This window comes from Ranitomeya imitator, chromosome 1, assembly GCF_032444005.1.
Source record: "Ranitomeya imitator isolate aRanImi1 chromosome 1, aRanImi1.pri, whole genome shotgun sequence".
Taxonomy (NCBI): Eukaryota; Metazoa; Chordata; class Amphibia; order Anura; family Dendrobatidae; genus Ranitomeya; species Ranitomeya imitator.
The window spans coordinates 358,707,857-358,779,945 of NC_091282.1; the positions used below are offsets into that span (position 1 = coordinate 358,707,857).

The following is a 72,089-nucleotide window of genomic DNA, read 5'->3' on the forward strand; positions in this document are numbered from 1 at the left end:
CCTCATTGTGCTATTTTGTGTCTGCAATTCAATTCAGTATAAAAAGGTATCCATGCTAGCACAGAGAGAGCGAAGGCAAACTATATCAATCAAATATTTACATACATAAGGTAATTAGTATAAATCAGGCATAGTTACCAAAAGAGGCGCACCCGAGGGACCCACCACACCCGATACGCGTTTCGCATTGAAATGCTTCGTCCATTTTTTAATGGTTAATGTTTTTGAATAAAGATACTTATATTTTTTACTATTTGGCCTTGTGTGGAGTCTTGCTTTTTTTGTTTTTCATATGTGTTTGCTTCATGGCCCTATAGGGGATATAATTAGGTGTTCCCACCACAAAATAGACGGATTCCCAAATAGTGTTATTTGTACAAATACTAGTTTTGTTCATAGGAAGTTAATCATTGGAAATCAAAAAGGATACTATTCTGGTGTTCTGTAAGAAAACCTTAGAATTTAAAAAAAAAACTGCAGGGAGCAGGATGGGGTTGTGATGTGAAAATGGATATTGTTCCTGTAAAAGTTTGCTCACCAGACCGTATTTTTGGTCTAAGGGTTGTCCGTGAAAAAAATGGGCAGCACTCTGACCAATATTATTCAATGGAGCAGTGCAGATACAGTAATTGATCTTTTACAGTGACCAAATCTACATGTGAAAACATCACACCATGCACAAGTTTCTTCTGTAGATCAGATGAGACTCACTAATTCAAGTATATTGGTGTGTGAAAAAAGCAACAGATTTTTAAGGATAAATTGCAGTTCTGTAACATTGGAAACTAGAAATGGTCTTGTAAATGATTAATAGCTGCTGCTGACTAAAAAAAGCGGATTGCACATGGATGACAAGTGAGAAAAAAATTGTCTCATGTTTCTGGATGAAACTCTCAACGTGTTTTTATTCTCTCGTGTGAACCTACCCTTAGGCTTGGAGGCACAAAGCAGGGTGCAACTGATTACGGAACAATTAGTTGCTGATACTGAATTTTTTTTTTAGGATTTATTTTTGACATGTTTTTTAATTATTTTATTCTTTTCTCTGAGAACCCTTTTACAAATATGTACGTGATAAAACCATTTTTACATGGATTGGACTCTGAATGTTCTTTTGTACATGTTAGGATGCTGGGCACCGAGCAATCCCTTCAGTACCGCCATTCTTTTGTAGATAACATAGAGTGATTTAACATTTAGCAATTCAGATCTGTTTAGCATACGTAAGTTAGAACCATGATGGATTTCGAAAATACTCACATTCAAGTACCGTATATACTCGAGTATAAGCCGAGATTTTCAGCCCAAATTTTTGGGCTGAAAGTGCCCCTCTCGGCTTATACTCGAGTCACGGTAGCGGTGGGGTCGGCGGGTCAGGGGGTGAGGGCGCTGAGGCATACTTACCTAGTCCCAGCGATCCTCGCGCTGTCCCTGCCGTCCCACGGTCTTCTGTGCTGCAGCTTCTTCCCCTCTTCAGCGATCACGTGGGACCGCTCATTAGAGAAATGAATAGGCGGCTCCACCTCCCATAGGGGTGGAGCCGCCTATTCATTTCTCTAATCAGCGGTAACGTTGACCGCTGATAGAGAAAGAAGCTGCGGCACCGAAGACCAGCTGTGACAGGCGAGGAGCGCCAGGATCGCTGGGACTAGGTAAGTATGTCATATTCACCTGTCCGCGTTCCAGCCGCCGGGCGCCGCTCCATCTTCCCAGCGTCTCCGCTCTGACTGTGCAGGTCAGAGGGCGCGATGACGCATATCGTGTGTGCGGCGCCCTCTGCCTAATCAGTCAGAGCAGAGAGACGCCGGGACGAGACGCTGGGAGCTGCAAGCAAGAGAGGTGAGTATGGCATTTTTTTTTTTTAATTGCAGCAGCAACGGCCATGGCACAGATTTATGTGGAGCATCTATGGGGATATATGAACGCTGCAGAGCACTATATGGGGCACAGCTATGGGGAGATATGAACGCTGCAGAGCACTATATGGCACAGCCAAGGGGGAATATGAACAGTGCAGAGCACTATATGGGGCACAGCTATGGGGAGATATAAACGCTGCAGAGCACTGTATGGGGCACAGCTATGGGGAGATATGAACGCTGCAGAGCACTATATGGCACAGCTATGGGGAGATATATATATACTCGAGTCAATAGGTTTTCCCAGTTTTTTGTGGCAAAATTAGGGGGGTCGGCTTATACTCGGGTCGGCTTATACTCGAGTATATACGGTAATTCTGGCAACCTACTGCTTGAGTTGTTTTATTGTCTCACAAGACTGACACAACTTCAAAGATCTTCAAAACTGAAACCTCAATAATTTACATTAAGTATATTACAACCATTTGACTGTGATTCTTCTACGTCCTTGTGTCAGAGATCTTCTCATTTCGCTGTTCCTGAAACTGTAGACAATGGGGTTCAACAAAGGAGTGGCCACATTGTAGATAACAGACACCAGCTTGTCACGTTCTGATGAGTAACTATTTTTTGGCCGCACATAAGTGAAGCTTCCGGTACCATAGAAAATGTTGACTATTATTAGATGTGCGGCACATGTAGAGAACATCTTCTTCCTTCCTGATGCAGATGTGACTTTAAATATCGTAAGAACAATGTAGAGATATGAGACGAGAATAAGAACAAGAGGCCCCAGTCCAACAAATACTCCACTTACTGCAAAAAGTACAATCTCATTCAAATAGGTATCTGTACATGATAGTTTCAGTAGCGGGGGAATGTCACAAAATAAGTGGTTAATAGCATTATCACAGAAGGGCAGGCGACTAATTAAAAAAGTGTGTAGAGCTGAGTGTAATGTACTCCAAAACATTGCCGCAAAGAGCATTTTATAACATTTTTTCCTGCGCATAATGATGCTGTAATGCAAGGGATGGCAGATGGCTGCATATCGGTCATAGGCCATAATGGCTAGAAGAATACACTCAGCCCCCTCGACAAGAATCACAGTGAATAGCTGTAATATACAAGCCACAAATGAAATACTTCGATGGTGTGACACCAGGATGACTAACATTTGTGGCACAGTAGCAGATATGTAACAAATGTCAATCATAGACAAATGCCCTAAGAAAAAGTACATTGGAACCTGAAGGTTGGGGTCCAGCTTTGTTAAAGTTATGATTAGTAGGTTCCCGGATAAAGTAATCACATAAATAGTCAAGAAAAATGTAAATAGTATTATTCGAGTCTCAGCAATTTCTGGGAACCCCAAAATATTGAATTCTGTTATTCTAGTTGTGTTTAACATTGCCGATGCCTTGATTCTGCTTCCTGAAAAGGAGAGTAATAAGTACAAAATGAATAGATTCTACGGAACTAGAATATTTATATAGTCTTGTTTTGTATAGTTGTAAATAGATCAAGAGAAATAAAGTAGTATGATGGTTATGGTGTCTGCAAATTGAGATTTTGGTTTGGCTTTTAGTCATATGGCAAGGCTCGTTAAAGGGTCAGTATTGACTTTTAGGATTTCTACTTCCAACGGATGGCATTAGAGTTCTAGTCCTTTTCCTCTCCGAAGAGGGAATTTGTATATTTAATTTCCCTAGCAGCATGCATGGCATTTCAGTCTCCTCACTCTGACTTGCCAGGCCTGGCTTGTCACTCTCCACAAGGAGAAACGTTACCCCTTAGATCCAAGTTTTTATCTTCTAATTGTATTGTGACCAGTCACATGATAAAGTCTTTTGGCAAATTCATTCTGTAAATTCCATAGGTCCAACAATAAAATGTGGTGGTGGTAGCAGTGGCGTAACTACCGCGGTCGCAGCGGTCGCCAGTGCGACCGGGCCCGGCAGGTCAGGGGCCCGGGCCCGGCAGGCAGGCTCGGACTGGCAGTGCCTCCCCCCGCTCCAGGGCCCCCCCCGCCGCCGCCGCTGCCGCTGCCTTGAATACTCACCCTGCTCCAGCGATGGTCTCGGCGTCTGCACTGCAGCTCGTTCCTGCTTGAGCGGTCACGTGACACCGCTCATTAAGATCATGAATATGCGCATATTCATGATCTTAATGAACGGTGTCACATGACCGCTCAAGCAGGAAGAAGGTGCTGCGCCGGCGCCGCCGCCTGGAGTCGGGACAGAGCGCGAGGGATGTCGGCACGGCCGTGCAGTGGGAAGACAGGTGAGTATGAGGGCCGGGGGGACGGGGGATGAAGGAGGACATAAGCCGGCGCGCCGAGCAGGAGCGGAGAGATAAGCCTGCATACAGGGGGGAATATAAGCCATGCAGGGGGGAATATAAGCCATGCAGGGGGGGATATGAGCCATGCAGGGGGGAATATAAGCCATGCAGGGGGGGATATGAGCCATGCAGGGGGGAATATAAGCCATGCAGGGGGGGATATGAGCCATGCAGGGGGGAATATAAGCCATGCAGGGGGGGATATGAGCCATGCAGGGGGGAATATGAGCCATGCAGGGGGGAATATGAGCCATGCAGGGGGGAATATAAGCCATGCAGGGGGGAATATAAGCCATGCATACAGGGGGGGGGAATATGAGCCATGCATACAGGGGGGAATATAAGCCATGCATACAGGGGCGGAATATGAGCCATGCATACAGGGGGGGAATATGAGCCATGCATACAGGGGGGGAATATGAGCCATGCATACATGGGGAGATATGAGTCATGCATGCAGGAGGGGTAATATGAGCTATGTATATGGGATAGGAGGGAGATGAGCCATGCATACAGGAGGGGGGTCATTATACAGTATTGAGCATCATGTGTGGCCGTTATACAGTATGGAGCATCATTTGTGGTCATTATACAGTATTGAGCATTATGTGGGATCATTATACAGTATGGAGAACTGTGTGGCCGTTATACACTATGGAGCACTATGTGTGGGTGGTCATTATACAGTATGGAGCACTGTCTGGCCATTATACAGTATGGAGCAATGTGTGGCCATTATACACTATGGAGCATCATGTGTGCCCATTATACACTATGGAGCATCATGTGTGGCCATTATACAGTATGCAGCATCATGTGTGGTGGCCGTTATACAGTATTGAGCATCATGTGTGGCCATTATTCTATGGGGGTTACATTGAGTTGTATGGCAGGGCTGCAGGGGGGGGGCCCCATTTGGAAGTTCGCACCGGGGCCCCTAACTTTGTAGTTACGCCACTGGGTGGTAGTATGATGGTCTGGGGATGTTTTGCTGGTTCAGGACCTCGAAGACTTGCTATGGTAAATAGAACCATGAAATCTGATGCTTAAAAAAAAATCCTGAAGGAGAATGTCAGTCATTTCTTCATGACCTCAAGCTGAAGCGCACTTGGGATATGCAGCAAGACAATTAACCAAAACACACAAACAAATCCACCTCTAAATGGCTTAAGAAAAACAAATTTGAAACGAACCTGTCAGCAGGATTTTGCTAAGCAAACTAGAGGCATTGTCATGTTGCCACTGCTAAACTGAATGAAATTATACCTGGAATGAAAACATCCATTTTGTGGTTCTTGTGTAATCAGTGTTAGAAGTTTTCAGTTAATGATATGCCCGTGCTTCTGGGCGGGCCTCTAGGCATAGTCTTATCTTCCTGCTCTAAGCCAGAGAAACCAAGGAAAGACTTTTCCACTGGTCCGTCCCTAAGCACAAGCAGTCTGTCTCTCTGTCTCTATGATGAGGAACATGTTTGTGCTTCAGGGTAGGCCTGTGGGTTGGTCTCTTCTTGGTTTCTCTGGCTCAGAGCAGGAAGATAAGACTCTGCTTACAGTCCTGTCCCTCAAGGGCATATCATTAATTGAAAATTTCAAACACTGATTACACAGGAACCACATGACAATGCCTGTAGTTTACTTAGCAAAATCCTGCTGACAGGTTCGTCTTGAGGGTATGTGCACACGTCAGGATTTCTTGCAGAAATTTTCCTGACAAAAACTGGACATTTCTGCAAGAAATCCGCATGCGTTTTTACCGTGATTTTACTGCGATTTTGGTGCGTTTTTTCCCAAATACATGGAATTGCGGGAAAAACGCAGAAAATCTGCAAAAATAATGAACATGCTCATTTTTTTACCGCGATGTGTTTTTTTTGCGGAAAAAAACGCATCCATGTGCACAAAACAGGCAGAATGCATTCTAAATGATAGAATGCATAATGTATGCATTTTTAATGAGTTTTTATAGCGTTTTTAGCACGAAAAAACACGAAAAAAACACGAAAAAACCTGAACGTGTGCACATGGCCTTAGACGTTGGAGTGGCTTAATCAAAGTCTTAACCTTAATCAGATTGAGATGCTGTGGCATGAGACTAAAAAGGTGGTTCATGTTCAGAAACCCTCCAATGCTGCAGAATTACAACAATTCTACAAAGATGAGTGAGTCAAAATTACTCCTGAGTGTTGTAAAAGACTCATTGCCAGTAATCGCAAATGCTTGATTGCAGTTGTTTCTGCAAAGGGTGGCCCAAACAGTTATTAGGTTTAGGGGGCAAGCACTGTTTCACACAGGGTCCTGTAGCTTTGGATTTCTTTTTACCTTAACAAAGAGTCACTGTGTTCTGAAAGCTTGCAAACATATTATTTTATGGTTAGCCAATAAAGGTATCATTCCTAGAATACTTCTGTCATCATTGGGCAGAAAAGTATTCACATCGATTTTCCCCTTAACAACTGCATTTTGTGGTCACTTGTGTTATCTTTGTATAATATTTAAATTTGTTTGGTAATCTGAAACATTTAAGTGTGAGAAGCATGCAAAAGAATAGAAAATCAGGAAGAGACAAAAATTTTGTCACAACTGTATACTCTTGTGTATGGTGATGTGTATCCACATAAGCATCCTTGAGAACTATAGCCCCAACTCTGACTCCACTTGGTACCTCACCAAAGCCACACACACGAAAAAACTTATTGGGTGTTTTACTCCCATTCATGTGACTGCCCCAGCAGAATCAGGGTTGTTAAAGGAGTTATTTGGTCTCAAACTACAAGTCTACAGTCACTCTATTCTTTGGTGCTGGTGACCGCAAGTGCGCGATTGGCATACTCCTGGCCACATTCCGACTAGATGCGGTGTCCTCGCACAATGCAAGTGTATTGAGCAAGGCCAGTAACAGTTTAGTCTGACTGTGTCCAGTAGTTTGCAGATCACATACTTGAAGCACTGTTGAATCCTCCAAGAGTGCAGAGCATAAGATATGTGGATTCACAAGTCTGCAATTACATAGAATGATTGCAGACTTGCATTTTAACACCAGACAACGCCTTTAACGACTACACACCAGATAAAACCAGGAAAAAAGGAAATGTAATGAGAATCTGCCAGCTTCTTTTTCTGTGTTACCCTCTACTGAATTTACAAAACGATAGCACACTTACATTCTCTGACTGAAGAATTGCTGACCTTTTTATTTGCGTGAAAAAATGTAATTATTTCTAATAACTTTTTAACCCCTTTCTGCCATTGGACGTAATATTCCGTCCATGTGGGGTGGGCCTTAATTCCCAAGGACGGAATATTACGTCCAGCGCGATCGGCCGCGCTCACGGGGGGAGCGCGGCCGATCGCGGCCGGGTGTCAGCTGCTTATTGCAGCTGACATCCGGCACTATGTGCCAGGAGCGGTCACGGACCGCCCCCGGCACATTAACCCCCGGCACACCGCGATCAAAGATGATCGCGATGTGCCGGCGGTGCAGGGAAGCATCGCGCAGGGAGGGGGCTCCCTGCGGGCTTCCCTGAGACCCCCGCAGCAACGCGATGAGATCGCGTTGCTCCGGGGGTCTCTTACCTCCTCCCTGCAGCAAGTCCCGGATCCAAGATGGCCGCGGATCCGGGTCCTGCAGGGAGGGAGGTGGCTTACCAAGTGCCTGCTCAGAGCAGGCACTTGGTAACGCTGCAGCGCTGCTTGACAGATCGGTGATCTGTCAGAGTGCTGTGCAAACTGGCAGATCACCGATCTGTATTGTCCCCCCCTGGGACAAAGTAAAAAAGTTAAAAAAAATTTTTCCAAGTGTGTAAAAAAAAAAAAAAATCCTAAATAATGAAAAAAAAAAATATTATTCGTACTGACCCGAAGAATAAAACTGCTTTATCAATTTTACCAAACGCGGAACGGTATAAACGCCTCCCCCAAAAGAAATTCATGAATAGCTGGTTTTTGGTCATTCTGCCTCACAAAAATCGGAATAAAAAGCGATCAAAAAATGTAACGTGCCCGAAAATGTTACCAATAAAAATGTCAACTCGTCCCGCAAAAAACAAGACCTCACATGACTCTGTGGACTCAAATATGGAAAAATTATAGCTCTCAAAATGTGGTAACGCAAAAAATATTTTTTGGAATAAAAAGCGTCTTTCAGTGTGTGATGGCTGCCAATCAAAAAAATCCGCTAAAAAACCCGCTATAAAAGTAAATCAAACCCCCCATCATCACCCCCTTATTTACGGAAAAATTAAAAAATTTAAAAAATGTATTTATTTCCATTTTCCCATTAGGGTTAGGGCTAGGGTTAGGGTTAGGGCTAGGGTTAGGGTTAGGGCTAGGGTTAGGGCTAGGGTTAGGGCTAGGGTTAGGGCTAGGGTTAGGGTTAGGGCTAGGGATAGGGTTAGGGCTAGGGTTAGGGCTAGGGTTAGGGCTAGGGTTAGGGTTAGGGCTAGGGTTAGTGCTAGGGTTAGGGCTAGGGTTAGGGTTAGGGTTGGGGCTAGGGTTAGGGTTAAGGCTACAGTTAGGGTTGGGGCTAAAGTTAGGGTTAGGGTTTGGATTACATTTGCGGTTGGGATTAGGATTAGGGGTGTGTCTGGGTTAGAGGTGTGGTTAGGGTTACCGTTGGGATTAGGGTTAGGGGTGTGTTTGGATTAGGATTTCAGTTATAATTGGGGGGTTTCCACTGTTTAGGCACATCAGGGGCTCTCCAAATGTGACATGGCGACCGATCTCAATTCCATCCAATTCTGCATTGAAAAAGTAAAACAGTGCTCCTTCCCTTCCGAGCTCTCCCGTGTGCCCAAACACGAGTCTACCCCAACATATGGGGTATCAGCGTACTCAGGACAAATTGGACAACAACTTTTGGGGTCCAATTTCTCCTGTTACCCTCGAGAAAATACAAAACTGGGGGCTAAAAAATAATTTTGAGGGGAAATTTTTATTTTTATTTTCACGGCTCTGCGTTATAAACTGTAGTGAAATACTTGGGGGCTCAAAGTTCTCACAACACATCTAGATAAGTTCCTTGGGGGGTCTAGTTTCCAATATGGGGTCACTTGTGGGGGGTTTCTACTGTTTAGGTACATTAGGGGCTCTGCAAACACAATGTGACGCCTGCAGACCATTCCATCTAAGTCTGTATTCCAAATGGCGCTCCTTCCCTTCCGAGCTCTACCATGCGCCCAAACGCTGGTTCTCCCCCACATATAGGGTATCAGCACACTCAGGACAAATTGCACAACAACTTTTGGGGTCCAATTTCTCCTGTTACCCTCGGGAAAATACAAAACTGGGGGCTAAAAAATTATTTTTGTGGGAAAAAATTTTTGTTTTATTTTTACGGCTCTGCATTATAAACGTCTGTGAAGCTCTTATTGGGTCAAAGTGCTCACCACACATCTAGATAAGTTACTTAGGGGGTCTACTTTTCAAAATGGTGTCACTTGTGGGGGGTTTCAATGTTTAGGCACATCAGTGGCTCTCCAAACGCAACATGGCGTCCCATCTCAATTCCTGTCAATTTTGCATTGAAAGGTCAAACGGCGCTCCTTCCCTTCCGAGCTCTCCCATGCGCCCAAACAATGGTTTACCCCCACATATGGGGTATCAGAGTACTCAGGACAAATTGTGCCACAACTTTTGTGGTCCAATTTCTTCTCTTACGCTTGGAAAAAAAAAATTGGGGGCGAAAAGATCATTTTTGTGAAAAAAAAGATTTTTTATTTTTACGGTTCTGCATTATAAACTTCTGTGAAGCACTTGGTGGGTCAAAGTGCTCACCACACCTCTAGATAAGTTCCTTAGGGGGTCTACTTTCCAAAATGGTGTCGCTTGTGGGGGGTTTCAATGTTTAGGCACATCAGTGGCTCTCCAAACGCAACATGGCGTCCCATCTCAATTCCAGTCAATTTTGCATTGAAAAGTCAAATGGCGCTCCTTCCCTTCCGAGCTCTGCCATGCGCCCAAACGGTGGTTAACCCCCATATATGGGGTATCAGCGTACTCAGGACAAATTGTACAACAACGTTTGGGGTCCATTTTCTCCTGTAACCCTTGGTAAAATAAAACAAATTGGAGCTGAAGTAAATTTTTTGTGAAAAAAGTTAAATGTTAATTTTTATTTAAACATTCCAAAAATTCCTGTGAAGCACCTGAAGGGTAAATAAACTTCTTGAATGTGGTTTTGAGAACCTTGAGGGGTGCAGTTTTTAGAATGGTGTCACACTTGGGTATTTTCTATCATATAGACCCCTCAAAATGACTTCAAATGAGATGTGGTCCCTAAAATAAAATGGTGTTGTAAAAATGAGAAATTGCTGGTCAACTTTTAACCCTTATAACTCCCTAACAAAAAATAATTTTGGTTCCAAAATTGTGCTGATGTAAAGTAGACATGTGGGAAATGTTACTTATTAAGTATTTTGTGTGACATATCTCTGTGATTTAATTGCATAAAAATTCAAAGTTGGAAAATTGCGAAATTTTCTAAATTTTCGCCAAATTTCCGTTTTTTTCACAAATAAACGCAGGTAATATCAAATAAATTTTACCACTATCATAAAGTACAATATGTCATGAGAAAACAATGTCAGAATCACCGGAATCCGTTGAAGCGTTCAAGAGTTATAACCTCATAAAGGGACAGTGGTCAGAATTGTAAAAATTGTCCCGTCCATAACATGCAAACCACCCTTGGGGGTAAAGGGGTTAAACAAAATTCAATAGATTTACTAATCCTATTTTTTAAACTGTGTTGCTGTGGCTTTGTGCTGGTGGGGCGGCGCAGTCTGGAGTCATGGGGGCTCAGTCTCGCAGCATGGGTGCTGTGGGGCAATAGGCCGTCCGCCCTGTCGATGCATTGCCGCTGTGTCGGTGGTCGCCGCACGGCTCCGCTCCGTTAGGGCGATAGGATCCACTACGACGTTTGCCTTGACGTGGCAGTGGGCTTCATACAGTCTGATCAGAATGTTAAACTGAAAACATCATATTCAGTTATATAAATTTTTGCCTAGCGGCTTTAGATCAACTTATGATTTTTGGAGGTGTGGTTCATGCTCTTTTTTTTCCTTTTTGTGCAAACTATTTGTCTACCCTAGTTCACACTACCTACAGTATTAGACATCTTTCATTGCGTCAAGTTTTTGTCATATTTTTTATGCTCACTTTAGATCACAACTTTTATTAATAGACCACAGCCCTTTTGCTACACCATGGTCCCTTGTAGATCGAGTTGAAAAACGTGTCTAAAATAGAATGCACATACTGTAAACATGGATCACTGCATGTACAACAGTTGTTTTTTTTTTTTTTTTTAAATAAGACCAGAATTCTTAGTAAAACTCCCCCAATGTTTTATACCAAACTACTGGGTTTTTAACATGAGAAGTCATGTGATTCATTAATCATGTAATTCTTAGATTCTTAGTTCATGTGTATAGAAAATGGACAGGCACTCACCGTTCCATGCAGAAATAATCCTTTTATTGTGGATACATAAAAAGCACAGCAGGCGGATACAACAGTGGAACTCGTGTGAGACGACGATTGTTTCGCGCTGCAAAGCGCTTCTACAGGTCGGAGGTAGAATGGAACAGGCGTACCATAAGTAGGTGATTCATATGCCTGTTCCTAATAGAACACTCTAATTATATCCAGATACAACATTGCTCTGAAACAGATTACAAAGGAATAACACATATATATACACAATAGGACTAACTGTTAAAAAACCTTGAAAAAATGTTGCAAAAATACCGACATATTGATTTTTTCATTAAAACCAGAAGGGCCCTGAGCCCGAGTACAAATGATCCAATGAGCTTCCTTTCTTAACAATATCTTATTCAGATCTCCCTGTGCTGGCAATTTTGCGATTTCAATCCCTGCAAAGCGCGGAACCTCAGAGTTCCCTGCATGTATGCTTCTAATATGTCCGATCACTCTGGGGACCCCTTTTCCTGAAACTGAATTAAAATGTTCACGAAACCACACACACAGAGGCCGTATAGTTTTCCCAATGTGATGAAAACCGCAAGGGCAAAATAAAACATAAACAACATAGTGAGTGCGACATGTAATAAAATCCTGTACTTTATGCAAAATCCCACCCATATGTAGCCATATACTCGTAAGATGAAAGGAACAAAAAACAATTCCCACATTTATGATTTCCAATAGGGATATTTCTCTGAAACTATCGTGTCTTTTATATTTTTTGTCCTGCGATAGGTGACCAAAGGACCTTTTGATACTATATCAGCGATGTCTTGTTCCCCCTCTAATAAATGCCAGTTTTTATTAATTGCCAATCTGATTTTTCTATCCATTGGGCCGAATTTGAAGTTAAAATTAAAGCGTTTTTCTTCTCTATTCCTAGATCTAACCCGAGATTCCTTATTATATAAATGATTTTTGTCAGCCTTTTTTATTGCCACCCCTAGAATTGATTTGGGATAACCTCTAGTGGAAAACCTATTAAAAAGATCTTCTGCCTGCTCCTGATACCTGGTTGGATCATTATTGATCCTTTTTAGCTGCAAAAACTGGCTAAAAGGCAGAGAGTTTTTCAGGGGAATTGGGTGGGCACTATCAAAATGAAGTAAAGAATTGGTAGAGGAAGGTTTTCGAAACACCTCAGTTTTCAGGGTACCCTCCCTCACTGACAATTGTACATCCAAAAATTTGAGGGAATCCCCTACAAATTTGGAGGTGAAGCTCATAGTCATAGTATTAGAGATATTCAAATAATCAACAAAATGAAGAAAAGCTTCCTGAGGACCATCCCAAACAATGAAAATATCGTCCACAAACCTGAGGAATAAATTAATATGTTTAAAAAAATGATTTCTCGTGGAATATATAAATCTCTCTTCAAAGATGGCAAAATATATATTAGCAAAGGTACATGCAATGGGTGTGCCCATCGCTGTGCCAACCAGTTGCACGTACCAGCCATCCATAAATTTGAAAGCATTATGTTCAAGAGTGAATTTAAGTCCCTCCCAAATAAAATTGATAAAGTCTTCACTATTTTCTGTGCTAGGTAATGCTAATTTAATACCTTCCATTCCTTCCAACCAACCGTGGAATTCTCGTATACTAACTTTCAATATCGATAGAAGTCAATCAGAAGCCATCCTGCCAAACAAAATCTTTTAATGCTGCTAAAAATTCGCCTGTATCTTTGATGTATGAGGGTACAGTTTTTAGAAGGGGGCGTACGTATCTATAGCCTTTGTATCCCGAAAATTAACAGCTGTGCTGGCTTTTCATTTTCCGCTGTGTTAATTCTTAGATTCTTCTTAGAATTATATGATTTGTAGCCTCAGCCTATATAATGAGACTTATTATACAGTAGTGATATTGATTATCAATTCAATTTTAACTATTAAATGCACAGCTGTAGCTTAACCTTTAAAATCTAGCCTGTATAGCCTTAGCCTAATGGTAAAAAAATAAAACTAAACATGCCACAAAAAATACATTATACATTAGCAAATGTGTTTTTAAATTAAAGGAGAAAGAAATTAGGGTCTAATGGAGAAAAACATCACAAACTGCCTTACAAAGTGCTATACATACATATAGCATGCTGTGCAGTTGAAAAAGAAAAAAGTCAAATGCAAAAAGTATTATCAAATATACATTGGTATTATATGTATATTATAATGTCTTCTATACGAGATCTTTAAAATATGTAAAATATTTTATTTCAGAGATTTCATGCAAATAAAAAAATATTATTTTGTTTATCTACCTTTCTTACCTTTTGTGCAAAGACTGGTGTGAAGCAATTGCTCCTGCAAAAGTTACTGCAAAGTTAAATATAACATTTGTAGGATACATAGTTTGATATATTCAGTTAATGCAGCGTTAACCTCTATATTCATTTACTACATTTATATACCACAATCCTATCTCTAGTGACTTGATAAATTTGTCTCAGGAGGTTATTTCACATGGGACTAATTAAAAAGACCGATTTCTTATTAAACCATCTATTTTAAAGGGAACTTCACAAAATCAAAAGACAAGTCTTGATATGCTTCTAAAAGCTGAGGAAAACTCCTTTTTGCTCAGAAAACACACTTAGATTAATGTCAGCCGGATACAACAATTACGCCAGTTCCAGATGACTACCAATGTGTATAGGGACCTCTGGACTCTCATCCAACAGATATCAGATGAGAAGGATCAGATGTATTGAATTTTAACACTCCAGTGCAAAAGAAACTGCCAAAATTGTCTGGCAGCAGCTTTCTCCCTTCCTTATTAAAAACACACTCATGCTTAGATGAACTGAGCATATGAAAGTATGAGGAGGAGGGTCAGGAAAGATAGCTGCTGCACTAATGGACTAACAGCTATCTAGGGTGGTAGAGTTGAGTAAAAATTATTTGCAGGACTCTGGTCCAGTGTCCATGCTGGTAGCCAGAGCATTGCAAACTTCCTACTGCTGAGTCCCCCTTCATATTGTAACAAGGTGGCATGGGGTGGTAGTCCCAAGCCAAGTCACTTAAAGCTACAGTCCACAAACATACAGTCAGTGAGCACCCCGACCCCTTGCACAGATGAATTACCTCTCCTCTGCAGTTGTTACATCATAGACAAACAGGATCCAGGGACTCAGTTAAAATCCAAGAGGAATTAAGGTACCTTCACACATAACGATATCGTTAACGATATCGTTGCTATTTGTGACGTAGCAACGATATCGTTAATGAAATCGTTATGTGTGACAGCGACCAACGATCAGGCCCCTGCTGGGAGATCGTTGGTCGCTGAATAAAGTCCAGAACTTTATTTCGTCGCTGGACTCCTGCTGACATCGCTGGATCGGCGTGTGTGACACCGATCCAGCGATGTCTTCACTGGTAACCAGGGTAAACATCGGGTAACTAAGCGCAGGGCCGCGCTTAGTAACCCGATGTTTACCCTGGTTACCATCCTAAAAGTAAAAAAAAACAAACACTACATACTTACCTACAGCCGTCTGTCCTCCAGCGCTGTGCTCTGCACTCCTCCTGTACTGGCTGTGAGCCGGAAAGCAGAGCGGTGACGTCACCGCTCTGCTTTCCGGCTCCCAGACAGTACAGGAGGAGAGCAGAGAAGCAGAGCACAGCGCTGGAGGACGGACGGCTGTAGGTAAGTATGTAGTGTTTGTTTTTTTTTACTTTTAGCATGGTAACCAGGGTAAACATCGGGTTACTAAGCGCGGCCCTGCGCTTAGTTACCCGATGTTTACCCTGGTTACCGGCATCGTTGGTCGCTGGAGAGCTGTCTGTGTGACAGCTCTCCAGCGACCAAACAGCGACGCTGCAGCGATCCGGATCGTTGTCGGTATCGCTGCAGCGTCGCTTAATGTGAAGGGGCCTTAACTTTTTACTGAATGCGTAGAGTAGGTAGTAATAAGTAGAAGGAAGAAAATTGTAGTTGCAGCAAATCAATCAGCCTTCCTGCTCGCTCCCTAATGATGTCCACGGCTGTACCCACAGCAGCCACGAGGGCCAAAAGAGGAGGTAGTGCATTCCATTCTGGAATCTGGACGCTTAAAGTCCCTTTTGGAGGGGCAATACTCAGTCCTATGCCAACTTCACTGCTCGTGGTCCTAGGTAGCAGTTTCTACCCACTCCTGGGGTTTTGCCAGCTCCCAGCAGAGGAGCATGTCCTGCACTACGCAAGCCTGCTTTGGCTCCAACTGAGGAGCAGGAACTTCCTGCTCCTTTTTTGGGGCTGTTAACCCCCTGTGTTAACCCCTTCTGTCCATGTCTCTAACATACATGCAATAACCATAGTGAACATTATCAGACATTACAAACACAGCACATACATTACATTACAAGTTAACACAGATCACAGCATAGGAATAAAAGGGCAATACATTAATACACAAGGCATAAGAAATACAGACATTGCTAAACAGGTACACTGTTGAGGTAACACATAAAATGTGAGGGCCCAGCACATGGGAGAGAGAGAAGCAATGAGGTTCTCCGCAACCTCCTTAAAATAACATCTGTGCATTGAACTGCAACATAATGATATTCCAAGGCCTACTAATCAGGAGAGGCACCAAGGATGCTGGCGGTAGTAGAAGGTTTTTAATGCCTTGGTACGGTGACGACCAACCGGGCTATTTGACCAGAGTTTTGCAAACCTTTTTGTTCATTTTCACTGTTAGGGCACATTTAGACTGGATTACAATCAGATATAAATTTACAAAACTACTGGTTAATTTGAGATTTGCTATGACTATTAACTTAACAGCTTTATAATACTCTATTACACAAAATAAAATATCCCATTATGTGGACAACAATACAAGCAAATAGAAAATGCCCATTTAAACCTGCAATAATGTGTCCATGGTTTCATTCAGACATCAAATATTTTTAATGTAGGCAAAAAAAATGAACAATATTTTTCAGTGTTTTTGACTACTATTTGGTCAGTGTGCCTATTTTTACCATCAGAGTTTCAGCAAGGCTTTTGGACAGAAAAAAGTTTCTCCACCTTCTCCTATCAAACGAATGTCAACATGTGACAGTGCTAGGATGCAGTAGAATGGCAAACGATTGCTGTCTGATTTTTTGCACAGGCTTGCATTGGTGAGTTTGATCTGGGACTCAGATCTAAATCTAACATGCCTCCATGTTTTGGTGTGCAAGAGAATGATCGGACATAATATACTAAACAGCCATGTTAGATCTAGCAGCCATCTTGTACCAACTTTAGCCAACTAACTTTGCGACGGATTTGGTTTTTTTTACGGATCCGAATAGCGGATCTGGCTAATTGGATCCTAAATAAATCAAAGCATGCTCAGTTAAAAAAAAAAATGGAATCCGTCGCCGGATTCTGTCATTTGACGGATACCGCACCCATAGGCTTCCATTCGAGCAAACCACAGATGGCGATGCATTGCTCTCCGATTTTTCGACGTACACAAAAATGTTACTTTGTTCATCGTCTCCAGCCGCCGGACAAAGAATTTTTGACGGATCTTGCAAATGACGGATGAAACGTGAGGCTATCCATCGCAATCCATTGCTAATACAAGTATATGAGAAAAAAAAACGGATCCGGCTGCATCAGTCGCTGGATCCGTTTTTTTCAAAATTCGACAGATTGCAACTGATAGCAAACAACTGATGTGTGAAAGGGGCCTTAGAATGACTTCAGTGCAATTATCAGGTATGGATCGCGTCAATAAATATTATTTGGAGCAGCTGCAGTGCATTGGGAGAATAAAAATGTGTGGTTATATGGTAGTAATTAGTGGTTTTGTGACCTTGATATAGAAACAAGGACAATACAGTTGTCAATATGTGTACAGTTAGGTGAGTAATGTCATTAGCTAAAAGTGACATGGGTATTCATGAGTTGTAATGGAGTTTGGTGAAATACTCATAAATATTGTCATGTTGCAGTATCATTATTGTTGTTTTTCTAAAATACGTCTCTCTCTGCAGTATAACGTTATCATGCATACATCCTTTGAAACAATGTGTTGCTTTTTTGTCAGAATCATGTATAAAAAAAGCCCCCATGTCATAGTTCGAAGCCAGACTATTGCCAGATATCTTAGAGTTGCTTTGCTTATCTGGCCACCTGTGAGTGTTCACCTACTTTAGCTCACTTCATTCTGTAAACTTCTCTGTTGCGCATCTCTGAATAAACTTCAGCATCTGCTTCAAGGAGATTGTCTACGTTGTCTTCTTGGTTCTTTCAGCTCTTAGTAAGGACTTTCTTACGTGCTGCAGACCACTCGCTCAGCAAAAATACATGAACATGTGAATATCTACATAGACACACTGTTGAAATAATGCTTTTATTGTATGTATTGCATTAAAAATAATATTTACTACTATTTAATAGTGCATGAGTTTCCGTCTCCAGCAATAGTGTTATATTGCTAATAATAGATTAAGACAGTGGCGTAGGAAGGGGGGTGCGGGGGGGGCGGTCCGCCCCGGGCGGCACAATGCTGGGGGCGGCCGGCGCTGCAGAAGAAGATAAAAAAAAAAAAAAAAAAGACACCCCTTTAAATCTTCGGGCGGCGCCGTCCGCCGCCACGACCAGGGCCAGCTCCCCCCACCCCCGGGTCCCGCCCCCGCCCCCCGCTCTATACTCACCTCTCCTGGTTCCTGCGGCGCCGGCAGCTGCAGCGTCCTCTGACTCTGCGACGTCTCAGAGCAGAGGGCGCGATGACGTCACTACTGTGCGCGCCGCTCTGCCTCTCTGTCCTGAGCGTCGCAGAGCCGGAGAGACGCTGACTGCACCGGACCTGCGCTGGGAACGGGAGAGGTGAGGATTTTACTTTTTTTTTTTTTTCTTTATTTCTGACTGTCTGGGGCTGGGGCAATGCTGGAGACCATGGGGCAGAATGCTGGACACACTGGGGCAATACAGGAGACTATGGGGCAGATTGCTGGACACACTGGGGCAATACAGGAGACCATGGGGCAGATTGCTGGACACACTGGGGCAATACAGGAGACCATGGGGCAGATTGCTGGACACACTGGGGCAATACAGGAGACCATGGGGCAGATTGCTGGACACACTGGGGCAATACAGGAGACTATGGGGCAGATTGCTGGACACACTGGGGCAATACAGGAGACCATGGGGCAGATTGCTGGACACACTGGGGCAATACAGGAGACCATGGGGCAGATTGCTGGACACACTGGGGCAATACAGGAGACTATGGGGCAGATTGCTGGACACACTGGGGCAATACAGGAGACCATGGGGCAGATTGCTGGACACACTGGGGCAATACAGGAGACCATGGGGCAGATTGCTGGACACACTGGGGCAATACAGGAGACCATGGGGCAGATTGCTGGACACACTGGGGCAATACAGGAGACTATGGGGCAGATTGCTGGACACACTGGGGCAATACAGGAGACCATGGGGCAGATTGCTGGACACACTGGGGCAATACAGGAGACCATGGGGCAGATTGCTGGACACACTGGGGCAATACAGGAGACTATGGGGCAGATTGCTGGACACACTGGGGCAATACTGGAGACCATGGGGCAGAATGCTGGACACACTGGGGCAATACTGGAGACCTAGGGGCAGAATGCTGGACACACTGGGGCAATACTGGAGACCATGGGGCAGAATGCTGGACACACTGGGGCAATACTGGAGACCATGGGGCAGAATGCTGGACACTCTGAATACTGGAGACCATGGGGCAGATCTCAGGACACATTGAGGCAATGCTGGAGACCCTGGGGCAGACTTCTGGACATACTGGGGCAATACTGGAGACCATGGGGCAGATTGCTGGACACACCGGGGCAATACTGGAGACCATGGGGCAGAATGCTGGACACACTGGGGCAATACAGGAGACCATGGGGCAGATTGCTGGACACACTGGGGCAATACTGGAGACCATGGGGCAGAATGCTGGACACACTGGGGCAGTACAGGAGACTATGGGGCAGAATGCTGGACACACTGGGGCAATACTGGAGACCCTGGGGCAGATTGCTGGACACACTGGGGCAATACTGGAGACCCTGGGGCAGATTTCTGGACACATTGAGGCAATGCTGGAGACCCTGGGGCAGACTTCTGGACACACTGGGGCAATGCTGGACACTGGGGCAGATTGCTGGACACACTGGGGGTAATATACTGGACACACTGGGGCAATGCTGGACACTGGGGGTAATATGCTGGACACACTGGGGCAGACTGCTGGACACACTGGGGAAAGGCTGGACACTGGGGCAGATTGCTGGACACACTGAGGGCAGATTGCTGGACACACTGGGGGTAATATGCTGGACATACTGGGGCAGATTGCTGGACACACTGGGGGTAATATGCTGGACACACTGGGGCAGATTGCTGGACAACATGGGGGTAATATGCTGGACACACTGGGGCAGATTGCTGGACAACATGGGGGTAATATGCTGGACACACTGGGGCAGATTGCTGGACAACATGGGGGTAATATGCTGGACACACTGGGGGCAGGACTTGAGGCATGGGCAGAATGTAGATACGGGGCATGATTGGAGACACGGGGCAGGATTGGATCATGGGGCAGGACGGATACGATGGAGGCTGGTGGGGCAGGATGGGGAGATCATATGGGGTAGAATGGATACTCATGAGGGCAGGATACGACAACATATGGCTGGAGCCAGGAATGAGATAAACGGGGCCAGGGTGGGGAATATTATTACCATAGGGGATAATTAAGGGATATTGTTACTGCAGTGATGTATGTATGTTATTTTTTGAGTATACTGTTTTAAATGGGGGGGCGGTCCTGTTACTGTGCAGAGTGACACTATATCACCTTTTTTTCTTCATGTGGTGTAATGTAGAAGTTGTGAAAAATTAAGTAATGTGTTCTGCAAGCGGAGCTCGAGATAACTGTGTTATTTCCTGCAGAAACGAGTCCTGGCTGGAAGGAATGATGGCGGTCTGTGCTGGATAAAAGATGAAGGACTTCACCTAGAGACGTCACTGGTGAGTCAGTGTTACCTATACACTGACACTATACACTGTATACTATATACAGCGGTCCTGTGTACAATGTCACCAGTGATCTCTGTATTACCTCTACACAGACACTGCATACTAAGTACAGATCTCCTGTGAATACTGGCACTTATGGTGATAGTATTGTGTTTTTTTTTTTTATTACTGATCAGTATTGTAGTATTCAGTCACTATGTGGTGGTAATATGTGGTCTGGAAATGGTGCGGTGGTATTTGTCCCTTGTATGTAGTATTATTCGGTCACTATGTGGCCTGGTCATGGTGTGGTGGTATTAAGTCACAGGTGTGGCATGTGGGGGTGACACCATTAGGCCCAGTTTAAGTTCTACAAAACAGGAAAACCATTTTTGGTAACCTTTGTGTGTATTGAGCTGGGGGGGGGCGCCAAACTCGGTAACAGCCCCGGGCGGCAAAAGCTCTAGCTACGCCTCTGGATTAAGATAAAGCAAAGGAACCAGGAAGGTCCTGCTCACTGTGTGTAGCTGGAGCACATTACTTTTACTTTCACTTTGCAAGCTGATAGACATAGTGCTAAGATCCTAAGCTATAAGAAATACCAGTTGTAAGTGGTGTTATCTTTGTTCCTGAATAAATAAATATTCACTATTGAATGGCTGGACAGAAGAGAGATTAATATGCTGCCAACTGGTTATGGACCCAGAAGTCCAGAAACCCAAAGACCCAGAGAACAGCTCAGAAGAGATTGAACAACATTGCAATAAGAAGCAAAGATGGCCACCAACAGCAACTCTGAAGTTCACAGTGCCAAATAACCAGAACTACCAATCCTGGAAATTCAAGGTAAATATGCTGCTGATAAAAGAAGGTATGTGGAAATGCACACAGAAGTGTAGGCCTAACTCACTACCAGAATACTGGGTAGAGGAGGATCAAAGAGCACAAAGCACTATCTCCATCAGTATAGATGATGATCAGATTGCGCATGTATGTAAATATGAAACCTAAAAAGAAATGTAAAATCAACTGCAGAAAATGAATGAAAGAATATATCTCAGCAATAAACTCTATTTAGTGAGAAAGCTGCATTAGCCTAAGCTAAATAAGGGCCAAGATATGCAGGATTACATAAGAAATACTTTAGAAAGTGTGAAGTGCCTGCACGGTATTGGGGAAGATCCAAAGAATTTCCATGTTGCTGCGGTACTACTAAGCGGTCTACCAGAAAGCTATGACACACTCATAACTGCAATAGATGCACGCCCAAATTATGAATTTGCATTGGAGTATGTCAGAGGAAACCTTGCAGATGAGTATAAGTGAAAGATGGAAAGTGTAAGCAGCAGTAGGGTATTGTGAGTGAAATACACTCTCTTCTTTGCCTTTTGAACTCCAAATTACCTTATATACTTGAGTATAAGCCGACCCGAGTATAAGCCGAGACCCTTAATTTTGCCACAAAAACTGGGAAAACTTAATGACTCGAGTATAAGCCTAGGGTGGAAAATGCAGCAGCTACTGGTAAATTTCAAAAATAAAAATAGATACCAATAAAAGTAAAATTATTTGAGACATCAGTAGTTTAAGTGTTTTTGAATATCCATATTGAATCAGGAGCCCCATATAATGCTCCATACAGTTCATGATGGCCCCATAAGATGCTCCATACAAAATACGCCCCATATAATGCTCCATATAGTTTATGATGGGTCCCATAAGATGCTTCATATTAAAAAATGCCCCATATAATGCTGCACAAATGTTGATTATGACCCCAAAAGATGCTCCATACAGACATTTTCCCCATACAATGCTCCACAAATGCTGATTATGGCCCCATAAGATACTCCATTGACACATTTGCCCCATATAATGCTGCACATGGCCCCATAAGATGCTCCATAGAGATATTTGCCCCATGTAATGCTGCACATGGCTCCATAGAGATATTTGCCACATATAATGCTGCACATGGCCGCATAAGATGCTCCATACAGATATTTGCCCCATATAATACTGTACATGGCCCCATACAGATATTTGCCCCATATAATGCTGCACATGGCCCCATACAGATATTTGCCCCATATAATGCTGTACATGGCCCCATACAGATATTTGCCCCATATAATGCTGTACATGGCCCAATAAGATGCTCCATACAGACATTTGCCCCATATGCTTTTGCTGCGATTAAAAAAAAATGACATACTCACGTCAGGCCCCCGGCACTTTCTATAGTCACCTGTCCCCCGTTCCACCGACGGCCGCCGCTGTGTCTTCCCCGCCCTCCGCACTGACGCTCAGGCAGAGGGCGGCGCGCACACTAATCGCGTCACTGCAGAGGATGGGGAAGACACAGTGGCGCCGACGGTCCCAGCACATGCCTGGTTGTCCGGGTGCCTGCAGCTTCTTCCTGTAGTGAGCGGTCACATGGTAGTGCTCATTAAAGTAATGAATATGTGGCTCCACCCCTGTGGGAGTGGAGTCGGGTCCACATCCATTACTGTAATGAGCGCTCACTACAGGAAGAAGCTGCAGGCACCCGGAGAACCAGGGATGTGCCGGGACCACGCCAGGAGCAGGTGAGTATTATTACACAGCTGCCGCTCCCCCTCCCCTGCCGACCCCTGGGTATAACTCGAGAATAAGCCGAGAGGGGCAATTTCAGCCTAAAAAAATGGGCTGAAATTCTCAGCTTATATTTGAGTATATACAGCAATAACATTTGTTTTACGAGCGGTTGGGAAATCAATGCAGCACAACCTTATACTGTGTACCCAGGATTTCTGGTTTATTAGCAAATATAGGCACCTTAAATAGTGTAGCAGACAAAAAAAAGTTATGAGCCAATACAATCTTTAGGGGCCTGAATAGAAATGTGAAACTTCCTGTCCATCAGTGTTACTTGATTACAGAGAAGTTACAAGACAAGATGGATACCATATACACAAAATGGATTCTATTCTCTCACAGTATCCAAAGCAGAATCCACTTTAACCCCTTAGTGACAGAGCCAATTTGGTACTTAATGACCAGGCCAATTTTTGCAATTCTGACCACTGTCACTTTATGAGGTTATAACTCTGGAACGCTTCAACGGATCCCGCTGATTCTGAGTTTTTTCGTGACATATTGTACTTCATGTTAGTGGTAACATTTCTTCGATATTACTTGCGATTATTTATGAAAAAAACGGAAATATGGCGAAAGTTTATAAAATTTTGCAATTTTCAAACTTTGTATTTGTATGCCCTTAAATCAGAGAGATATGTCACGAAAAATAGTTAATAAATAACATTTCCCACATGTCTACTTTACATCAGCACAATTTTGGAAACAAAATTTTTTTTTGTTAGGGAGTTATAAGGGTTAAAAGTTGACCAGCAATTTCTCATTTTTACAACACCATTTTTTTTTAGGGACCACATCACATTTGAAGTCATTTTGAGGGGTCTATATGATAGAAAATAATGAAGTGTGACACCATTCTAAAAACTGCACCCCTCAAGGTTCTCAAAACCACATTCAAGAAGTTTATTAACCCTTTACGTGCTTCACAGGAACTGAAACAATGTGGAAGGAAAAAATGAACATTTAACTTTTTTTTGCAAACATCTTAATTCAGAACCATTTTTTTATTTTCACAAGTGTAAAAACAGAAATGTAACCATAAATTTTGTTATGCAATTTCTCCTGAATACGCCAATACCCCATATGTGGGGGTAAACCACTGTTAGGGCGCACCGCAGAACTTAGAAGTGAAGGAGCGCCGTTTGACTTTTTCAATGCAGAATTGGCTGGAATTGAGATCGGACGCCATGTCACGTTTAGAGAGCCCCTGATGTGCCTAAACAGTGGAAACTCCCCACAAGTGACACCATTTTGGAAACTAGACCCCTTAAGGAACTTATCTAGATGTGTGGTGAGCACTTTGAACCCCCAAGTGATTCACAGAAGTTTATAACGTAGAGCCGTGGAAAAAAAAAATTGCATTTTTTCTACAAAAATGATCTTTTTGCCCACAAATTTTTATTTTCACAAGGGTAGCAGGGGAAATTAGACCACTAAAGTTGTTGTGCAATTTCTCCTGAGTACGTCGATACCCAATATGTGGGGGTAAACCACTGTTTGGGCGCACCGCAGAGCTTGGAAGAGAAAGAGTGCCGTTTTACTTTTTCAATGTAGAATTGGCTGGAATTGAGATCGGACGCCATGTCGCGTTTGGAGAGCCCCTGATGTGCCTAAACAGTAGAAATCCCCCACAAGTGACCCCATTTTGGAAACTAGACCCCCCATGGAACTTATCTAGATGTGTGGTGAGAACCTTGAATGCCCAAGTGCTTCACAGAAGTTTATAATGCAGAGCTGTGAAAATAAAAAATATTTTTTTTTCCACAAAAAAGATTTTTTAGCCCCCAAGTTTTTATTTTCACAAGGTTAACAAGAGAAATTGGACCCCAAAAGTTGTTGTCCAATTTGTCCTGAGTATGCTGGTACCCCATATGTGGGGGTAAACCACTGTTTGGGCGCACGGCAGAGCTCGGAAGGAAGGAGCGCCGTTTTGGAATGCAGACTTTGATAGAATGGTCTGCGGGTATTATGTTGCGTTTGCAGAGCCCCTGATGTACCTAACCAGTAGAAACCCTCCACAAGTGACCCCATTTTGGAAACTAGACCCCCCAAGGAACTTATCTAGATGTGTGGTGAGAACTTTGAATGCCCAAGTGCTTCACAGAAGTTTAGAATGCAGAGTCGTGAAAATAAAAAATATTTTTTTTTTCCACAAAAAAGATATTGTAACCCCCAAGTTTTTATTTTCACAAGGGTAACAGGAGAAATTGGACTGCAATAGTTGTTGTCCAATTTATCCCGAGTACGCTGATGCACCATATGTGGGGGTAAACCACTGTTTGGGCGCACGGCAGAGCTCGGAAGGAAAGGAGCGCCTTTTTGGAATGCAGACTTTGATAGAATGGTCTGTGGGCATTATGTTGCGATTGCAGAGCCCCTGATATACCTAAACTGTAGTAACCCCCCACAAGTGACCCCATTTTGGAAACTAGACCCCCCAAGGAACTTATATAGATGTGTGGTGAGAACTTTGAATGCCCAAGTGCTTCACAGAAGTTTAGAATGCAGAGTCGTGAAAATAAAAAATATTTTTTTTTTCCCAAAAAGATATTGTAGCCCCCAAGTTTTTATTTTCACAAGGGTAACAAGAGAAATTGGACCCCAGAAGTTGTTGTCCAATTTATCCCGAGTACGCTGATGCCCCATATATGGGGGTAACCCACTGTTTGGGCGCACGGCAGAGCTCAGAAGGGAGGGAGCACCATTTGACTTTTTGAGCGCAAAATTGGCTGTCGTGTTTGGAGACCCCCTGATGTACCTAAACAGTGGAAACCCCCCAATTCTAGTTCCAACCCTAACCCCAACACACCCCTAACCCTAATCCCAACCTGATCCATAATCCTAATCACTAACCCTAACCATAATCACAACCCTTACCCCAAAACAACCCTAATGTCAACCCTAACCATAACCCTAATCAAAACCCTAAATCCAACACACCCCTAATCCTAATCTCAACCCTAACCTCAAACCTAACCCTAATCCCAATACACCCCTAATCACAACCCTAACCTTAACCCTAATCCCAAACCTAACCCTAATCCCAAGCGTAACCCTAATGCCAACCCTAACCCTAATACCAACCCTAATCCAAACCCTAACCCTAATTCCAGCTCTAACCCTAACTTTAGCCCCAACCCTAGCCCTAACTTTAGCCCCAACCCTAACCCTAGCCCTAAGGCTACTTTCACACTTGCGTCGTTTGGCATTCCGTCGCAATCCGTCGTTTTGGACAAGAAACGGATCCTGCAAATGTGCCCGCAGGATGCGTTTTTTGCCCATAGACTTGTATTGCCGACGGATCGTGACGGATGGCCACACGTCGCGTCCGTCGTGCACTGGATCAGTTGTGTTTTGGCGGAGCGTCGGCACAAAAAAACGTTCAATGAAACTTTTTTTGTACGTCGCATCCGCCATTTCTGACCGCGCATGCGTGGCCGTAACTCCGCCCCCTCCTCCCCAGGACATAGATTGGGCAGCGGATGCGTTGAAAAACTACAGCTGCTGCCCACGTTGTGCACAATTTTCACAACGTGCGTCGGTATGTCGGGCCGACGCATTGCGACGGCCCCGTACCGACGTAAGTGTGAAAGAAGCCTAACCCTAAATTTAGCCCCAACCCTAACCCTAAATTTAGCCCCAACTGTAACCCTAAATTTAGCCCCAACCCTAGCCCTAACCCTAGCCCTAACCCTAGCCCTAACCCTACCCCTAACCCTACCCCTAACCCTACCCCTACCCCTAACCCTACCCCTAACCCTACCCCTAACCCTACCCCTAACCCTACCCCTAACCCTAACCCTACCCCTAACCCTAACCCTACCCCTACCCCTAACCCTAATTTTAGCCCCAACTGCTGTTCTCCTGCCGGCCGGCAGATGGAGACAGATGGCGGGCGCACTGGGCATGCGTCCGCCATGTTCTTCTGCCGGCGGCCAGGAGGAGCAGCAAGAGGATCCAGGGACCTAGGTGAGTATGCTAGGGTCCCCGAATCCCCCTATTTCTCTGTCCTCTGATGTGCGATCACATCAGAGGACAGAGAATTACACTTTACTTTTTTTTTTGCGGTCGCCGGTAAACAGTTAATTACCGGTGATCGCAAATACCGACCCCGATCATGCTCTTTGGGGTCTCGGCTACCCCCGGCAGCCGAGACCCCAAAGATTCTCCCGGTGCCCACCGGGAGACACGAGAAGCATCGGGGGAGCTAGGTGAGTATTGGGGGGCCACCTGGGACCCCTTTTCTCTGTCCTCCGATGTGCGATCACATCGGAGGACAGAGAAATTAAAAAGAGATCGCTTTTTTTTTTTTTTGCGATCACCGGTAAACGGTTAATTACCGGCGATCGCAAATGCGGGGTGGGTTAAAAACCCCCCGAATCATGTTCTCTGGGGTCTCGGCTACCCTCGGCAGCCGAGACCCCGGAGAAAATCGGCCTCTGGGGGGCGCTATTGACTTTTTCCACAGCGCCGTTAATTAACGGCGCTGTGGTTTAAGTACCCTTAGCGGCCGCCGTTAAAAGGCGTATCGGCGGTCGCTAAGGGGTTAAAAACAAAAGATCTACCCAAAAATAGAAAACATTTGAAGGAAACATATGAGTGTTTTCTCTTCAAGAAATCAGGGTATCTAAAGGCTGACTGCAGAGTCTGGAAAGCTGGAATGAATCAGCTAAAAAAGCAAATTAATAGTCAAAGGGTTAAAAGTGCTATTACTAAAGAATATGACACGTCAGGTACTGAATCTGCATTTACTGTTAATGCAAGTACATCAAATCATGCATGGTGTATAGACTCGGGGGTAACTAATCATATGACTAACGACAGAAGCTTTTTGCCTGACCTTGGTCAAAGGAAGAGAAAGTTATTTTGGCTAATGGTCAGTATATGAATTCAGAGGGAATAGGAGATGGGTACATTCAGTGCCAGGTCTCCCAACCACAAAACAGAAAGACCCCAGTAAAAGACACTATGTCTCTTGTCTTGAATGTTATCTGTGAAGAAACTCACAAGACAAAGAAATGAAGATACATTTAAAGATGACAGCTGTATAATCTCAAAAGAAGGTCACCACACACTAGAAGATGGGAAAATCACAGTTGAGTTGTAGCAGCTAAAAGAAAATGCTAAACATGAACAGGACAAAAATTGTATCCATGCATGGCACATGAGTCTTGCAAATAGAGACCCAGAAGCCTAAGATAGCTAAAAAAAAAAACAGCTTAGGTAACGTTCACATTAGCGTTTACCGACGCAGCATCGGGAAACGCTGCGGCGACGCATGCGTCATGCGCCCCTATATTTAACATGGGGGACGCATGGACATGCGTTGTGCTGCGTTGTGCGATGCATGCGTTTTTTTTGCCGCAAGCATCGGGCGCAGGAAACGCAACAAGTTGCATTTTTCTTGCGTCCAAATTTCGGCAAAAAACGATGCATGCGTCGCAAAACGCAGCGTTTTTGCGTGCGTTTTGGTGCGTTTTTATTTGCGTTGTGAGTTGCGTCGCCGACGCAGCGGCGCACAACGCAAATGTGAACGTAGCCTTACTGATGATATTACAGTCGATCTGTGTAATCAGACAATGAAATGTACTGTTTAAACCCTTAACCCCATGAGCTTTTTTCGGTTTTGCGTTTTTGATCCCCTTCTTCCCAGAGCCAATATTTTTTTTATTTTTCTGTCAATATGGCCATGTGAAAGCTTGTTTTTTGCAGGACGAGTTGTGCTTTTGAAAGACACAATTGGTTTAAAGGGACACTGTCACCTGAATTTGGAGGGAACAATCTTCAGCCATGGAGGTGGGGTTTTGGGGTTTTTGATTCACCCTTTCCTTACCCGCTGGCTGCATGCTGGCTGCAATATTGGATTGAAGTTCATTCTCTGTCCTCCGTAGTACATGCCTGCACAAGGCAATCAGCCTCCATGGGAGACTAGAAGCTGCCATAGATGATCAGATTGCCTCTATATAGCAGACTTACTCGCTATGAGGGCCGACCACCGGGTGGTGCTCACAGCAAGCCAGCACTGACAACAATAGAGGTCTCCAGGAGACCTCCGGTTGTCATGCCAACACACCGGTGACCCATGATGGGGGGTCACCGATGTGCGTATTTCCAGCGCGATTGCCGGAAGCGCGATTTAAATGCCGCGGTGAGCATTTGACAGTGGCATTTAATGGGTTAATAGCCACAAGTGGATCTCGATTCCACATTTGTTTATTCCAGGCACATGTCAGCTGTTCAAAACAGCTGATATGTGCTGGGAAAGATGTGGGCTTACCGCCGGAGCCCACATCAAAGTGAAGGAGTCCAACGATGTCGGAAAGGGGTTAAAAGGGAAATTGTGAAGAAATTCCTTTCCTATGAATAGTACTACAAAATCAGAACAGATTCTGGATTTAATATACTCAGATGTTTGTGGTCCAATGAGTACTCAAACCCCTGGAAAGAAGAGATATTTTTTCACATTTTTCAATGATTATTCAAGTTATATATTTCTCTACCTGCTTCACAGCAAAGATGAAGTTCCAGAGAAACTTGAAATACAGTTGAAGCTAGAAATTTACATACTTAAAAAGACATATATGCATGTTTTTCTCAATATCTGACATGAAATCAGAATAAACCTTTCCCGATTTAGGTCAATTAGGTAACTGATCTTGGTTTGTAGGTCGTCTTGCTCGCACCTGCCTTTACAGCTTTGCTCATAAATTTTCAATAGGATTGAGATCAGGACTTTGTGATGGCCACTACAAAACATTGACTTTGTTATAGTGACAGAGCCAATTTGGTCCTTAATGACGAAGCCAATTTTTACAATTCTGACCACTGTCAATTTATGAAGTTGTAACTCTGGAACGCTTCAACGAATCCCACTGATTCTGAGACCGTTTTTTCATGAGATATTGTACTTCATGTTAGTGGTAAAATTTCTTCCATGTGACTTGCGTTTATTTATGAAAAAATGGAAATATGGTGAAAATGTAGAAAATTTTGCAATTTTCAAACTTTGAAATTTTATGCTCTTAAGGCCGGCTTCACACTTGCGAGTTTTACGGACGTAAGAGCGCAGAAACTACGTCCGTAAAACTCGCAAAACAAACGGCACAATTATTCTCTATTCCCCTGCTCCTATCTGCTGTATTAAACTGATCAGTATTATACGGCTTTCTACGGCCGTAGAAAATCGCAGCATGCTGCGTTTGTCACCGTATTGCGCAAATAAAACGTCAATGAAAGTCTATGGAAGCCCCAAAAATACGGATCACACACGAACCAGCAGTGTGACTTGCGAGAAATACGCAGCGGTGTTAGCGAGAAAAGCCGGTAATTCAGTGCGGTGTACAGTAAAATCACACTGACAGCTTCCAGTAGAATAGGTAGAATAAATGTGTACACATAGAATAGGTATATATATATATATATATATGTCAGTGAGACACATATATATATATATATATATATATATATTAATATTTCTTCCAGCGCTAGACAGCTTTAAAGCCGGTAATTCAATTACCGGCTTTTGCTATCTCCTTCCTAAAACCCGACATGATATGAGACATGGTTTACATACAGTAAACCATCTCATATCACCATTTTTTTTGCATATTCCACACTACTAATGTTAGTAGTGTGTATATGCAAAATTTGGCCATTCTAGCTAGTAAATTAAGGGGTTAAATGGCGGAAAAAATTGGCGTGGGCTCCCGCACAATTTTCTCCGCCAGAGTAGTAAAGCCAGTGACTGAGGGCAGATATTAATAGCCTGGAGAGGGTCCACGGTTATTGGCCCCTACTGGCTAAAAACACCTGCCCCCAGCCACCCCAGAAAAGGCACATCTGGAAGATGCGCCTATTCTGGCACTTGGCCACTCTCTTCCCATTCCCGTGTAGCGGTGGGATATGGGGTAATGAAGGGTTAATGCCACCTTGCTATTGTAAGGTGACATTAAGCCAAATTAATAATGGAGAAGCGTCAATTATGACACCTATCCATTATTAATCCAATACTAGTAAAGGGTTAAAAAAATACACAAACACATTATTAAAAATTATTTTAATGAAATAAAAACAAAGGTTGTTGTAATATTTTATTGAACGCCCAATCCAATCACTGAAGACCCTCGTTCTGTAACAAAAAAAACATAATAAACCAACAATATACATACCTTCCGCAGATCTGTAAAGTCCAACCATGTAAATCCATCTGAAGGGGTTAAATTATTTTGCAGACACGAGCTGTGCTAATGCAACGTTGCTCATGTCTGCAAAACCCCGGAGAATGTAGGTAAAGTAGGTCAATGACCTATATTTACCTGCATTTGCGGTGAGGCGCCCTCTGCTGGCTGTTCCTAGATCGTGGGAACTTTCCTAGAAAGCTCCCAGGCTCGAGTTCATATGAGGACAACCAGCAGAGGGCGCCTCTTATGATCTCGAGCCAGGGAGCTTTCTAGGAAAGTTCCCACGATCTAGGAACAACCAGCAGAGGGCGCCTCACCGCAAATGCAGGTAAATATAGGTCAATGACCTACTTTACCTACATTCTCCGGGGTTTTGCAGACATGAGCAACGTTGCATTAGCAAAGCTCGTGTCTGCAAAATATTTTAACCCCTTCAGATGGATTTACATCGTTGGACTTTACAGATCTGCGGAAGGTAAGGATATTGTTGGTTTATTATGTTTTTTTTGTTACACAACGAGGGTCTTCAGTGATTGGATTGGGCGTTCAATAAAATATTACAACAACCTTTGTTTTTATTTCATTAAAATAATTTTTAATAATGTGTTTGTGCATTTTTTTAACCCTTTACTAGTATTGGATTAATAATGGATAGGTGTCATAATTGACGCCTCTCCATTATTAATTTGGCTTAATGTCACCTTACAATAGCAAGGTGACATTAACCCTTCATTACCCCATATCCCACCGCTACACGGGAATGGGAAGAGAGTGGCCAAGTGCCAGAATAGGCTCATCTTCCAGATGTGCCTTTTCTGGGGTGGCTGGGGGCAGATGTTTTTAGCCAGGGGGGGGGGGGGGGCAATAACCGTGGACCCTCTCCAGGCTATTAATATCTGCCCTCAGTCACTGGCTTTACTACTCTGGCGGAGAAAATTGTGCGGGAGCCCACGCCAATTTTTTCCGCCATTCAACCCCTTAATTTACTAGCTAGAACGGCCAAATTTTGCATAGACACACTACTAACATTAGTAGTGTGGAATATGCAAAAAAAAATGGTGATATGAGATGGTTTACTGTATGTAAACCATGTCTCATATCATGTCGGGTTTTAAGAAGGAGAAAGCAAAAGCCGGTAATTGAATTACCGGCTTTCTGCTATATCGCGCTGGATGAAATATTAATATATATACATATATGTGTCTACTGACATATATATATATACATATAGACAGTATATATGTTTTTTTTTTTTTTTTTACACATGGATCCCTTGTATAGCCGTATGTCGGTTTTGCAAGCCTGCGATAAAAACACGCAGTACGGATGACATACGGATTACATACGGAGGATGCCATGTGCAAAAAACGCTGAAACACCCTGCCTACGGAGGAGCTACGGACCACTATTTTCGGGACTTTTCAGCGTATTACGGCCGTAATATACGGACCGTATTTTCATACGCTGAATGTGAAGCCGGCCTAAATCAGAGAGTAGTGTCACAGAGAACACTTAATAAATAACATTTCCCACATGTCTACTTTACATATACACAATTTTTTTTGTTAGGAAGTTATAAGGGTTAAAAGTTGACCAGCGAGTTCTCATTTTTCCAAAAAAATTTACAAAATCGTTTTTTTTAGGGACCACCTCACATTTGAAGTAACTTTTGGGGGTCAATATAGCAGAAAATACCCAAAAGTGGCACCATTCTAAAAACTGCACCCCTCAAGGTGCTCAAAACCACATTCAAGAAGCTTATTAACCCTTCAGGTGCTTCACGAGAGCTAAAGCAATGTGGAAGGAAAAAAATGAACATTTTACTTTTTTAGCAAAAAATGTCCAATTTTTTTATTTTCACAAGGGTATTTGGAGAAAATGGACCACAAAATTTGTTGTGCAATTTCTCATGAGTACGCCAATATCCCATATGTGGGGAAAAGCCACTGTTTGGGTGCATGGCAGGGCTCAGAACGGAGGGAGCACCACTTGACTTTTTGAACACAAAATTGGCAAGAATCATTGGTGGCCCCATGTCACGTTTGGAGACCCCCTGATGTACCTAAACAGTGGAAACCCCCAACTCAAACCCTAACCCCAACACACCCCTAACCCTAATACCAACCCTAACCATAACCCTAACCATGTTCTCTTGGGTCTCAGCTACCTACGGTAGCTGAGATCCCAGAGAAATTCCAATTCTGGGGGACACTATACCCTTATTTCTCAGCGCAATTAATTAATTTAAATACCCTTAACTGCTGTTGTTAAAAGGCGTATCGGCGGTTGTTAAGGGGTTAAGCCACTTTGTGACCATTTTGGCAGTATGCTTCGGGCAATTTTTCCATGACATTGGTATGATTAATTTATGTAGGGTGCTTCCCCTTTTTGGCCACAGGCCTGGAAATTCCCCCCTCCCCCAATAACCATAAATGACACTACAACTATAGTTGGATACTTTTGGCCACAGCAGCATTTATTAAACAAACAAATTAACATTAAAAAAATAACCAATCAATAAATAACCAATCAAGAAATCAGGGGTGGGTCCTTGAAGCTTGAAAATCTGGCGATTAAACAAAACCGTAACAAACAGTGGACAAACCAACCGTAACTTACTCCCAGCCGTTACCCCCTGGCTCGGGAGCACCAAATCACCCCAAAGGGTGCCATTGTCCACTGAACCCCTGAGGATCAAGCCACCGCTGGCCAAATCCCCCCAAATCACCAGACCAAATAACCACCACATAAGACCAACTGAGGAATCCATATGCCCATGGACCCCCCAGCGCAATTTAGCACCAACTTCAAGGACCCCTCCCAACCGCTAGCCACTATGACCCGAAAATAAACTAACCCTTGGAGAAATAACAAACACAGGGCGGGCGGGACTTCTCCTCGTGCTTCAGAGCGGGAAAGTGCCCAGCTCCTCCCCCCCTCACATTATAAACCCCGCACCTATTACCATAGCCACCCCCTCCCATGACTCATTAACCACCGCACCCTTTACCTTCCCCAACCCCTGTCATGACGGCTTCCACTAAGCGCCGCATGGGGGATGGGCGCCTGCTCCAGCCTGTGCTTGACATTGGTATGGTTAATTTATGTAGGGTGCTTCCCCTTTTTGGCCACAGGCCTGGAAATTCCCCCCTCCCCCAATAACCATAAATGACACTACAACTATTGTTGGATAATTTTGGCCACAGCAGCCTTTATTAAACAAACAAATTAACATTAAATAAATAACCAATCAATAAATAACCAATCAATAAATAACCAATCAAGAAATCAGGGGTGGGTCCTTGAAGCTTGAAAATCTGGCGATTAAACAAAACCGTAACAAACAGTGGACAAACCAACCGTAACTTACTCCCAGCCATTACCCCCTGGCTCGGGAGCACCAAATCACCCCAAAGGGTGCCATTGTCCACTGAACTCCTGAGGATCAAGCCACCGCTGGCCAAATCCCCCCAAATCACCAGACCAAATAACCACCACATAAGACCAACTGAGGAATCCATATGCCCATGGACCCCCCAGCGCAATTTAGCACCAACTTCAAGGACCCCTCCCAACCGCTACAACGAGGGTCCCTTGACCCCTCAAGGACCCGAGACCCCACCACACCGAATTGCTATGGCCCTCTCAATACCTTGCTGTAAACCCAGCGCCCATAAATCTATCCCCACAGCGTTTAGGTGTACTCCGTCACCCAACAAAAATTTCTCGCCCCCTTCTTCCAGGTCCACATGTCGCACCGCCACTCCCCCATTCCGCTGCACAAACCCGGACACCGCTCGATTGAGTTTGATCCGCTCTTTATTGATCTTCGCCGGCGATCTCGCGTGGTGCCAATACCTGCGCGGCACGATATCTGACCACACGATAGTCAGGCCACTATACGCCAGCCATAAGCGCAAAAGGTCGTGCTTAATGTCCCTCAACAATTCCCGGAAAGGCCGAACCCCAAGATCGTTGCCTCCCGCATGGAGCACCAAGATGTCTGGAGGCCTGTCTAGTAGTGCACTGTTGTGCACCTCCTGGCTTACCCTGCTCCACTCCGTGCCTCGGAAACCTAACCACCGAACGACCGCCACGTCCCGATGAAAACCGAGCTGCCGTCCGTTCCGTCGCACATCGGCCCGTCGGGCGTCCCAATGGACATATGAGTGTCCCAATATCCAGACCAAGAAGGGTTTGGCACCTACAACGAAAAAGAAACTTAACATAAGAAACACATTATAACTCTAACCTTGTAACGCCCTCCAGCCCCTCAGGGCCGAATGTAACTCCTATACCGGTTCGACTCCCATCTACCAATTCTCTGCATCACCTCAGGCAGCAAACCGCCCGACGCCGCCTCAGTCGCAGCCCCGATCCGAAAAGAATGCGAGGCGAAACGAGATGTATCCAAACCCATCAGCGTTAACCCTTGTCTAAAAACCGCTATGAATTGGAATTTTGACAGAAATGACCCATCCGCGTGGCATAATAAAGGCCCAGACCTCACTGGATCAAAACTGAGGAACACCTGTAAACAACGAATGGGGCACATCAATGAATTAGCCACTGCCCCCAGCACAACCCTACGACCCCTTCCCAGCTGATCCGTTTTTGACCGCCGAATCCAGAATTCCAAACGACCGTTAGCCAGCACAACATCCTTAGCCAGAAAACCTCTGCAACTACGCCTGCTCGGAGCCACCAGCTCCCCGATCCGTAAAGCCCCAAAAAAGGCCAAGGAAAAAGCCAAACGGAAAAGAGCGATCTCAAAATCCGAAACACAAATTTCTGACATGTGCCCCCCTAAAGATTCCAACATCCGGAAAGAAACCGGACGTCTGCGGTCCCCCGCCCCACTCTGTCGCCCGAATCCCTTAAACGCCTGCCGAACCAGAAACATTTTCGTCAGATCCCTGAGCCCTCTAAGTTTAAAGCCAAAAGCCAAGCCCGCACAAATGCGCCCAGCCTTTGCTGAGGACCAACCCTCCTTAGCCCCTTCACTCAACCACAACAATAAGGCGCCCACCTGATCTTCCTCAGAACCTCCACTCTGGCAGGATTCCAACCACCCTTCCCATGCACCCCATACTGACTGATACGCGGCCCAAGTGCTGGGAGCCAATGAAGCCCTTATCAAATGGTCCGCTGCCCTGAGACCACGCTCCAGAGTTCCGGTGGGCAATCCAGACCCAGTTCCTCCGCCGTCGGAGCCAGTACACGAAATCGATCCCACTGTAAACGAGACAATGAGTCAGCAATGGAATTCTGCACCCCAGGAACATGAGTGGCGGTAACGTGCGCATTCAAAGACAAACAAGACAACACTAGCTGCCGTAAAACTCGAATCACCGGAGGTGAGGATGCTGATAGGCTGTTGATAGCACACACCACACCCATATTGTCACAGTTAAAACGGATTCTCCTATTCCGAAACTCAGACTTCCACAAATGCACAGCCACCAAAATGGGAAAGATCTCCAACAGAGTCACATTTTTGACCAAGCCGTTCGCAAACCATTCAGCTGGCCACCTCGTCGCGCACCACTGTCCTCTGAAATAGGCCCCAAAACCTATGCCCCCGGAAGCATCCGTAAACAAATCCAACTCTGCATTCACCACCACGTCCTCCATGAGCAAAGACCTACCATTGTAATCCGCCAAGAAACGATCCCAAACCTCCAAATCGGCCCTGTGCTCTGCTGTTAGCCTTACAAAATGATGCGGCGCGCGAACTCCGCTCGTGGCAGCCACCAGTCTACGGGAAAAAACTCTCCCCATCGGGACGATGCGGCATGCAAAATTTAATTTACTGAGTAACGACTGAACCTCACGTAACTGCAACTTCTTCACCCGCCTTGCCCTTGCGACCTCAAGCCGTAACGTGACCACCTTCTCTTCTGGTAAACGAAATTCCCAATTCACAGTGTCGATAACAATGCCCAGGAACGAAAGGCACGTACTAGGCCCCTCGGTCTTGCCCGGAGCCAACGGCACACCAAAAAGATCAGCCACCCAACAAACTGCACTCAAAACAAGTTCACAGCACCTGGAATCCGCCGGACCAATGCATAAGAAATCATCCAAGTAATGTATAACCGAATCAAAACCCGACGCGTCCCGTACGACCCATTCCATGAACGAACTGAACGTTTCAAAGTACGAACACGACAAGGAACAGCCCATCGGCAAACATCTGTCCACAAAAAAACCGCTGTCCCAAAAACACCCCAATAACTTTAAACTCTCCGGGTGCACCGGCAACAATCTAAAAGCGGATTCAATGTCCGTCTTCGCCAACAGCGCTCCCCTACCGCAACGTCGCACTTAACGGGCCACCTCGTCAAACGATGTATAAACAACTGAGCAGAGTTCCGGATCAATCCCGTCATTGACTGATTGACCCCGCAGGCACGACAAATGATGAATCAGCCTGAACTTATTAGGTTCCTTTTTTGGCACGACACCCAACGGGGAAACCACCAAATCCACAAAGGGGGGATCCTGAAATGGTCCCGACATTCTGCCCAAAGCAACCTCCTTTGACAATTTCTCAGTGACGACATCAGCGTATTCCTCAGCAGACCTGAGGTTTTTCAAAGACCGAGGAATGGCAAACGGCGGGGGCGGTATCCTAAAACCGTCCTGAAACCCGGACCGCAACAGTTCGGCCCCTTTCTTATCAGGGTATCTACTTAGATAGGGGGTCATCGCGCCCAGCTTCACCGGCGTCGCCCCCTTTGGAATTACCAGACTCGTTCTTGGACTTGTTCTTTTTTAAGCATCGTGCGGCGCCATGTGAGGAACCACTGCAGTGCGAACACACGTGCTTAAACCTGCACGTAGCGCCGAATCTGCACTGGCCTTCATTAAATTGCCAGCACAAGCCATGCTTCTGCCCTCCCGACTGACTCCCGGACCCCCCGGCGGTCCCTTGGGATGTAGACTGGCCGCTCCCACCGGCCCCACCCTGAAAGGGTTGCCCCAACTGAGTGGGTGCCATCACCTGAAGCCATAAGCCAATATCCTTTTGATCCCAACGAATAGCCGGCCGTATCGCTTTTCTCTGCCTGAACTGCTCATCATATCTGAGCCACGCCTGACCTCCATATACGCGATGCGCCTCCCCAATCGAGTCCATGTAACAGAAAAGGCCAGAACAATTCTCCGGTGCCTTCTCACCCACAACACTGGCCAGGATAGCAAATGCCTGTAACCAATTTACGAAAGTCTGCGGTATAAGCCGCCACCTACGTTTCTCTTCCTCCTCCTTCTTGCTCTCATTTTTTTCCCCTTGTCCAAGTTAAACTTTTCCAGCGGGAGAAGGGAAAAGATTTCGACGTATTCGTCTTTCCAAATCTTTTCCCCCACTTCCTTCTTCAAATGGACCCCCAACGGGCCCTCGAAGCACACAAACACTTCACCATGCGCCCTGTCATCTAAGTGAATCCTGCATTCTTTCTCCTTCTCAGTCTGTACTGACACAGACACCGGCTCAACAGCGCTGTTATGCGCCACCAGGCCCCAACCCGGAAACACTCGCCCGGCTTCCCGCGGCCCTACCCACGCGGCCAACTGACCAGGCAACGCTACCCCACTATCCAGCCGCGCGATCAATTCTCTAACGTTACCCAGCAGTTCACTAACGCCAGCTTCCCCCAAACCGGTCGCCACCGATGCGCTCTGACTAACTGCGCCCGACGACCCCACCGTACCGACCCCCACAGACTGAGATACCGCACTGGACGAACAAGACATGGAGCTATACTCACCGGGCTGCGAGAGAGCTGTGACCCCTCCAGCCGCTGGGCGTGCGTCCATACCGTCGATGGGTGATCTCGAAGCTCCCTCCAGGGGAAGAGGTCCACTGATGACCGACTTCAAGGATTCCGCTGGCGACGCTGCAGCGGGCCCGGCGGCCCTGGAACCGGAGAGCCTGTTGCTTGCAGATGAGCCAGCGGGCCCCAATACCGGGGCGTCCCTGCTGACTCCGGACCCGCTGCCCGATCCACGCTGCGGGGAGTGATGTGACGATCCACTGCCAGCACTCCAGTGCTGGCACGCGCCGAGAGCGCCATCAGCGCCATCCACTGGCAGGTCCAGCAACCCCGACACCACTGGGGGGCCACCTGCCGCTGCATCCACTGCTGCGCTCCACCGCTGGGTCATTCCCGACGACAAAGCAGGACGCCTGCCAGGTGAGTTACCCCGGCGGCCTGCTGTAACCAACCCAGGTCCTCCTGTAGCCCCAGCGCGCGCTGACACAGCCCCAGACACAGGGGGGGAAGGGCCGCGCGACGCTGTAGGCCTCAGCCCGGCCGGTGGATTCCTCCCAGCCCGGGGCCTGCTGGGGCGCTTGGATGCAGGCGCCCGGACTGGAGGGTCCCGAGAGGGGCTCCGGCGCCGGCGCTGAGGCCCGGACAGGACGTCGGGAGAAAGCCGCGCTGGGGGACATACCCGGCGAGAACGCCGCAGCGTTCCGGAATCCGACGCTGCAGCGCCGCTTCCACCGCCGACGATCGCCGCCACCTGTGCTTCCAGCCAGCCCGGCGGCTGGCTCTGCGCTGCTCTCCTCAGGGACTCCAGGGCCTGGGCCACGGATGCCATGGTGAGTGGGGAAGCGAGGGGACTTCTCCTCGTGCTTCAGAGCGGGAAAGTGCCCAGCTCCTCCCCCCCTCACATTATAAACCCCGCACCTATTACCATAGCCACCCCCTCCCATGACTCATTAACCCCCGCACCCTTTACCTTCCCCAACCCCTGTCATGACGGCTTCCACTAAGCGCCGCATGGGGGATGGGCGCCTGCTCCAGCCTGTGCTTTTCCGCTTAGGCTTTAACTTCCAATCTTGAGATGTTGCTTCAGTATTGCCACATAATCTTTTTTTCTCATGATGCCATCTATTTTGTGAAGTGCACCAGTCCCTCCTGCAGCAAGTCAACCCCACAACATGATGTTGCCACCCCCTGTGTTTCACAATTGGGATGGTATTCTTAAGCTTTCAAGCTTCTCCCTTTTACCTCCAAACGTAATGATGGTCATTATGCCCAAAAAGTTACATTTTAGTTTCATCAGACCACAGGATATGTCTCCAAAAATTAAGGTCTTTGTTTCTGTGTGCATTTGCAAACCTTAACCTGGCTTTTTTATGTTTCTTTTGGAGTAATGGCTTCTTCCTGGCAGAGTGCCTTTTCAGCCCATGTTGGTACAGTATTCATTTCACTGTGGATATTGAGACGATCTTACCAGCTTCCGCCATCATTTTCACTTCTTTTGCTTTTGTCCTTGGGTTGATATGCACATGTCAGACCTAAGCACGTTCATCTCTGGGACACAGAACCTATCTCCTTCCTGAGCGATATGATGGCTTTACATTCCTATCTTGTTTGTACTTGCATATAATTGTTTGTACAGATGAACGAGGCACCTTCAGGTATTTTGAAATTGTACCAAAGGATGAGCCAGACTTGTGTAAGTCCACAATGCTCTTCCTGATATCTTGGCTGATGGTTTTAGATTTTCCCATGATGCTACACAAAGAAGCTGTGTTTCAGGTGTGAATTAAAATACAGCCACAGGTGTGTCTCTAATTAAGAAGCTATCAAAAGCAAAAAGGAACAGCACAGAAATACTTAGCTTCAGGTCCAGCGCCCCAAGACAATCAGTCCAGCGATCATCCACATTTATAAATATCCAAAAATGAGGCAGCACTCCATAGTTCCGTAAAAAACATGCAGGGTTTAATTTACCCACATGATGTGGCAACGTTTCAGCTCACAATGAGCTTTTCTCAAGCCTTGAAAAGCTCATTGTGAGCTGAAACGTTGTCACATCATGTGGGTAAATTAAACCCTGCACGTTTTTTATGGAACTATGGAGTGCTGCCTCATTTTTGGATATTAATTAAGAAGCTAGCTTCCAAACACATGACATTGTCATATGGGCAGTCCAGAATTGTTTAAAGACATAGTAATCTTAGTGTATGTAAACTTTTAACTTTGCAGTAATATAAATGCCTTAATTAAACAATTCTCTCTCTCTCATTATTCTGGCATTTGGCAAATATTAATAATTATGGTAATCCTAATTGACCTAAAATGGAAAAAGTTTATTCTGATTTCATGTCAGATATTGAGAAAATATGCATATGTGTCTTTTTATATAGTGTATGTAAACTTCTAGTTTCAAGTGTATATTTTGCTGAAGTATATAACAAATTTGGGAGAACAACAAAAATTCTGCGTGCTGATAATGGAACTGAATTTACACGTAATGAGACACAAGGGTTTTATGGAAAAATGGAATAGAGTTTCAGACCACTGTAACATACAGTTTTTTAAAAAAAAAATGGTGTAGAGGAAAGAAGGAACCGGACACCTTGTAAAAGTATAAGAAGCATGCTATTTGATGCAGATTTGCCAACAACAAATTGGGGTGACGCAATCATGACAGCTTGCTATCTTCAAAGTAGAGGGTCACAATAAGCAGAGATGTAATGATTGATGAGAACTTTGTGTTGCTCAAGTTTCGTGACATCATACCAGTAGTCCAGCTGAAGCAACAATAATCTCAGTCATAAATTCAAAATAACAGGCAAATGGATGTAGAAGTTTGGTTACGTTCTTCAACCACTGAAGTAGCAACAGAAAAATCAAGCGGACCTGAAGTCAGGAGACCATCAAGATCAAACAAGGGTATACCAGCTAAGCGTCTATCCTACTTCATCAAAATGCTACCTGAGTCAGAGCCGCAGTCATTGGATGAGATGCAACAACTACATGTCCATGAAAAACTGAAGTGGATTAATGCTGCTAATGAGAAAATGAAGTCCCTTCATCAACTTCAAACTTGGAAACTCACCAAACTACCACAAGGCAAGAAAGCAAATGTAAATGGATTTTTAAGACCAAGTATGACTCTGAAGGCAAAGTTCACAGATTTAAAGTAAAATTAATCACAAAAAGTTATTCTCAGAAATATAGTGAAGATTATGATTAGTGATGAGTGAGTATACTCGTTACTCGAGATTTCCCGAGCATGCTTGGGTGGTCTCCCGAGTATTTCAGCATGGTCAGAGATTTAGTTTATGTTGACGCAGCTGCATAATTTGCGGCTGCTAGACAGCTTAAATGCATGTGTGATTGCCTGTTTGTTAGGGAATCCCCACATGTATTCAAGCTGTCTAGCAGCGGCAAATCATGCAGCTGCATCGACATAAACTAAATCTCTGAACATGCTGAAATACTTGGAGACCACCAGAGCATGCTTGAGAAATCTCCAGTAGCGAGTATACTTGCTCATCACTAATTATGATGCCACATTTTTTCCTGTTGCTAAGCAGACCACATTAAGGAGTCTAGTGGCTGTACTTGCTGTACAAAACATGTTTGTCAGACATTGGGACATCAAAACTGTCTTTTTAAATGGTGATATTGAAAAGGACTTGTACATGATTCAACCTGAGGTTTATACCACAGAGGGTGAAGAGAATCTTGTTTGCAATTTACAAAAATATCTCTATGGGCTTAATCAATCAGCAGGAGCATGGAACACCAAAATGAATAAAGTCTTATTGGGAGAAGGGCTTAAAACAGATCAAGCAGATCCATGTAAATACACAAAATGTACAGATGGAAAATGGATGTATATTCTCTTATATGTGGATGATGTGATTTTGGTTCATCAAGAGGAAACAGAAACTGCAAAGATGTCTAAAATTCCGAATCAGCATTTTGAAATAAAAGACCTTGGAAATGTGACATATTATCTAGGAATCCAGTTCCAAAGAGAAAAAGATGGAAGCTTTCTTCTAAACCAAAGTTCAAAAATCAACACAAATTCTGAAACAGATTGGGATGTCAGAAGCCAAAGGCATATAAAACTTAATAGAACCATCCTAATTAAAGTTGGAAGGAGAAGATTTTCTGTTATCTAACAATGAAAAATACAGACAGAAAGTGGGGGCACTTCTATACATAGCAACTTTGATATCACAGCAACAGTTGGAATTCTCTGCAGATATGTGGCAATTCTGAGCCAAGACTCGAATGCAATTAGGAGCGTTCTTTGATATTTGAAAGAAACTCAACACGTAAATGTAAGTATATCTACAACAGGAGATCTAAAACTCTCAATCTATGTGGATACAGACTGAGCTGGTGAGTTAAAGGGGGTGTGCCTTGAACAAAATTACATTTTAGTCAACAGATCTTGGAAGTAAAATAAACTCCACCATTAGATGTGTTTTAAAAAATGTTCCTGTGCTGAGATAATCTTATAAATGTGTCCCTGTGTCTAACCTTGCTGGAACATGGTCTGATCATACCATTTCTCTTGGGCAGAGGAGAACATAAAATAGTATACAGAGATTACAGCATGGGTTCGTAGTTGCTTCTTTTTGTGAGTAAAAGATTTTTTTTTACCTCAAAGAAAGAATCGGCTGTGATCCCATGCCGTAATGTCTGTATTACCTTTTGCTTTTTTCCCTGGCCAGTAACTGTGGTATATCCAACCTGTTCCCGCATGGTCAGATACAGGCAGTGCACTGAGACACATTTATAAGATTATCTTGGGAAAGAAACATTTTTTAACCCCTTCATGACCCAGCCTATTTTGACCTTAAAGACCTTGCCGTTTTTTGCAATTCTGACCAGTGTCCCTTTATGAGGTAATAACTCAGGAACGCTTCAACGGATCCTAGCGGTTCTGAGATTGTTTTTTCGTGACATATTGGGCTTCATGTTAGTGGTAAATTTAGGTCAATAAATTCTGCGTTTATTTGTGATAAAAACGGAAATTTGGCGAAAATTTTGAAAATTTCGCAATTTTCACATTTTTAATTTTTATTCTGTTAAACCAGAGAGATATGTGACACAAAATAGTTAATAAATAACATTTCCCACATGTTTACTTTACATCAGCACAATTTTGGAAACAAAATTTTTTTTTGTTAGGAAGTTATAAGGGTTTTAAATTTGACCAGCGATTTGTCATTTTTACAACGAAATTTACAAAACCATTTTTTTTAGGGACCACCTCACATTTGAAGTCAGTTTGAGGGGTCTATATGGCTGAAAATACCCAAAAGTGACACCATTCTAAAAACTGCACCCCTCAAGGTACTCAAAACCACATTCAAGAAGTTTATTAACCCTTCAGGTGCTTCACAGTAGCAGAAGCAACATGGAAGGAAAAAATGAACATTTAACTTTTTAGTCACAAAAATTATCTTTTAGCAACAATTTTTTTATTTTCCCAATGGTAAAAGGAGAAACTGAACCACGAAAGTTGTTGTCCAATTTGTCCTGAGTACGCTGATACCTCATATGTGGGGGTAAACCACTGTTTGGGCGCACGGCAGGGCTTGGAAGGGAAGGAGCGCCATTTGACTTTTTGAATCAAAAATTGGCTGCACTGTTTAGCGGACACCATGTCACGTTTGGAGAGCCCCCGTGTGCCTAAAAATTGGAGCTCACCCACAAGTGACCCCATTTTGGAAACTAGATGCCCCAAGGAACTTATCTAGATGCATAGTGAGCACTTTGAACCCCCAGGTGCTTCACAAATTGATCCGTAAAAATGAAAAAGTACTTTTTATTTACAAAAAAATTCTTTTAGCCTCAATTTTTTCATTTTCACATGGGCAACAGGATAAAATGGATCCTAAAATGTGTTGGGCAATTTCTCCTGAGTACGCCGATACCTCATATGTGGGGGTAAACCACTGTTTGGGCACATGGTAAGGCTCGGAAGGGAAGGAGCGCCATTTGACTTTTTGAATGAAAAATTATTTCCATCGTTAGCGGACACCATGTCGCGTTTGGAGAGCTCCTGTGTGCCTAAACATTGGCGCTCCCCCACAAGTGACCCCATTTTGGAAACTAGACCCCCCAAGGAATTTATTTAGATGCCTAGTGAGCACTTTAAACCCCCAGGTGCTGCACAAATTGATCTGTAAAAATGAAAAAGTACTTTTTTTTCACAAAAAAATTCTTTTCGCCTCAATTTTTTCATTTTCACATGGGCAGTAGGATAAAATGGATCATAAAATTTGTTGGGCAATTTCTCCCGAGTACGCCGATACCTCATATGTGGGGGTAAACCACTGTTTGGGCACACGGCAGGGCTCGGAAGGGAAGGCGCGCCATTTGACTTTTTGAATGGAAAATTAGCTCCAATTGTTAGCGGACACCATGTCGCGTTTGGAGAGCCCCTGTGTGCCTATCCATTGGAGCTCCCCCACAAGTGACCCCATTTTGGAAACTAGACCCCCCAAGGAACTTATCTAGATGCATATTGAGCACTTTAAACCCCCAGGTGCTTCACAGAAGTTTATAACGCAGAGCCATGAAAATAAAAAATAATTTTTCTTTCCTCAAAAATGATTTTTTAGCCTGGAATTTCCTATTTTGCCAAGGATAATAGGAGAAATTGGACCCTAAATATTGTTGTCCAGTTTGTCCTGAGTACGCTGATACCCCATATGTGGGGGTAAACCACTGTTTGGGCGCACGGCAGGGCTCGGAAGGGATGGCACGCCATTTGGCTTTTTAAATGGAAAATTAGCTCCAATCATTAGCGGACACCATGTCACGTTTGGAGAGCCCCTGTGTGTCTAAACATTGGAGATCCCCCAGAAATGACCCCATTTTGGAAACTAGACCCCCAAAGGCAATAATCTAGATGTGTGGTGAGGACTTTGAACCCCCAAGTGCTTCACAGAAGTTTATAACGCAGAGCCATGAAAATAAAAAAAAAAAATTATTTTCTCAAAAATGATATTTTAGCCTGCAATTTTTTATTTTACAAAGGGTAACAGGAGAAATTTGACCCCAAATGTTGTTGTCCAGTTTCTCCGGAGTACGCTGATACCCCATATTTGGGGGTAAACCACTGTTTGGGCACATGCCGGGGCTCGGAAGTGAAGTAGTGACATTTTGAAATGCAGACTTTGATGGAATGCTCTGTGGGCGTCACGTTGCGTTTGCAGAGCCCCTGATGTGGCTTAACAGTAGAAACCCCCCACAAGTGACCCCATTTTGGAAACTAGACCCCGAAAGGAACTTATCTAGATGTGTGGTGAGCACTTTGAACCCCCAAGTGCTTCATAGAAGTTTATAATGCAGAGCCGTGAAAATAATAAATACGTTTTCTTTCCTCAAAAATAATTATTTAGCCCAGAATTTTTTATTTTCCCAAGGGTAACAGGAGAAATTGGATCCCAAAAGTTGTTGTCCAGTTTCTCCTGAGTACGCTGATACCCCATATGTGGGGGTAAACCACTGTTTGGGCACATGCCGAGGCTCGGAAGTGAAGTAGTGATGTTTTGAAATGCAGACTTTGATGGAATGCTCTGTGGGCGTCACGTTGCGTTTGCAGAGCCCCTGATGTGGCTTAACAGTAGAAACCCCCCACAAGTGACCCCATTTTGGAAACTAGACCCCGAAAGGAACTTATCTAGATGTGTGGTGAGCACTTTGAACCCCCAAGTGCTTCACAGAAGTTTATAACGCAGAGCCGTGAAAATAATAAATACGTTTTCTTTCCTCAAAAATAATTATTTAGCCCAGAATTTTTTATTTTCCCAAGGGTTACAGGAGAAATTGGACCCCAAAAGTTGTTGTCCAGTTTCTCCTGAGTACGCTGATACCCAATGTGTGGGGGTAAACCACTGTTTGGGCACACGTCGGGGCTCAGAAGGGAAGTAGTGACTTTTGAAATGCAGACTTTGTTGGAATGGTCTGCGGGCGTCACATTGCGTTTGCAGAGCCCCTGGTGTGCCTAAACAGTAGAAACCCCCCACAAGTGACCCCATTTTAGAAACTAGACCCCCCAAGGAACTTATCTAGATATGTGGTGAGCACTTTGAACCCCCAAGTGCTTCATAGACGTTTACAACGCAGAGCCGTGAAAATAAAAAATCATTTTTCTTTCCTCAAAAATGATGTTTTAGCAAGCATTTCTTTATTTTCACAAGGGTAACAGGAGAAATTGGACCCCAGTAATTGTTGCGCAGTTTGTCCTGAGTATGCTGGTACCCCATATGTGGGGGTAAACCACTGTTTGGGTGCACGTCGGGGCTCGGAAGTGAGGGAGCACCATTTGACTTTTTGAATACAAGATTGGCTGGAATCAATGGTGGCGCCATGTTGCGTTTGGAGACCCCCTGATGTGCCTAAACAGTGGTAACCCCTCAATTCTAACTCCAACACACCCCTAACCCTTATCCCAACTGTAGCCGTAACCCTAATCACAACCCTAACCCCAACACACCCGTAACCCCAACACACCCCTAACCCTAACCACAACCCTAATTCCAACCCAACCCTAGCCCTAAGGCTATGTGCCAACGTTGCGGATTCGTATGAGATTTTTCAGCACCATTTTTGAAAAATCCGCGGGTAAAAGGCACTGCGTTTTACCTGCGGATTTACCGCGGATTGCCAGTGTTTTTTGTGCGGATTTCACCTGTGGATTCCTATTGAGGAACAGGTGTAAAACGCTGCGGAATCCGCACAAAGAATTGACATGCTGCGGAAAATACAACGCAGCGTTCCCGCGCGGTATTTTCCGCACCATGGGCACAGCGGATTTGGCTTTCCATATGTTTACATGGTACTGTAAACCTGATGGAACTCTGCTGCGGATCCGCAGCGGCCAATCCGCACCGTGTGCACATAGCCTAATTCTAAAGGTATGTACACACGCTGCGGAAAACGCTGAGTTTACAGTTCAATGCAAACCTATGGAAAACAAAAATCGCTGTACACATGCTGCAGAAAAACTGCACGGAAACACAGCGGTTTACATTCCGCAGCATGTCACTTTCTGCGGATTCCGCAGCGGTTTTACAACTGCTCAAATAGAAAATCGCTGTTGTAAAACCGCATTGAAATGCGCAGAAAAAACATGGTAAATCCGCCATAAATCCGCAGCGGTTTAGCACTGCGGATTTATCAAATCCGCAGCGGAAAAATCCGCAGAGGACCAGAATATGTGTGCACATTCCTAACCCTACCCCTACCCCTATCCCTACCCCTATCCCTACCCCTACCCCTAACCCTAACCCTAACCCTACCCCTAACCCTACCCCTAACCCTACCCCTAACCCTAACCCTAGTTCTTACCCCAACCTTAGTGGAAAAAAAAAAATATTTTTTTTATTGTCCCTACCTATGGGGGTGACAAAGGGGTGGGGGGGTCATTTACTTTTTTTTTATTTTGATCACTGAGATATAACCTATCTCAGTGATCAAAATTCACTCTGGAACGAATCTGCCGGCCGGCAGATTCGGCCGGCAGATTCGGCGGGCGCACTGCACATGCGCCCGCCATTTTGGAAGATGGCGGCGCCCAGGAAAGAAGACGGACGGTTCCCGGGAGGCCAGGTAAGTATAAGGGGGGGGAGATCAGGGCACGGGGGGGGGGGGCCGTCGGAGCACGGGGGGGGTGGATCGGAACACGGGGGGGTGGATTGGAGCACGGAGTGGGGGATCGCTGTGCGGGCGGGTGGATCGGAGCACGGGGGGGGATCGCTGTGCGGGGGGGGATCGCTGTGCGGGGGGTGGGATCGGAGTGCGGGGGGGTTTGTTTGGAGCACGGGGGGTGTGATTGGAGCACGGGGGAGCGGGCAGGAGGACGGGGGAGCGGAGCACAGGACCGAGGGGAGCGGACCACAGATCGGGAGGCTGGGGGGGCGATCGGAGGGGTGGGGTGGGTGCACATTAGTGTGTCCAGCCATGGCCGATGATATTGCAGCATCGGCCATGGCTGGATTGTAATATTTCACCATTTTTTTAGGTGAAATATTACAAATCGCTCTGATTGGCAGTTTCACTTTCAACAGCCAATCAGAGCGATCGTAGCCACGAGGGGGTGAAGCCACCCCCCCTGGGCTAAACTACCACTCCCCCTGTCCCTGCAGATCGGGTGAAATGGGAGTTAACCCTTTCACCCGGCCTGCAGGGACGCGATCTTTCCATGACGCATATGCTGCGTCATGGGTCAGATTGGCACCGACTTTCATGATGCAGCGTATGCGTCAAAGGTCGGGAAGGGGTTAAACACATTCAAGTTCTATTAACTTAAATATAATTTGGTTTGTGGCACAACCCCTTTTCATGATTGCAAATGGACAAGTGGCTATTTGTTCAAGCTTGGAGAAAACTAAATTTTTTGGTCTAGCAGAAAACAAGTGTCTGTAGCCTTGTCATCTACAGAAACAGAGTATTTGTCTGCAGCCTAAGCAAAGTCAAGAGGTGATCTGGTTAAACCAATTGTTAGGTGATCTTAGTAAGTCAAGACCCTGGAAAGGTTGATTATCCATGACCTACCCCTAAATCTCACTCTCAATAAAACAAAGGACAGGACAACAACCATTTTCTTTGGATAATAAAGGCCACAGTAGCCAATTTATTAAAAATTAAAAGACACTTTGTGAAGCCCTCGAAGCTACAAAACTCTGGTGATTTTTCCATGGCATTGCCCCTTCCCTGTTAGCCTTACTCCTAGCTGCATTTTATTTTAGTTCAGGAGCAGTGGGACACCGAGTGAAGAGGTTGCCTCCACACCGTTAACGTGAACTCGATGTTCCATCGCCAGGTATCACCCAAAACTCACGACCATGTGACCACGACAAACCATCGCTGGGTCTCACCCAATTTCGTGTTAATGTGACCCTGACATTCCATCACCGGGCATCACCCAACTATCACCAGACCACCACCACATAACCATCCAATGAAGAGGATTTATGGCTTTCACGAATCCCAACTTCCAGTTTTTTACCAACTTCAAGGACCCACCAACGCTTCAAGATATCAATGACTCAGTATAGCAAGACCCTTCGACTCACAAAGAGTCATCCGAGAGCACTCCTGAGAGGAAAAAAAACCCTGTGGGGGAAACCTCCAGGGAACGATGGCCGACAGATTGCCCATCACCTGGGCCGAGAAGGTAACATGCAAGATTAAGTCTGTGATGCTATATCATTATATACATGGTGATGCCACCGATGATCGCCACTTTGACACTGAATTCCTTCTTCTCTTAGGGCGGGTGGGTCTTGTTGTCAGGCTGTCTGGGGTCAAAGAGAATCTCTCACCCCTGGCCAGTCCTTTTTAACCCTTTCCTTGAGACCCCACCTCCTCTAGCCCTATTTCATTTCCCCCCCGCCTTCAAGCCAATGCCCCCCTGCTCATCTTCTGAACCCCCTCCCTCTCGACTTCTCCCCATCTTCACTCACTCCCTTCCAGTGTCATGCCCGCCTTCCTCTATCCCTGCGTGCACGACCGGCAGATACTTCAAGTCAACCAACTGTGTTTTATGAAGACAATCAAGGAAGCATTAAACTTGCATGCAGTAAGAAGATCAATGCGAGAATCAAACACTGTTGAATGGTTGAAAGGTATAGACATCAATCTGCTGTCCACACACACAGATAGAATTTATATATGAATGTCGGTCTCCCTGTTCACAAGGCTCGATTCAAACTGTAAGTGGATAAAGCTACTGTTAATATGATTGTTTTACCAATATACAACATTCATTATTGAAGACAGAACATTGCCTGTTTACACGGGGTTATGTGCTGCCGGAAAAGATTTTCATGCCACCATAAAAGATCCATTCATCAATCAAATGAGGGTTACACTTGTTTGCAGACTAGTTTACACTGATTGATAGTAGAAAATGCATTTCTGTACCTGACATAATAAAAAGAATTAAAAAAAGTTACAAAATTCTTTAGTTTGCAAATTAAAATTGACCTAAAAGTACCAAAATATCCTTCAGTGGGACCAGACACAATAATGAGGTCCAAAGAGGCCTAAGACCCCCATTTGGTACTAAAATCAAGAATAAGGCTTAGACCATAATGACGTACCGATTATGTACATTAGTATGGTTAGTGTTAGATGTTGAGTTCCCACCGCTGCACAGGGGGAATATCGAACCATCTCCTCTGCGGCCTCCCATTCTTCCCCAGCCGCAGAGGAGTCTGCTCAGCAGAGACATCGGTCGCAGCGTCTTGCTCAAGCTAATGCTGTGCATATGGTTACTGCTGCCGTCCCTGGTCCAGCTATTGTAACCAGCATTAGTCAGCAGTGAGCGGATGTTCCTAGGACTAAGTGCTGCTTTTTGCCTACTGAGCATGCCCGTGGGATGACCTCTCATTGGAGGTCAGGGGTCACATGCCCAGGTCCTCAAGCGGCTCCGATTGGACCACTGGGAAGGTGTGGGAAGGCTGCAACTATAAAAGGCTCGCATGGCTGCTCGGCCATGCGCTAGTATAACCTCTAAACGTGGTGTGTATAGATGCATGTATGTTCTTGTGAAAGCTCCCAGTTGAACCCCTTCCCTAGTGTTGCTGTTTGAGTGTGGGCGATTGGAGCTAACTAGAGCCAGTAAAGTGCCATTCAGCACTGAGCATGCTTCCTACAGCATCATTAGCAGCGTTCACCAGTGTGGCGCCGTGCGCAATTAGTGCGCTTTCTGCTCCATGGTTAGGGCGTTTAGTGGTGTCCGCCAGAGCGGCACTGCGTGCACTCAATGCGCTAAATTTATTGTTATAGTTTTTCCCTGGCACGGCAGGTGCAGCGTCGACCGCTAGTGGGTCTCAAGGGACTCTAACCGTGTGTCTTTGGGGTAGAGTTCTGTGACCAAGCACTAGCGTTCGTTAAGCAGTATAGCGGCTCTGTGACGTAACAGGGTCCGTCTCCATACATACCGTGTCACGTTAACCCGTGTGTGTTCTCACTATACCGCCATATACTGTCCGCCATTACCGAGCAGCAGGTAATATCTTTGCACAGTGGACCCCGGGCTGCGAACGCACCTTATATCTTCCTTTATATTATTTGGTGTGTTCCGCTAGCCCTAACAGTTAGTCATAGAGATGGGGATAGCGAGAGAGGGAGATATCTTTTTTCTTTTTTTACCAGTTCGGGAATCTATTATTTTCGTTAGGGTTCGGGTTCTGGTGGAAGTTTGGGTACTCTTCTGGTTACCAAACCAAATGTTCTAAAAAGTTTGGGTAAGGTATCAGAACAGAACGTCCACCGGTCCACCTATCCCTAGTTATTCAAACATGTGGAAGGCAGAGCTATTTAAATGTTCACCTGCTCTCTAGGGACTATTGAATGTAAGCAGTAAGCCCAACTTCTAATTATTTGTTTTCAGGATACAATCAATAAATTACCTATGAATTGATTTCTTATATTGAGCTGTTACTGTTGGCAATAGTATATCAATTGATTGTATAGTGTTAATGGTCAGCTGATATTTATTTATTTTACTTATTTATATAGCTCTTTACAGACCTTAAAATCACAACCTCCATGGGGCTCACAATCTATACTCCCTATCAGTATGTCTTTGAAGTGTGGGAGTAACCCAGAGAACCTGGCGGAAATCCAAGCATGGAGAGGGAGAACATACAAACTCCTTGTAGATATAATTTAATTGTTTAATTGGAACATTCATTTTTAGATGCAAACTATGTGACTATTTCAGTAACATGAAAGTTTAGTCCATATAATTAAATGTAATATTATACAAAACAATGAAAAATATCTACTCCCTATAGGTTAATTATTGAACATCAACAGTTTTCTCAATTCCCAGAAAAATAACTTTGAAACTGGGACAAATTGGCGTCATGAGAGTCTGTTATATAATTAGATTCATACAGTTCTGTCTACAGAGAGTGAAATATTTAGGCTGGTTACTGAAGAGCTGGTGTCTGTTCTGCCTCCTGGAGACTTGTGTTCATTTAGTTTAGAAGAACATATTATGGTCTTGATCCTGTCCCTAAGATTTGGACTGCCATTAATGAGTATGACAGATTGTACAGGAGCATAGCTATAAACAGTAACAAGGCACAAAGAGATCCAAGGACTATCCACTTTGAAGACATCCATGATCAGAAGAGTTTCACAAAGATAAAAACTGATATATAATAGAAGAAGGGAAGTGACAGTACGTGCTGCTGATACACTGGCCTCCAGACTCTGTACACTTATACCTCCAGAACTTTTCCTGAGATGTTGTACATGGCTACAGAGAGATTGTACAATAAGGACATTAGCAATGGCCACCAAAATCAGAGGTGTACAGCAGCCAATTATACTAGTAACGAGCAGATATTGACGACTCATGTAAGGTAGACTTAGTTGCATGGTGAAATTTCCAGTCATGTTTCCAGCTGAAAAATCCAAATATTCCACTTTCTTAATGTTCCATGCGACTGGGACACTGATAACAATTGATAGTAACATACAGAATAGCAGCATCCAAGGGACAATTTGAGAGATGTTTTTCTTTAGACACATGAACAAGGTTTTCTCAAATGTAACAAGCATTACATAGTAGAATCCACAGAGGCAGAATGTAAACCAGAAACTGGAGAAGATTGTTAAGAGCAGAATAATGGAGAAGACGGTATAAACATAGTCAGAGAAATAGAGGTCACTCCAAAGAAAGAGTAGAGTGTCATTGGCCACCATAGTACATTGAAAGGCTATATTGATGAGACCTTGACTGAAAAGTATCAGTTCTTTTGGATTAATGCTCCTAGCTTTAGCGCTTTCCAATCCATGGACTAAAATGATAAAGGAATTTGTGATAAAACCTATCACAGTGCTAATAGCCAAAGCTGAAATTGACACTATAACAAACGTAGGCAAAGTTTGTCCTTGATCAGATTCTGCAATTTCTTCTCCTTCATCTTGAAACTTGAATATTTCAGATGTTTTCCTCAGCAAAACTCCCTGGGAAAACATTATAGAAGAACTTTAGACAAAAATAATATTTTTGTAAAGGAATGGAGGATAGATGGCACTGACCATACAATAAATTCCATCTGCTTTATTGTAGTAGGCATAAAAAATTTACAGAGGCTGGGGAGGTGATGCAAGCAGCATGACAAACTGTCAAAAATTAATGTAAAACTAAGGGTGCGCTCACACTGGCATATAATTGGGCAGATAATGCTAATGGCATTTGGCTCAGAAACTGTCAACGTTTGAGCGAAGTGTCATCTTACTGTGATCCGTTTCTCTCGCATGAAGGAATTGCAGCACAGGTGAGGAGAAGATAGAGAACTTAATTTCACCATCTTCTCCATTGTCTCTGTGAGTGTACACCGGATTGCAGTTAGATGACATCCGAGTACAGTCTGATGCTTCACACGCAATCGGCTTGTATTGGTGATGTGATCGGATCATCGGAGGCATTCGCAGCATGTTGTGATTGTTTTCTCATGCCGAATCTGCATGAGAAAATAACTACAGATCTGCAATGCCCCATAGTATAACACTGGTCCGAGTGCTATCCGATAAAACCGTCTGGCCTGTGATCCAACGCTGTCTGTCTTTTTAAACATGAATAAAAGCTCGGTCAGCCAGAGTTTTGTGCAACACTATAAAGCCAGACGCCGCTGAACAGAAGAAGCACACTGCTGAACAGCAATCAGACAGAGTCCAGAGTAACTGCTGCCTCATTATAGTGAATCCTTCAGGGGTTTCATCTGAATCACGTCACTCGGAGATTTATATGGAAACCCCAATGTAAGTGCTCAGCGTAGTGCGCAGAATAAATTTGATCTAAAATGTTATGTAAAATGTTCCCAATTAAAGCTTCAACTCATGCACAAAAAAGGATGCACCCAATCAGGTCCGTCATCTGTCAATTGAAATATAGGGTGATTCCACGTTACTGGTAGTACAAAGGCTCTGGAAAAGCACTATGGCTCCATCTGTTAGGCACATGTAGTTTCATCATGCTCACTGCACATCTATTTAATTGAGGGGGTGTAGTTTGTAAAATGGAGTCACTTAAGAACGGATTCTGCTAATCCGGCACCTGATGGGGCTTTGCCAATGTAACATGGCACCCTCAAACCATTTCAGCAAATTAAAAATTTGGGGCCAAAGCAACATTTTAGTGGAAAACGGTAATTCAATTCTGTGAATCGCCTGAGGATTAAAAATGCTCACTACACCCCTAGATGAATTCCTCAAGAAGTATAGCTTTCTAAATGGGGTACTTGTGGGGTTTCTGCTGTTTTAGCTCATCAGGGCTCTTCAAATGTGTCATGGAATCATCAATCTGTTCCAGCCAAAATTGCACCCCAGAATTCAATTGACACTCATTCCTTTCCAAGCCCTGCCATGTGCCCAAACAGTAGTTTTCTTCCACATATGGAGTATCGGTGTACTCAGGACAGATTGCACAACAAATTTTAAAGTCCACTTTCTGCTGTTACCCTTGTGAAAATTAAATATTTGTGGGGTAAAGCAACATTTTTTGTTGGAAAAAGTAAAATTTTCATTTTTTCCTTCCACATTGCTTTATTTCCTTTGTAGCACATTTAGGGTTAACAAACTTCTTGAATGTTGTTTTGAGTACTTTGAGGGGTGCCGTTTTTAAAATTGTGTCTCTTTTGGATATTTTCTGTCAAAGTCACTTCAAAATGGTTTTTGCAAAGTTTGTTGCAATAATGAAAAATTGCTTATTAACTGTTAATCCCTCTAACTTCCTAATAGTAAAAATTATGCTTGAAAAATGATGTTGATATAAAGTAGACATGTGGTAAATGTTTTTACTATCCTTTTTATGTGGTATAACTCTCTTGTTTAAGGGCATATTAATTCAATGTTTCAAAATTGCGAAATTTTAAATTTTTTTGTCAAATGTTCGATATTTTCATAAATAAACACAAATCCTATAGACTAAAATATATCATTAACATGAAGTACAATATGTCACAGAAAAATAAACTCAGAATAACTTGGATATGTTTAAGTGTTCCAGAGTTATTACCTCATAAAGTGATGCTGGTCAGATTTGTAAAATTTGGCCTGGTCAGGAAGGGGAAAATAGTCTTGGGTTGAAGAGGTTAAAGAGGACCTGTCACTAGTTTAGTAGTGTCCAGTTCTCGCTCTCATTTTTTTCTTGCTGCTCTCCTGAGTATTCCACTTTTTTCTTTTTTTTTCCAAACCAGCCCTATTGTTCCAGAGATATGGGTGATATACAGTATGTGTTTCTTTTAGGGTTAATAATGAAAAAGCAGTCCAAAGACACGCCCCAGAGAATCCTGTGGGCCAAGCATCCTTGTAAAAATTCTCACTAAGGCTATGTGCACACGTTCAGGTTTTTTTGCATTTTTTTCGCCTTTTTTTGCAATAAAAATGCTATAAAAACTCATTAAAAATGCATACATTATGCATTCTATCATTTAGAATGCATTCTGCATGTTTTGTGCACATAATGCGTTTTTTTCTGCGAAAAAAACGCATTGCGGTAAAAAAAAGCAGCATGTTCATTAAATTTGCAGATTTTCTGCGTTTTTCCCGCTATTCTATGCATTTGGGAAAAAATGCACAAAAAAACGCATCAAAAACACATAAAAAACGCATGAAAAACCGCAAAAAAAACGCATGCGGATTTCTGGCAGAAATGTCCGGTTTTTGTCAGGAAAATTTCTGCAAGAAATCCTGACGTGTGCACATACCCTAAATGAAGACACTTATGACTCTGGGACTGTACGACAGATTTAAATTAAACAAAAAAACAGATTTCTAAGGGGAACAGCAGGAAGTAAATGACTCCTTTGAACTGGTGGCAGATCATCTTTAATGATAAAATTTTTAGAGGTAAATTTCTTACCTGCTGATACTGATATATTAATTGGATCATTATAATTACAAAGTGTGATGGTTCCTGTAGATCTCCAGCCAAAAGCACATATATTTGTGAAAAGCTGGCCCCTAGCAGATAACTTCTAGTGTATTTGTTCCGGATGAGGGACTCATGGAGTGGATGACTCGGTATCTCATTCCAGATGACACCGAGCTGTAAATGTTCTGATTCTAGAGTCACAATGCACCAAATGGTGTTACAAACTGAAGCTGTCGAAAGAGATGTTGGGTTCTCTCTATGTGTATTGCTGCATCTAAAAGAAAAAATAAATGTATTCAGTTTAATATAAAAAAAATCTCCTTTAAACTTATATTTTATGACTGTAAAGGAGAGGCTGATCTTATACTGGGCCTGATGCATCACATTGCAGAATAAGTAAATATAAGGAATCACAATTTGGAAGCAGAAGAACATGCCTATTTTACATGTTTAAAAAAACAAACATACACACGTGGTCAAAAATGTTGATACCCCTCATTTAATGACAGAAAAACCCACAATGGTCACAGAGATAACTTGAATCTGACAAAAGTAATAATAAATAAAAGATCTATGAAAATGAACAAAGGAATGTCAGACATTGCTTTTCAACCATGCTTCCATAGAATTTAAAAAAAATAAAACTCAAGAAATAGGCCTGGACAGAAATGATAGTATCCTTAAAACTTAATATTTTGTTGCACAACCTTTTTAGGCTATCACTGCAATCAAACGATTCCTGTAATTGTCAATGAGACTTCTGCACCTCTCAACAGGTATTTTGGCCCACTCCTCCAGAGCAAACTGCTCCAGTTGTCTCGTGTTTGAAGGTTGCTTTTTCCATACGGCATTTTTCAGCTCTTTCCAAAGATGCTCAATAGGTTTTAGGTCAGGGCTCATAGAAGGCCGCTTCAGAATAGTCCAATGTTTTCCTATTAGCCATTCTTGGGCATATTTGTCTCTAGAATCCCTTGAAAGTCTTGAGATTTCATTGTACCCTGCACAGATTCTAGACACCCTGTGCCAGATGCAGCAAAGCAGCCCCAGAACATAACAGAACTTCCTCCATGTTTCACAGTAGGGACAGTATTCTTTTCTTGATATGCTTAATTTTTCCATCTATGAACATAGAGCTGATGTCCCTTGCAAAAAGTTCAATTTTTGTCTCATCTGTCGATAGGAAATTCTCCCAGAAGCTTTGTGGCTAGTCAACATATAGTTTGCCAAATTCCAGTCTAACTTTTTAATGTTTTTTTTAACAATGGTGTCCTCCTCAGTCGTCTCCCATGAACTCCACTTTGGCTCATTCAACGATGGATGGTGCGATCTGACACTGATGTTTCTTGAGCTTGAAGTTCACTTGTAATCTGTTTTGAAGTTTTTCTGGGCTCTTTTGTTACCATTCATATAATCTGTCTCTTTGATTTGTCATCAGTTTTCCTCCTGTGGCCACATCCAGGGAGGTTGGCTACAGTCCCATGGATCTTAAATTTCTGAATAATATGTGCACAGTATATACCGTATGGGAATAAACATACTAGAAATAGGAGGAAACCAATAAGGCTAAATAGAGCTGTAAGGGGCGCAATAAGTGACAAAAAGAAAGCATTTAGAGAATTAAAGGAAGTAGGTAGTGAGGAGGCATTAAATACAAAAAATTAAATAAATTCTGTAAAAAGCAAATCAAGGCAGCAAAGATTGAGACAGAGAGACTCATTGCCAGAGAGAGTAAAAATAATCCTAAAATATTCTTTAACTACATAAATAGCAAGAAACTAAAAAATGATAGTGTTGGCCCCCTTAAAAATAGTCTGGGTGAAATGGTGGATGAGGATGAGAAAAAAGCCAATATGCTAAATGACTTTTTTTCATCAGTATTTACACAAGAAAATCCCATGGCAGACAAAATGACTAGTGATAAAAATTCCCCATTAAATGTCACCTACTTAACCCAGCAGGAAGTGCGGCGGCGTCTAAAAATCACTAAAATTGACAAATCTCCGGGCCTGGATGGGATACACCCTCGAGTACTGCAGGAATTAAGTACAGTCATCGATAGACCATTATTTTTAATCTTTAAAGACTCCATAATAACAGGGTCTGTACCACAGGACTGGCGTATAGCAAATGTGATGCCAATATTCAAAAAGGGGACAAAAACTGAACTCGGAAATTATAGGCCAGTAAGCTTAACCTCTACTGTGGGTAAAATCCTGGAGGGCATTCTAAGGGATGCTATACTGGAGTATCTGAAGAAGAATAACCTCATGACCCAGTATCAGCACGGGTTTACTAGGGACCGTTCATGTCAGACTAATTTGATCAGTTTCTATGAAGAGGTAAGTTCCGGATTGGACCAAGGGAACCCAGTGGATGTAGTGCATATGGACTTTTCAAAAGCTTTTGATACGGTGCCACACAAAAGGTTGATACATAAAATGAGAATAATGAGGATAGGGGAAAATATGTGCAAGTGGGTTGAGAGCTGGCTCAGGGAGATGGAAACAAAGGGTGTTTATTAATGGAGCACACTCGGACTGGGTAGCAGTTAGCAGTGGGGTACCACAGGGGTCAGTATTGGGCCCTCTTCTTTTTAACATATTTATTAATGACCTTGTAGGGGGCATTCAGAGTAGAATTTCAATATTTGCAGATGACACTAAACTCTGCAGGGTAATCAATACAGAGGAGGACAATTTTATATTACAGGATGATTTATGTAAACTAGAAGCTTGGGCTGATAAATGGCAAATGAGCTTTAATGGGGATAAATGTAAGGTCATGCACTTGGGTAGAAGAAATAAGATGTATAATTATGTGCTTAATTCTAAAACTCGGGGCAAAACCGCCAATGAAAAAGATCTGGGTGTATGGGTGGATGACAAACTCATATTCAGTGGCCAGTGTCAGGCAGCTGCTACAAAGGCAAATAAAATAATGGGATGTATTAAAAGAGGTATAGATGCTCATGAGGAGAACATAATTTTACCTCTATACAAGTCACTAGTTCGACAACACTTAGAATACTGTGCACAGTTCTGGTCTCCGGTGTATAAGAAAGACATAGCTGAACTAGAGCGGGCGCAGAGAAGAGCGACCAATGTTATTAGAGGACTGGGGGGTCTGCAATACCAAGATAGGTTATTACACTTGGGGCTATTTAGTTTGGAAAAACGAAGACTAAGGGGTGATCTTATGTTAATGTATAAATATATGAGGGGACAGTACAAGGACCTTTCTGATGATCTTTTTAATCATAGACCTGAAACCGGGACTAGGGGGCATCCTCTGCGTTTGGAGGAAACAAGGTTTAAGCATAATAACAGACGTGGATTCTTTACTGTAAGACCAGTGAGACTATGGAACTCTCTGCCGTATGATGTTGTAATGAGTGATTCATTACTTAAATTTAAGAGGGGACTGAATACCTTTCTTGAAAAGTATAATGTTACAGGGTATATATACTAGATTCCTTGATAGGGCGTTGATCCAGGGAACTAGTCTGATTGCCGTATGTGGAGTCGGGAAGGAATTTTTTTCCCCAATGTGGTGCTTACTTTTTGCCACATGGTTTTTTTTGCCTTCCTCTGGATCAACATGTTAGGGCATGTTAGGTTAGGCTATGGGTTGAACTAGATGGACTTATAGTCTTCCTTCAACCTTAATAACTATGTAACTATGTAACTGTAGTCACAGGAATATCAAGCTGCTTGGAGATGGTTTTATAACTTTTACCTTTAACATGTTTGTCTATAAATTTCTTTCTAATCTCCTGAGACAACTCTTTCATTTGCTTCCTCTGGTCCATGTTGAGTGTGATACACACAATGTCAACAAACAGTATAGTGAGTATCTGTAGCCTTATATACTGACCCACGCACTGATTACAAGTTTGTAGACACCTGTGATGCTATTTAGTGAACACACCTTGATTTAACATGTCCCTTTTGTCACATTATTTTCAGGGGTCCAATAGAAGAGGGAAACAGCTGACAGCACATCCATATTGTGATTCCCGCTCCAAGTCCAATGACCCAATTGGAAATGTTACCAACCAAAAATAAAGAAGGAACAGCATCCAGTCCAGGTGATGGAAAAATAGAAGCAAACTTTATTCCGCCATGGTGCGATGTTTCGACCAATATTGGTCTTCACCAAGCATTATTTTCAGGGGTATCATCATTTCTGTCCAGGTCTATTTCAAGACTTTTATGTTTTAAAAATTCTATGGAAGCATGGTTGAAAAGCAATGTCTGAATTTCATTTGTTCATTTTCATAGATCTTTTATTTATTATTACGTTTGTCAGATTCAAGTTATTTCTGTGACCATTGTGGGTTTTTCTGTCATTAAACAAGGGGTAACAACAATTTTGACCACATGTGTAGATGTCTGATTTAATCCGTTAATGACCTGTAACATACATTTTCATCAGAGCTCACTGTCTGGTGTATGGAGCATGCTCATGGGGTTACATAGCCAGCCTGGGATTGTCAGTGTCATTAAATGGTTAGCATCTGGAGCCAGCTCTAATCGCTGCTAACCATTTAAATGGCCTCCTCGTGGCGGCACTAACCAGTGCACCTCTTAATGTATTAGGCACATCGTACTCCAGCTAGGCCATTCATTAAGACTGATGTAGGCAACGCCAGTCTTAACAAGTAGACTCCTATATGTTTTGCATTGCTGTAATCATGCTGACATAGAGAATCATATTGTCATGTCATTTTTATGCTCAATGAACTCCATGAAAAGAAAACTCAGAAAACAATGGTGGAATTGACGTTTTTTCATTAATTCATTGCATTTTTTATTTTTTTTTCCCCATTTTTAGTATATTATATAATAAAATATATTATTTAAATATTTTACTGATATAGCACTATCAAAATCCACAGCACTCTACAGACTTTAGCAACACTGCACCCTTTGGGGCACACAATCCAAATAGTATGTTTCTGGACTGTAGGAGCCTTTAAGGATTAGAACTTAATTTAACACCTGGATGTATGAGTCACTACATGGATACAATTCACACCTCTACCAGACTAAAGGTACCGTCACACATAACGATTTCTTTAACGATATCGTTGCTTTTTGTGACGTAGCAATGATAACGTTAACAAAATCATTATGTGTGACAGCGACCAACGATCAGGCCCCTGCTGGAAGATCGTTGGTCGCTGGGAGTGATCAGGACCTTTTTTTTGGTCGCTGATCACCCGCTGTCATCACTGAATCGGCGTGTGTGACGCCGATCCAGCGATGTGTTCACTGGTAACCAGGGTATGTAAAAAAAAACAGTACATACTCACATTACGGTGTCTGTCACGTCCCTCGCCTTCAGCTTCCTGCACTGACTGTGAGCGCCGGCTGTAAAGCACAGCGGTGACGTCACCGCTGTGCTCTGCTTTACGGCCGGCCGGCGCTCACAGTCAGTGTGATGTTTACCCTGGTTACCCGGGGACTTCAGCATCGTTGGTCGCTGGAGAGCGGTCTTTGTGACAGCTCTCTAGCGACCACACAACGACTTACCAATGATCACGGCCAGGTCGTAACGCTGGTCGTGATCGTTGGTAAATCGTTTAGTGTAACGGTACCTTTACTCCAGATAATTAAAGACTCCTCCCCATTTGTAAGAAAATGCCTAATTTGATTTCCTTGGCTTTAGTAGGCATCACACTTCCCACCCCCTGAACAAATGTCCTACTGTAGTATTCTTTAAATGTTGTGCTTTTTTCTTATTATGTGCTTTTTCTTATTTGTAATCTCACCTGAAGAAGGAGCCACTGTGCTCTGAAAGCTTGCAAACATATTATTTTCTGGTTAGCCAATAAAGGTATCACTCCGAGAATACTTTTGTCATCATTGGGCAGAAAAGTATTCACATGGAGTGTAGGAGGAAACTCACAGACACAAACGTCGGGAGTTCAACACATCAACAACACTGTGCTGTAAAACGAATGGTATCATTCAAACCGTCGATCTACAAAAAAAGTCCTAATATGTTTGTGTCAATGGAAAGATAAAAAAAGTTTGGCAATTAGAGTAGGGTAGGAGAAAAGGAAAGTGTAAAAACTAAAAATAATCAGGTACTTAAAGAGTTTGAGAGGACCTGTCACTTTCTATAAATATGTCATTTTTTACTAGCCTAAATTGTCACTGTTCTCCTGAATCTGGTGACATTGTCTTTTTTTTTGTTCTTGCACCTCTTACTTTTTGTGTCATGTACTGTAAGTAAATCTAGTCTTGTTAGCCAGCAAGACATGATCCTTAAAGGGCTTGTCCTGTGAACACAAGATGCACTTGGCTTTTTCCGGCAGCCTTACAAAATAGAGCAGCAGTTCATTCGCTAGGTCAACCATATAGTGGGTCCCACACATTTTAGATAACTTCTCCAGCCAACCCAGAGCATGTAATAAACAGTACACTCCGTGTATTACATGGTGTTCGCCACCCTTCTCTTTAGTTTACCCTAAGCACTGAAAGGAGAAGTTCCAAGGTCCAGAAATGGAGCACTAACATTATGTAGGAAGTGCTCTCTTGATGTATATTTCATTAATTTTCTAAATATCTAATTTGTAAAGTGTTGCAGAATTTGTTGGCGCTATAGAAATCATATTATTATTATTACTTCCTAATGTTGGTCTTCAAATTCTAAGAATCCATATAGGACAGTTCAATAGGCAGCTCACCTATGATCCGGTGGATGTCGTACAGACTGGATGTTTCCATTTGTGAATAGCCTCTGAAGTATCAGTATTTCTTTGCAGTCGCTGCCATAACTGATGTCTGGTAAACCTTTATCTGTTAGATCTGGAAACTGCAATAAGATGAAAAGTAGGAAAAGTATCTGCTGTTCAAGGCCCTTAACAGATAGACATTGATAGCATCCAAATGTCATCCTGTTGTCCACATTGACTCTTGGGCTTAGAGATAAATAGTATATCAAAGCAACACACTGATTGGAAAAAATATAAGAAAGAAAAATGATTCATATGAAGACAACATAATAACAAAAGCAATATAGATAACTAGATACATACTGTAGATGATAGATAGATAGATAGATAGATAGATAGATAGATAGATAGATAGATAGATAGATAATAGAGAAAATCTTCATTTATATTGATGGACATGAGTCCCAAAAGCTCATGAAGTAATGTCTGTTGGTCTGTGCTTTAGATGTGCACCGGATGATTGAAGAATTGATATTTCCATATCATACAAGCATGCTTCATTAGTTATTATCCTATCAATGTTATGACACTTTTACTTACTCAGGATGAATGCTAGAAATCTTTTTTCTATTATGACTAGGACATCCATAAAGTTGTGAAACGGAGTGCATATATATAACTCTGCCTCCTAATGTCCGATCCAATTAGTATGATGTTTCAGGTGGCATTTCATGTTAAATTATCACTTGTTCTCCATAAATTACCCTTAGTCTGCAGTTTGGATGCATATAATTATTACAGATCTTTAGGGAATGTTCATTATCAGTATTCTCCAGGTATTCTACTTCAGACCTGAAGATTTACACATGGCTTTCTGAACCTTATTTAAAACATTTTCATTGTCATCTTAAAGCAGATTTATTACCTACCGGTATATATTCTTCATGGCCACAGTTGTACAAAAACATTGTTTTGTTTGGTTACTAGGAGAGATGACAGAAGACACCAGACACATACAGTAATCAATAAGTCAATAATAAGGAGAGCTCTCACAGCTGATGAGTGTAAGTGTGGACCCAGCAGCCTGTCTATCCTTTCACATGAACAAGCAAAGGTACTAGGTGCATGTTCCCAGTGGTTACAAATCACTTTTTTTGCATTATTTTGTTACTACCACAAAAAAGGTCAATTAGCAGACCTGTTGCTGGGAAAATGGAACTGTCGCCGCTATACACTGCCATGCTAGTTTAAGGGTATGTGCACACGTTGCGGATTTGCCTCTGGAATTTTTTGTGCGGATTCTGCATCTCTTGGCAGAAAACGCAGGTGCATTTTTTGTTGCGTTTTTAATGCGTCTTTGTATGCGTTTTTGAAAGCTAAATAAAGATGTATTATTGAGCAAAAAAAAAATTGTGATGTCATTTCTTGTCCAACCTCCTCTTTTACATTTGTCCAACCCACACTCCATTAGATAGATAGATAGATAGATAGATAGATAGATAGATAGATAGATAGATAGATACAACCCCTGGCAAAAATTGTGGAATCACCGGTCTCGGAGGATGTTCATTCAGTTGTTTAATTTTGTAGCAAAAAAGCAGATCACAGACATAGCACAAAACTAAAAGTCAAATGGCAACTTTCTGGCTTTAAGAAACACTAAAAGAAATCAAGAACAAAAAATGCGGTAGTCAGTAATGGTTACTTTTTTAATCAAGAATAGGGGAAAAATTATGGAATCACTCAATTCTGAGGAACAAATTATGGAATCATGAAAAACAAAAAAAACACTCCAAAACATCACTAGTATTTTGTTGCACCACCTCTAGCTTTTATCACAGCTTGCAGTCTATGGGGCATGGACTTAATGAGTGTCAAACAGTACTCTTCATCAATCTGACTCCAACTTTCCCAACTTTAGGAGGCGCGTAGGGGAACACATAGGTGACATTAAGCATAAACATGATACCCCGGTTGCGAGACATATGAATGATCAACATGGTGGTAATGTTCATGAAATATTTTTTAGCATCATAGAGGTCTACATGCCGAATCCTAGGGGTGGTGATTTTGATCGATTGCTACTACAGAAAGAGTGTGCCTGGATTTACCGGGTTAACTGTATGGCCCCAGTAGCCCTCAATGAATATGTCTCCTATGCATGCTTTCTATGACTTGTTACACCAATGCTCTCCTCCCCTTCACCTATGTGCTGTCAAACAGTTGGCATCTTCCGTTTTTGTGCCTAGTCTGTCATTTGGGCACCGGTATGGATAAATCATGGCTGACCATGCCACCATAATATTCCCTGTGTTTTCACAGGGTTTCATGGTATTGACTGTGGGTATATAATATATCAGGTCCCATGTGTAGACATATACATGGGTACTTTATATGATATGTCTTTTGTTGTATTTTAGTATACACTATATACATGGCTTTGATTTAAAGGACGCAATATCTCTATCATCTAGTGGTCCTAACTTCGGCGGTTTTTAATAATATACTGCCTTACAGATAAATCATTTGGGTTGACAGGCTGCATAATTATAAATCTGGTAAGCGATATGTCTATATATAATAAAGTCCTGGGTACAAGGGGCATGACTTCTATGACCCCCCCCCTGTGGGTAATGTGACACTGATCACAGCACTGTGATTGGTCCCATTGTTTCACAGTGCAGAGTCTTTGGTTACTGACTGTGTCCGCGCACACGTGGTGCCGCGCTGTGTGGCTGATGCATTGCATCGGTGCTATGTTGTGGTACAGACGTGCTGGCGCATGCGCGGTTTATGCGGTTCAGCTGACACGCATGTCGGCGTTACATCTGCACGCAGTAGGACGTGTCTCTGCAAGCGGCTCCCATCTGCGCATGAGCACGCTCGCAGCATCGCAGCCGGGTAATCTGCTGACGTTATTGAGTGTGTCCGCGCACGCGTGATGCCGCGCTGTGTGGCTGATCTATTGCATTGGCGCTATGTTGTGGTACAGACGTGCTGGCGCATGCACGGTTTATGCGGTCCAGCTGACACGCACGGTGGCGTTACATCTGCACGCAGTAGGACGTGTCTCTGCAAGCGACTCCCATCTGCGCATGAGCATGCTCGCAGCGTCGCAGCCGGAGAATCTGCTGACGACATAGATGAGCGCAGATTGGCACAGTGTGATGAGCGTTGTCGCTTTTATATGCAGGCGCCAGCGGCATACGAATCAATAGACACACACCCCCCTGCGATATTGAGTGCACCATGTGGGACATGCGCGGTAATTATGTGTCTTACGCTGTAATGCACACTGTGACTTCATATCAGAACAGTGCGGCACAAAATGGTAGGGGGCAAACCACCTACTATATCGCCTGAATAAGCATGTCTGCAATAACAGGCAGTGGCCATTATGCGGTCCATAAACTTTGTGCACCTTTTGGTACTGCATGAGGGCTACTTCAATATGGCTCTGCTCCAGGCTCTAGTGTTTTGAATTTACATACCGCCCCATTGCTAGTTAGCTCATTAACTCATGTATATAAGTGGACCAATTGTGATTCCATGCAGCATCTACAGTACATATCAAGGCCTCCTGATGATCCGCTGGGGTGAAATGCGTAGAGGCGTATGAAATATCAATACTGATAAGTATCGGTCCCACCCTCTGTTTATCATGTACAGTATCTAACTATATGCTATCTTCGGCCAAAGATAAGCATTTTGTCTGCTGTGGTATTTTTTGTGCCTTGCCTGCATTGTGTATGTACACATGTAATTCTGACCACCATCAGTCTGGGGTTTCATTATTAGGGCTTCCCAGGGTCAGCCGTCGCTAAGTGGGGGCGCCACTTCCGCTGACAAGTAGGGTGCCAACCTCCACAGCCAGGCAGGGTGCACAGCAGCAGGGTACAGAGGTAGCGAGGCCCATTTTTTATAAACAAGCACTTTTTTGTTATGCACATTGTTGGTTTTTTGTCCGTGTGTCTCACCCTGCCACAAACCTAGCCTATATATATGGACATATATACATATTTATATACATTTAGCCATTAAATCTGCCTATCTCTTCCTGTCCAGTATATGTGCTGTTCCAAATGTGACACCTTTACCAGGGTTCATACTAGGAGACATAGGGTCAGCCGACGGTGAGTGGGGGCGCCATTCTCGTATCTGTGTTTAGGGTGCCAACCTCCACTGATAGGTAGGCAGTATAAATAGGATTTGTTTGGCAGGGTTATTCAGAGTGCACGGTTGTGTGTTCTATGTGATTATCTGATTGTAGTTGTGGTATGGTTTTAATTGGTATATAAATAAATAGTGATATTTTATCTGTGTCATCATAAGAATTTAAGGGTTTGTTGGTAATTCAATTATTGATCTCTGTGACCTTTATTTGGCTGTCAGTACAGCCTAAGAGTTTTCTTTTACTTTTTTAACCAAGCATAGGAGAAAAATTATGGAATCACTCAATTCTGAGGAAAAAATTATGGAATCATGAAAAGCAAAAAAACACTCCAAAACATCACTAGTATTCTGTTTAAGTGTTAATGATGGCTTTCGTTTAGCTTTTCTGTATGTAAATCCTATTTCCTTTAGATGGTTTCTTACAGTTCTGTCACAGACGTTGACTCCAGTTTCCACCCATTCGTTCCTCATTTATTTTGTTGTGCATTTCCTGTTTTGGAGACATATTGCTTTAAGTTTCCGGTCTTGACACTTTGATGTCTTCCTTGGTCTACCAGTATGTTTGCCTTTAACAATCTTTCCATGTTGTTTGTATTTGGTCCAGATTTTAGACACAGCTGACTGTGAACAACCAACATCTTTTGCAATATTGCGTGATGATTTACCCTCTTTTAAGAGTTTGATAATCTTCTCCTTTGTTTCAATTGACATCTCTCATGTTGGAGCCATGATTCATGTCAGTACACTTGGTGCAACAGCTCTCCAAGGTGTGATTACTCCTTTTTAGATACAGACTAGTGAGCAGATCTAATTTGATGCAGGTGTTATTTTTGGGTATGAAAATTTACAGGGTGATTCCATAATTTTTTCCTCAGAATTGAGTGATTCCATAATTTTCCCCTTATGCTTGGTTAAAAAAAAGTAACCATTACTGACTACCTCATTTTTGTTCTTGATTTCGTTTAGTGTTTCTTAAAGCCAGAAAGTTGCCATTTGAAATGACTTTAGTTTTGTGCCATATCTGTGATCTGCTTTTTTTCTACAAAATTAAACAACTGAATGAACATCCTCCAAGACCGGTGATTCCATAATTTTTGACAGAGGTTGTAGATAGATAGATCTATAGATATATGAATAGATAGATCTATGTATCTATCTATAGATATATGTATGGATAGATATATCTATGAATAGATGTACAGTAGATAGATATATGGATAGTTAGGCTACTTTCACACATCAGTTTTCTTCCATCAGGCAGGATCCGGCGAATTTTTGAAAAAACTGATCCGTTGCAAATAGTGAAAAACTGATGCAACTGATCCGTTTTTTTTTGAGAGAGAGAGATAGAAGGGAAAATGTGCATGATTTGAATGGAAAAATGCATGAAAAACGGATTCGGAGGCCGGATTCATCATTTCACATCTCAGTTTCATACTGGGCATTTATTCGCTGGACAGAAAAAAAGTTCCTCTGTAAAATTTCTCCTTCTGCCGGAAACAGCTTTTTTGACGGATCCGTCAAAAAACGGATGAAACATGTGGACATCAGGCACAATCCAGCACTAATACAACTCTTTGAGAAAAAAACGGATCCAGAGGAAAAAAAGGATCCGTTTTTTTCAAAACTCGCCGAATTGTGCCTGACAGCAAAACTCTGATGTGTGAAAGTAGCCAGATAGATATATGGATAGATATATCTATGTATCTACAGATATAACTATCTATCTATAAATATATATATATATATACTAGATTGTGGCCCGATTCTAACGCATCGGGTATTCTAGAATATGCATGTCCCTGTAATATATGGACAATGATGATTCCAGAATTCGCGGCAGACTGTGCCCGTCGCTGATTGGTCGAGGCAACCTTTATGACATCATCGTCGCCATGGCAACCATTATGACATCATCGTCGCTGTGCCCGTTGCTGATTGGTCGAGGCCTGGCGGCCTCGACCAATCAGAGACGCGGGATTTCTACGTCGATGCTGTGCCGGTCTCTGATTGGTCGAGGCCTGGAGGCCTCGACCAATCAGAGAGCCGGGATTTCCAGGACAGACAGACAGACAGACAGACAGACGGAAAAACCCTTAGACAATTATATATATAGATATATATATATATATATGTATCTAAAGATAGATATATCCATAGTTATATCTATAGATATATCCATAGTTATATTTATAGATATATCCATAGTTATATCCATAGTTATATCTATAGATATATCCATACATATATATAACAGCAAGGCCGATGTTGATTAATGAACATGTTTAATTAAAAAAAAGACAAAAAATGGCGTGGGCTCACGCGCAATTTTCTGCACCAGAGGGGGAAAGCCGACAGCTGGGGGCCAGTAATTGTAGCCTAGGAAGGGGATAATACCCATGGCCCCTTCCCAGGCTATGAATATCAGTCTGCAGCTGTCTGCGTAGCCTTTACTGGCTATAAAAATAGGGGGACCCCCCACAAAAAATGACGTGGGGTCCCCCTATATTTTATAGCCAGAAAGGTTACGCAGATAGCTGCGAGCTGATATTCATAGCCTAGAGAGGGGCCATGGATATATGCCCACCGGCTACAAATACTAGCCCCCAGCCGCCCCAGAAATGCTGCATGTGTAAGATGCGCCAATTCCGGCACTTAGCCCCTCTCTTCCTACTCCCCTGTAGTGGTGGGATATGGGGTAATAAGGGGTTAATGTCACCTTGCTATTGTAAGGTGACATTAAGCCCGGTTAATAATGGAGTGGCGTCAATAAGTCGCCTATCCATTACTAATCCTATAGTAATGACAGAGTTAAAAAAAAGACAGCCAGAAAAAATGATTGTAATATTCTAAATTTCACCATACGTACCATACTCGATCGCCTGCAAAAAATTAAAAATAATAAACCAACCGTGTACTCACTTTTGCCATAGTCCAATTAATAACGAGTGTCCCACGACGATCTCCCCTATAGAACAGTGACATCGGGTGATGTCGGGTGATACCAATGACACGCCCTCCGAAGAAGCAGGGCGAAACGTGCGCGTCGGGGCAGGAGGTCTTTTGTTTCCATCAGCGGCACTATATTGATTTTGAGGATAACTAGGTAAAGCCCTTGTTTTATGGGAGTGAAATATATAAAGAATGCTTGATCGATCCATCTTGACATGTATAAATAACTAAGTATTATGCATCCGGGCATTACACATGTATTGGATTTTGTTTCTTATGCCATATCTTTACAATCATATGAAAATGAATGATGGAATGGGATACTACTAGTGGTTATGTTTAATAGTGCTTGCTTAATTTGAGGGTTGGTCTGTAGGAACTCGGTATACACATTTTGTAGACTTCTATTTTTGTAGAACTGTGCAATAGCACCATTTGGTGGTAGAGTTATTAAACTACAACGATTATAAGTTTTGCATATTTTTTCAGATTTGTATTGCATAAATAAGTACCTTATTACAATAGCAATCTGATAATAATGACCTGGTAGGGTCATCTTTGTATATTGTGTATTTTTGTGTATTTATATGGATAATAAAGTTTTTTACAGCTGCTATGTAATTTAAATGTTGGATATTCCATAAAAGTACCTCTGTTTTAAGTACCTTAGTTCCTGATATTTTAAATTGTCTAAGAATTAATAAAAACTGGAGTTTTTAATTCAAACATTTTTTTTTGGGTGTTGTCACTTTATTTCATTCTTTGTACCGACATTTGACGGGAAATGCAAAGAATAAGGTGGAATATCAATTCATGAAGTGTTGCCCTTTTGGATGGGCTAACTGTATATTTAAGGACTTTTGTGTTTTGATTTATACCAATGTTGTAGAGAAAACATAGACTGCAAAAATATATTTATACTATTGTAGGGCATCATTTTGATCAATTTTAATTACATTTTTTAGGGAGGTATGGTGACAAAAAAAAACCACAATTTCAATTTGACTTTTTCTCTTTACTCTATAGTATGAATTAAATATAGATTTCAATAGACCAGACTATTATGGATGCAGTGATACCAAATGTTTTTATT

At 43.2% G+C, this 72,089-nt stretch overlaps 1 protein-coding gene across 1 annotated transcript; it reads right to left on the reverse strand.

Moving 5' to 3' along the window:
* Positions 1 to 2,334: 2,334 nt before the first annotated feature.
* On the reverse strand, positions 2,335 to 35,932 carry LOC138666751 (olfactory receptor 5V1-like). The gene is made up of 3 exons (XM_069754951.1): positions 35,830 to 35,932; positions 35,165 to 35,716; positions 2,335 to 3,293 (listed from the first exon to the last, which is right to left on the reverse strand). Exons 1-3 carry the CDS (start codon positions 35,930 to 35,932, stop codon positions 2,335 to 2,337), a joined length of 1,614 nt encoding a protein of 537 aa, XP_069611052.1.
* Between the last annotated feature and the right edge of the window lie 36,157 nt (positions 35,933 to 72,089).

Coding starts and splice junctions, on each gene's coding strand:
- LOC138666751 (XM_069754951.1), bottom strand. CDS start 35,932: ATGGGTTTGGATACATCTCGTTTCGCCTCGCATTCTTTTCGGATCGGG. Junction 35,717..35,829: donor TGAGGTGATGCAGAGAATTG/GTAGATGGGAGT, acceptor TTTTCGTTGTAG/GTGCCAAACCCTTCTTGGTC. Junction 3,294..35,164: donor GGCGCTGGGTTTACAGCAAG/GTATTGAGAGGG, acceptor TCTCCTTTTCAG/GAAGCAGAATCAAGGCATCG.